We start from the raw sequence: 72,089 nt of genomic DNA, 5'->3' as shown, positions 1-72,089 counted from the left end.
TGTACCATTAGAAAAAGCTTTTTGTACCTTGTATGGTCTGGTTCACTTCTTTTTGGAAGGTAAAATGCAAATAGATTTTATACTTCATCTCCAAGTATCTTTCTTCAACAAGCTGTGATTGAATTTGGTAACTCTCTTCTCCTTTTGCTTCACATACTTCCCTAATCATCTGTGTTGGGGTAAAGGCCTATGGCCGTCAGCCCATGACTAAATCCTTCCACCTACTAACTTACTAACATAATTTTACCCTTCTCATATATACAATAAAGGCAACACACACTCTCTCCTTCTATGTGTTGATTCCCCCAATTACTCTTCCCTTCTTCTTCCTTCCCACACGCATGCGCATGGGCACATCACCTCCCTCAATTGGTATCAGAGAGCACGGTGTTCTGCTTCCGTGTTTCCAATGCACGTGCAATTAACCTACTCCTTATAGCTAAGGTCCAAGGAGAAAGCAAAAGGGAAAAATCAACAATAGTTTGCCGGTTCACTTTTTTTGGGGAGATCAATTTTAGCAAAGTCTTCGAGGCTTTAAGGTTGCAATATGCTTCAAGATTAGTAAATGAAGGTTTTTGTGTAAGAAATTGAAAGGTGAAGCTTGGAAGAAATGGGGGTTCTTGAACCTTTGGAAAGCTCAAGCTTGGACAAATTAAGCAATGCTCTACTTCAACCTTAAGAAAATTTGAAGCTTGAAATGCTAAGGCTTGGAGGAATTAAACAGAATTGCAAATTGCAGGGCACCTTTTTCTTGCAAGGGTGAAAAATGTGTGTGTGTGCGCGCACACACACACACACACACACAATTTCTTGTGTGTGTGTGTGTATGGGTTGTGCATCAGCACTTTGGCGCATAATGTATATACCATGCACCCACACACAATTTTTTGTGTGTATGGGTTTTGCATCGGCAAGGGAGTGGAGTAAGATGATCACATAGTGTAACACACATAGAGGACAAAATTTTGAGCTTTGACATATGTGTGTGTGTGTGTGTGTGTGTGTGTGTGTGTGTGTGTGTGAGAGAGAGAGAGAGAGAGAGATTGAATTATCATCCACAAAGGTCATATATGACCTATGGGACCAAAAATAAAACATTACATCGATTCTTCTAGTAGATGAAGGCGTTAGGTACATATCAGTTAAGGACTGAGAGTCCATTGGCTAGGAGGAAAGAAAAGAACAAAAACTAAGAGGGGCTAGGTGAGGGGGAAGCCGGTTTGGGAGTTAGAAACTCTTGAATGACAGCTTTGCCACCTCGTTAATTTGTAGTCAATTCTTTGGCAATCCAAAGGTTGTTAGGGTAAGCCCAACTTGTGTGGCATCATGTGGGAAATCCCTCTAGCCACTTAGGAAGAGATAATATGCTCTGGCTTTTGGCATAAGCTAGGCCTAATTCTCTCTAACTGTAACCCTAACCCTAACCCTAACACCATGGTTAAGGTAAGGCTTCACTCTCCATAACCTAACATTAATCATTGGTGATTGGGGAGTATGTTTCCGCATTAACTAACCCATCAAGTGGTGTGAGAGCTGATGGTTTTGTACCTAGGCTTACCGCTCAACTAATGTCTATTTGCATTAGCTTAAACATCCAAGTCCCTTATTGCCACTTGGGCATGAGCATGCTCCACTACCCTTTTGGTGATTAAGTGAGGAGGAGTTCGCATCATTGCATTGTATGTGTGCATTTCACGTTTATTTTTAGCCTACTTTGCGTTAGCATAATCCTCATCATAATCTTTATCACTTTGTGTAATTTGTGTGTGCAAAGCTCTTTCTAACGCCTATCCGGAGAGCCTCTAATTTCAAAATTATATGAATATTGGGCAGCTTAATTGTGTATGCAAACTCTTGTGTTTTTTGCTTTCGGAGCCTGCCTTATCCCTGCATTTGGATTGGATTAAGGCCCTCTAATCAAGTTCCAAAATTAAGTGGAGACATTTTGTGTGTGTGCACCTTGCTAAATAAAGGTTATATGTTTGTGTTGTGGAGCCTCAACACAAGAAGTCAAACAGGGAAAGTGGTTACCACATCTAATATAGAGTGTATCTACTCGTGAGGGTTGCAGGGTCAAGTCCTGTTGGCCTACTTTAGGCAAGGCGGTTATGTGATTGGGTCTATAATACCATGTCGGGTTCGGAAGTTGAGGATCATGCACCATCACCTTTACCTAGTGCTTTTCAGACACAAAATCCCATTTACCAAAGTCTTTTTGGCCCTTTCGGGTCCGCTGGCTGCCAGTTCCACAGGTGCTCGTGAGCAAAGCATTGAAACCCGTAGGGGTGCTGTCCTACAAGCCCGAGTACACGCCTCCAACATCCTTACAAGTTGCCTTTCCCATCGGATTCTTCCTGTTAAGTATGGAGCCTGATTTACCCTTGTAATTTTCTGTGGTAAAAGCGCACATTTGTAAGGCCCCCATTATGAGGAGAAGCCATCGTGCGTGAAGGAAAATCACTCACCGGAAACCAAAATTTTCACGGACAAGAATCAGGGGCAACTTTAAAGGCCGCCCCCGAGACTTTTTTTCGTCGGAATATTCTTTTTCGCCGGAATATTATGGACGGACGGCGGCCGGAAAGTGGTCGGAAAACAACTGGTCGGTTGGCCGGTGGCCGGTAGTCAATGGCCGATGGCCGGTGGTCGGAAGTCAATGGCCGGTGGCCGAATTCAAAAGCGGACTTGTCTTCTCAAGGGCGGCCACACATGGGCGGATTGGAGGGTCCGATTTGGACTTATTCGCACAAGGGCAACTACACATGGCTGTCTCTCATAAGAGAGGGCAGCCCTTTTGGCCTATAAAAGGAGGCCATTTCTACACATATTTCATAGTGTGAAGTTGATGCAACAAGGTGAGTGTGAGGTGGTGAGAGTGAAGCAAGGCGGGAGCCCCATTAAGGGTATAATCCCTTTGTAAACTACTTCTTGTTTTGAAGTACTAAAGCCATTGAGTGGCTGCTTTCCCGTGGACGTAGCCCACATTGGGTGAACCACGTATATCGTGTGTACTCTCTCTCTCTCTCTCTCTACTCTATAATCTCGTGTATATAAATCTGTCTCTCTCCATTAAGTAATCTACTCAATTATCTATTTAGCTACGTCTTATTTCCTAACACTTCCACCACGAGTTCTTGAGCCTCTTTTACTTGGGGGCTTTCCCTCCTGTAGTGAAGTTGAGGAAGTTGAAGCACCTCTACAAAAGGCCAAAGTTCATAAAGCTATCTTTCGCTTTGAACAATCTTTCACAATTTACCTTTGTTGCAAGTCTATGCACACAACTTGTGTTTGAAATGTATGTCAATGCTTGTGTCATGAGAGAAATGTATGTAATATTTGTGTACAAAAGGAAAGTGTGTACGGGACTAGACACTGCCACTAATTGTCGTAAGACCTTTCTTACAACAAGCACAAGCATGGGATAATGAGAACGCACACAAGCACACAAAGTGAAATGTATGCGTGCTTTGCAGCATTGGCCATGAAGATTGCATTCTCAACACAGTGGACCAATGAAGATAAAGAAGAAGAAGATGACATGACATGAAGATGAAAAACATGACAACAAACGACAACAACAAAAAAATGAAGACGAAGCAAAATTTGACGACGTCATCGACAACAAACAACTTTGCAAATTTGAAGATGGCATCAACAACACATCTGGCCTTCTGACATCGGGGCCACACACAAAAACATTTGAAAGCACCACAGTTTGTAGATTGACCTACCACTTAGTTGCTTTGCAATTCTCTAGGGAAGGTGGACACTTTGATCCTACACAGAATTGACAATTCTCTGGGAGGACATCTTTGTAACCTCTCACCAAAATGATGCCCACAAATGAACACAAGAACCAAAAAACACATCAAATCTTTGTGAAATCCCAAGTTTGCCTGAAGGGGGCGTTTGTTAGGGTAAGCCCAACTTGTGGCACCATGTGGGAAAGCCCTCTAGCCACCTAGGCAGAGATAATTGATGACATGGTCAATAGCAAGAGGATGCAACCCATCTTGCCAATGATTGTAAAGCACCAAGCCTATATAGAGGCTACTTTCTAATCAGCCAATTGCACTTTGAGTCCTATCATTGTGTCTATACTCTCTGTCTCTCTATGCTCTTGCTTTTGGCATAAGCTAATCCTAATCACCATCTCTCTAACCCTAACCCTAACCCTAACTCCATGGTTAAGCTAAGGCTTGACCCTCCATAGCCTAACGCTAATCATTGCTAATTAGGGAGTACGCTTTCACATCAACTACCCAATCAAAGGTTTTGTGCGTTGAGAAGACAAGGTTGGTGTAGCAACCGCAACCGCAATCGCTCTTCTTTGTCCTTGAATGTGAGGATACACTACCTAGGTGGCACCTTCTTATGTGTATCGTTGGTTCAAGAGATGGTTTCGAGCTTTATATGAATTGGTTCAAGGATACCGTTGAGTTTGGTGATGGGGTGTCCTCATCAATGCCCCATAGGGAGGGAAGTCCTCCGATCCTAATCTTGAGGCTAATTAATTCTTGTAGCCGACGCTCTTGTAAGACCGCTTGTATCTTACTATCAATCTTCTTGGTGATGTCGTGTGTGGTTGAGTGAGCTTGGGTGATCTTTTCTTCAACTTGCTTTACCTTGTTGGCAACGTTCTCACGATTTTCTTCCATAACTGTATCTAGGGATGCTTGCAATTGTCTAATGCGGTCGGCTTTGCTCCAGGCTACTACGACAACAATGAAACTTGGCCATGTTCTCTTGGGCGTCTTTGGGAGTGAATTCTTTGCCTTGGTAGCCATATCATTCATTAAGAGTGGAAAAATCCACTCTGTGTTACGTAGATGTGACCGTCTCTAGTGGAGTAGGTGCCCTCAAGATGGTGTAGCGTTAATGTTGGGTTGGGTGTTGACCTATGCTTGTGAGGCAGTTGTTGGGAGCATGAGGGATCTTGACAGGGCACCGAGAGAGGCAAGGCTTGACATGCAGGCCCGCAGGCTTATGGGGTAGTTGAGAGGGCGTGAGACCAGTCTTAACAAGGCATCGAGAGATACAAAGTGGGCTTGAGGTGCAGGGCGAGGCTACGCTTAGGGCTTAATGCCCCCCCACAGAGCTGCCCCCTCACCCAGGGGGAGGCTATGGAGGCGACGCTAGGGTTTGGGAGAGATGCGTAGGAAGAACAGGGGTTATTGAGAGAGAGAGAGAGAGAGAGAGAGAGAGAGAGAGAGAGAGAGAGAGAGAGAAGATCGGACTCTCTCCTCCATTGCCTTCTTTGATTTCAACATTAACCTCAATTCGACTTTTGATTTTTTGACATTTCTGACTTTGCGAAAGCGAGAGAGAGCAGCTTGGCTCTCCTCCGACATAGCCTCGTTTTGATATAGCCTCGTTTTCAGGCACAATCTCGGCCTCAGTACCTTTAAGATCGGTGGCCTTTCTTGGCCTACCATCGACACCACATTGTTCCTCGGCGATATAAAGAGATATTTTCTCTCCGACATCTAAGTTCTAACACACGGCATTCAATGCCCTTTTTTGGCACTTTTGACACTTGTTCTGCAAGTGCATTACCGTTGCATTTTGATTTTCAAGCATCGGTGATTTTGGCACTTTTGTCCGACGATGGAAGTACTTTTGGCCGACAATGGAGCACTTTTGGCAACGTTTTTGGTAGCAGTCTCGCTGCAAAATATCATGCATTGACATATGTATGTTTTTTAGCACTTAGAGTGCCAATGAGCTCTTTAGAGAGCAATATCCCCATACAAATCTTATATGTTTTTTGCATCAATTTTGGTGCCTATTTCTGCATGATTTCTACTCATGTACATTGAGTTGCAAACGCCACCCACTGTACTTCGTGTGGAGCTATTTTTTGTAGTCCTTACCGTTTCTGAGATTCAAATCGAAACAGCGCCTTTTAAAATTGTGGTTGTGTCTGCTTAGGATCCTCCATCGGTCTTTTTTGAGTTGGGGTATTCTCGAATATTGAGATATCTTCGGTGATAACAGGTTGCTGGAGTTTCCCATTAGGTATCCTCACCATAGGTCATGTATCTTATGGAATATTTTCCTTGACGCCCCGTACGGCAATCGTTTGTTAGTGACAGTTGATAATTTATGCTTAGAGCTACTCTTTTGAGTTAATTTTATGCTTTTTATGTATCATTAGGGTCGATTTTTCACTCTCTGTACAAAAAAGACTCTGTTGAATTTTTTCTGAGTCTATCTATGCGTTTTATGATACTTTGAGCATCGTTTTGGCTTGAGATTTAGCTCTTATTATAAAAGAGGTTCTATTGAAATCTCATCAAGTTTTCTACCCATTACTTTTGGCATTCTTGCCATAGTGCTCGAGACTTGCAAAAATGGCCTCTTCTGTTGAGAAGGACATTTACAATGTAAATATTAAGAAATTTGATAGACACGAATTTTTCTATGTAGAAAGAGAAAATCCAAGATGCGCTAACCCAAAAGGTCAATTACAGCCAATGTTTGAGCGTGCATAGGGAGATGGCTTTATAAAAGCTCAGTGGAAGATGCTAGATGTAAAAGATAGGTCCAATATTAGCTTTATACGGCAATCATTTGTTAGTGACAGTTGATAATTTATGCTTAGAGCTACTCTTTTGAGTTAATTTTATGCTTTTTATGTATCATTAGGGTCGACTTTTCACTCTCTGTACAAAAAAGACTCTGTTGAATTTTTTTTGAGTCTATCTATGCGTTTTATGATACTTTGAGCATCGTTTTGGCTTGAGATTTAGCTCTTATTATAAAAGAGGTTCTATTGAAATCTCATCAAGTTTTCTACCCATTACTTTTGGCATTCTTGCCATAGTGCTCGAGACTTGCAAAAATGGCCTCTTCTGTTGAGAAGGACATTTACAATGTAAATATTAAGAAATTTGATAGACATGAATTTTTCTATGTAGAAAGAGAAAATCCAAGATGCGCTAACCCAAAAGGTCAATTACAGCCAATGTTTGAGCATGCATAGGGAGATGGCTTTATAAAAGCTCAGTGGAAGATGCTAGATGTAAAAGATAGGTCCAATATTAGCTGAATTTGTGTATTTCACCATAGTGGGTGAAGCTACTACTTCCTTGTGGTACAAGATATGCAATACATATGAGGAAAAAGCACAAGTAACAAAGTTTACTTGATGAAGAAGCTTTTTGAGCTTTGCATGAAAGAAAGCCACATAGTTTCTAAGCACTTGAATGCGTTCAATGTACTATTCAGTCAACTGATATCACAAGAATGGGAGTTTGACAATGAAGTGCGGTCCATCTTCTTACTCTACTATTTACTCTCTTCATGGGGTCCAAAATTCCTCAGATGTTCTAATTTTTACAGTAAATCTTAGTCCACATGCTCTTATTGCACAAGATGCTAGCTTTGATCAAAATTGGGTCATAGATTTTGGAGTTGGTTTCCATGTGACACCTTCCAGAGAATGGTTCTCTTCATATCCACATACTCATGTCAAAGTGAAGCTTGGTGATGCTTATGAGCTTGAGATACGTGGTGTTGGAGACATCAAGCTAGTCCTACATAATGACACGAAATTCATAGTTAAGAATGCCATACATGCTCTTAAGTTAGTGAAGAGTTTGATATCGACTGGTAAGCTTGATGACTTGGGTTACATACCAACCTTTGGGAATGGTTCATGGTCAGTCAAGAAGGAAAATCTTGTGATTCTCAGGGGTCATAAGCATGGAACACTTTACTCCATGTTTATTTCATATGTAAAAATGGATTGTATATTCATAGCCGTGTTGTCATCTACTAATTTGTGGCATAGCCAGCTAGGCCATATGATCCAAAAGGGAATGAAAACACTAGCACGCTTTGGTTACTTTCATGTGTTAAGTTATTCTATATTTTCTATGCATGAGCATTGCATTTATGGTAAACAAACTAGAACCCTTTATTGCTATTGAATAGGAAGCATTTGTAATCACTAGAACTTGTTCATAGCAATATTTGTAGTCATATGCCGACCAAGTCAGTAGGGGGAGAGAGATATTTTGTGACTTTCATAGACGATTCTACTAGGAAGGTGTAAGTATATCCTTTGCAACATAAGGATCAAATATATAGATTCTCAACAAGAAGATCAAAAGGTTGAGGACTGATAATGGTGGATAATAAGTTTGGAAGGAGTTTGAGAATTCCTAAAAGAGAGGTATCAAGAGGTAGCTTACTACACCTTAAACATTTAATAAGAATGGACTTGTAGAAAGGATGAATCAACGATTTAGAAGCGAGTCACAACCATGCTTTCTATGATGAATCTGACTCAAGGTTTTTGGACACATAGGTAGACTGACATCGATACATATCATTAACAAGTCACCAAATATGCCATTGAATTATGACATTTCAGAGGAGTTGTGGTAAGGAAGAAAGCCACATTATGATCATTTGTGTGTCTTTAGATACGACATATGCACATGTACCCAAAGAGCTTTGCAAAAAGCTAAACCTAAAGTCACATAAGTGAACTTTTTTTAGTTATGATGCAGATGGAGAGGTGGGATATCATCTCTGGCACCTAGAACGTTGCAAAGTAATTTGCAATTCACCTGTTATCTTCAACGAATCAAAGATGCACAGGAAACCTGTCAAAGAGGTTGAGTACACAAAAGTAACATTCGAGGACATTGGCTCACAATCTATGGAAACTTAGAAGACTAGTTATATACCTTCCACTAGAAGCGGTCCAATTGATAGACCAGAGAGCAATTTGAGATGATCTACTAGATCCTCAGAGAAATTCAGCCAGGGTTAGACTATGTCATGCTGACTGATTGCGGTGAGCCATTTTGTTACAAAGAAGCCATGCAAATGGACGACAAGGTCAAGTAGGAGCAAGCCAAGGAATCTGAGTACAACTCCATTGTCAACAATGAGACATAGGACTTGGTTGAATTGCCAGAAGGCAAGCTTATCATGCACATATGTTTACAAGAAGAATTTTACATCTGGTGATCCTAAGACTAAGTACAAAGCTAGATTGGTTGCTAAGGAATTCAATCAAGAGAAAAAAATTGATTTTGACAAAATATTCTCGTCCGTGGTCAAGATGACTACACTACAGATAATGCTTAGCCTATAGCCATTGAGGACATGGAGCTTGTCCAAATGGATGTGAAGATAGCCTTTCTTTAGGGGGATGTTTACATGAAGCAATCTGAAGGTTTTGAATAGGCTTAGCAAGGAGAGGAGCTTGTATGCAAACTCAAGAAAGCGTTTAAGGCTTAAATCAAGGTCCAAGTAGTGGTATCAAAATTTTGGTACTTTTATGCACTCTCGGGGCTTTAGAAGGAGTCAAGAGGATCGGTGCTTGTATACAAAGAAACTCGGTGATGGTTCTTTGGTCATTCTCATTTTATATGTAAATGACATGCTCATTGTGGAAAGTCCACTGAGGAGATTTCCAAATTGAAGAAAATGTTGAGCCAAAACTTTGCTATGGAGGATTTGGACAAAGTAAATCATTTTCTTCATATGCATATCAAGAGATACTAAGAAAAGGAAATTCTTGGGTTGTCTCAAAAATCTTATACCCACAAGGTATTGTAGCGTTTCAATGCAGAGGGGAAGGAAGCGAGTACCCCACTATCGTCATGTTTGAAACTCAACACAAAAGATTCTCAAAAATTTAATATCCATAAGATGTTGTAGCATTTTAATGCAAGGGGAAAGGGAGTCAGTATCCCACTATCGGCTTATTTGAAACTAAGCAAGGAAGATTCTCCCAAATCATATGTTGAGAGACTCAAAATGGCTAGTGTGTCATATTGTTCAGCTATAGATAGTATTATGTATACTATGGTGGCTAAACTACAAGGCTAGACATTGCTTTTGCAGAGGGAGTAGCTAGTTGGTATATTGTTAATCCTAGCAAGCAGAATTGGATACCATTGAAACACATCCTCATATATTTGAAGTGTACAGCGAGCATGTGTTTACGCTTTGATAACAGCGATGCATCTATATTTGGTTACACAGATGCAGACTATGCGGTTTGCAAAGAATATAGGAGATCTACGTTTGGTTACATTTTTATATTTGCAGGAGTAGTCATTTCTTGGATATATCTCTCCAAGATTGTATGTCCATTTCCATTATAGAGGTAGAATATGTTGCAGGCGTTAGATGATGCCAGCAAGGAAGCTATATGTTTGGCACGTTTAGTGGGAGATTAGAGATTTAGCAGGTTCCAATTTTGCATTGTGATAGTTAAGAGTGCCATTGCTTTTGCAAGAAATCCCGTGTTTCACTCCAAGCCAAAACACATTTAAGTGAGATATCATCTCATTTGGGATGCGTTGATGGATAAGCGATAGGAGCTTGTCAAATTCCACACTGATAACAACCCAACAGATGCTCTTACGAAGAGCCTAACTACAAAGCGGTTTGCACATTGTATCGAGTTAATGGATGTAGGGTGAGAAAATTTGTACATAGGTGAAGGTATCGTACTTTACAGACGGATGTACATACTAGTTTTAATCATATCCACTTATGGCCATATCGGCCTTTTAAGTGGGAGATTGTTGGAGTAAAGGCATGTTGCCATCCGTCCGTGACTAACACCCTCCACCTACTAACTCATTAACACTATTTTACCCTTCTCATATATACAATAAAGGCAACACGCTCTCTCTCCTTTTGGTGTGTTTTTTTTCCCAATTACTCTTCTCTTCTTCTTCCCCTTTCCACATGCACGTGCAAGGGTACACCGTCTCCCTCACAATCTACAAGGTCTCAAGAAAGTGATCCAATCCTGTACAATACCTCTTTGGGACTTATTAACACACCATATATCCTTCAATGCTCCAAATTGTCCATGTATGGGCAAGACTGCCTCTTTGCCATAAACCAAATCAAGCGGTGTTAAGTTAGTAGTCACCTTGTAAGAAGACCTATAAGCCCATAAACACTTAACCAAATTAGCCTCCCATTCCTCCACTTGCTTGTAGATGTACTTTGCGAGCATGTCACTCTCCACCAAGCCATTACGTTGAGGATGGTACAACAACGAAAACATGTGTTGAATACCCTATTTCTAAACCAAAGCACGCATAATCTTACTATGAAATCCTTGACCTCTTTCACTCTTTCAGAGATAAGAAACCATGATACACCAAACCGATGGCAAATGAAATCAATCACACAATATGTTATTGTTGCCATTGATTATCTACCAGATAATCAATGGCAACAATAACATATTTCTTACTGCTTGTTGACATGAAAAGAGGACAAATAGCATCCAAACCCCACTTCTTGAACACATTATGAGCAATAATAGCACCATGTGACTCTATCACCAATCTTCTTTCTCCCATGAGTTGAAAATCATTACAGGTTTTGCACCAGTAATGAACATCCTGCACAATGAAGGCCAACAAAAACTCTCTCAAAACACGACATCATACTTGATCTTTGCATTGATATCCACTTTCTTCATGACACTATTCCAAACCGTTCCGATATTTTCCTTGTAGAGCACCCTTTTCAACATCTCGTCACAAGCATAAACCATCAGATTTTCATCCACGAGTAAACCTGTGTGCTTTTTGGAAAACTCTCCTCTTTTGAAACTTTGTTATGGCTATTGAGCCTTGCCCTATGCTCAAAAAATCATCAATATCCTTCAAGCTTTTCTTCTTCCATACATGGCTAGGCCCACATACAAGTGTGCTACATGCATCTACAAATCGGTTACTTGCAAGTTGATCTGCCATTTGAATTTTCTCTCTTCTAACATGCTTGAACTAGATTGCTTCAAAAAACTTTAAGATCTTCTTAAAATATTGAATAAAACCACTGCTTAAGAGAGTCTCTCTTTGAAGGAGAGCATCACCTTTCACAGCGACCCTCAAAATTCCAAACTCTGTGCACCGCTTCAATCCCAAGTGAAGTGCCAAGTACTCTGCTTCGTTATTGATGTGCAAAGTTTCTAGATCATAGGCCTTGGAAAACACCACTTTACCTCGAGTATCCTAATGGCAACTCCTCTACCTACCTTTGCACACTCTCCTATATGCTTTTTGGGAATCCTCTTTTGCTTCGGAGGCTTATTCCTCAAGATAACTCATGTTTGATGCCTGGCCATAACTAAGTTTTGTCTTATATGAGCAACCAAAATATTAGATTGTCATTGCGCTTATGCAACTACTTGCGGAATTGAAGTATTTAGAGCTTCTTGCAAACATCATGTAAAATACCTAATTGTATGAGTTCCTTGTGTAGATCCAACGTCATTAGTGAATTTTGCATGTTTCCAATTCATTGTGTTTCCTTGTATGCCAACCAGAGCATTCATTTCTTTAAGAGTAAGACAAGAACCAATTTGTATCCACATTCAAGAGGCTATTCAAAATCATAAAAAAAGAGCAAAATAGGGGTGTAACATTGCGGTTCTCCAAAAGGATGGTCCTTGCAAGCTTACCTTGTGCTAAGAGAAACCCCCAAAGAGGCATACTTCTAAATCAGAGGTCTCTTCATGTCCCCAGGCGACTGAAAGTCGATTTCTACTTTCTCTTGTTCTACCTTATAAGGACTTCTCTTTCATGGCGTACTCATTGACTACTCCCTTCTTCAAAAAGAAACAAAGAATACATTGGTCTAATACAAAAGAAACCTAATTCACTTATATCGTAGTGACTTATAATGGATGCAAATATGGAGATTTGACAATTAATCCATTCACATAGAAAATCAATTAGAAGGCTCATGACGCAATGTAGAGTGCCATTTTTCTACCCCTCCCCCCAAAAGGAATACTTCGTTAACATTGGATCAATGATTACAAATATTCAAATAAAGTTACTAAAGAGCTTTCGAGTAATCACCTTCTCTGGATTCTAAAGGTTCTCACGAGTTACATGATTTACAGCTCAAACTGCCTCTAGAACCTTCTAGTCCTAGCCTCACTCTCAAAGGCCTCTGATTATGCAAATATGAGAATCTTGTGGGTGGGTGGAGAGAGAGAGAGAGAGAGAGAGAGAGATAAGGGAAGAAAGCTAAGTAAGTAACCACAATTATTCAACCATAATGAGGGTGTTTTTGTTCATAAAAAGCCCCATCTCTGTTATGATATGATTGCAGACAGATAGTAGCTAGATCAACAAATCGCAAAAGAAATTGCACTTAGTTCCGAGCTGCATAAATCATGGTTCTAGGGACATTTTCAACCCAAAAATTGATGGCAAAATATTTTATTTTATTTTATTTTATTAAAAAAAATCTTAATCCTTTTGGCATTGTCACCCATACCCCCTCATTACAACGTCTGGAGTAATAAAACCGTCAGTTCTAGGAAAAAATCCCTTGTTACTGCCTAAAGCAAATCCTATTGGTTTGTCATCTGTCACTCGGGCATTTTCATTCTTTCTGGTTCCATTTCATAAGTTTCATAGTTTGTCTCTGTGACCTTGCTTGCAAAGTCCCACTAACTAGTTAGTGTTTGTACTCGTCTTGCCATCTAACATTCAGTTATAAAAAACCCACCTTATCAAAATAATTACTCAACTGGTGAAGGCAGCTATGTACTACCTGAAACATAGTACAAAACTACTTGCTGCTACAAGTTCAAAGTAGCGCAAGAAGCCATAGAAATTTGGGCATATACCAGACATAAAATCAGAATACAAAAGTGAACTGCTGATGACCATTGTACCGTGTAGACAGCATTCTCATGTGCACATTATGGCCACCTTAAGGTGCAAATAAGACAGGGACATGCCACTTGAAAATGCTCTTTTCACACTTGAATCTTTCATTTAAATCCAAAGTGCATAGTGCACTTTATGGCCATCTTAAGGCACCAAAAAAACCAAGTAAAAAACCCAAAACTATTTGCAAGAGAGTGATGGCACTACACTTTCATCCTCTCTCAAGTAGTGAACTGACAAAACCCCCAACCTGGTATGCGCAAGCTTTATGTTGCGTTCATAAATTACTTGCTTACAACAATTTCTTGAGAGCCTCTTTCTTCATTTCGACGCTCTCTCATTGAAAACAAATTGCTGAATATTATCCAGCACTCTGCGTCTGAGCGTGGCAACACACTTACTCGTATGACCATGATAAAGCCTTAATACATGTTTCCAAGGATTTATGAAACTGGCACTTGGATGCGGCTTTGGAAAACCAGCAGTCGAGCATGTCTTCGAGGTTGCTGCATCATCCGGGTATAGCATAGTTGGTAGAAGCTAGCCCTTACAAAATGTACCGGCCCCACCAACAGAAGGGAGTTCTTTTAGGTTGATTCACCAACTTTGAAACACTCCCGTAGTACTCTATCGATACTATTTTGTACATTCTCACAACGCTGAAGTATCTGAGTAAACGAATCGATGCCATTACTGCTAACACATAAATGTGAGGCATCTGTACATCGGCCTGCATCATTCACACAAGACACTACAGACATTTTCGAATCAATACTTCTTTCAAACAGATTGCCAGCATCCCATGGACTGATTTCACCTGCCTTTGAACAAGTGGGTGCTTCGCTATCTTCAAAATTAGCTACCTCAGCAGCTTGTCGATCCACTCGTTCACAAAACTCACTAACCATCCTCTCAAGCTCCAGCTCCCCTTCAGTGGGGAGAGCCACGACTTCAGAAATTTCTGGTGTAGCTCCACTTATTCTCAAAGCCTCTTGCAATGTTTCAACGTTTGCCTGTCTCGACTCTCCTACCCTGGCAACCACCAATAAGGATTGCCTGCAAAAATCATGAAGAGTGGACTCTTTGTCCTCTGCGAACAGATGAGTACCATTAAAGTCCCTTTGCAAAACAGTTTCTTGATACTCAAGCTCTATCATTTCATCCAGAGAAGGGCCTAGAGACTCTATGAAATCTTGGCTTCCTGTTGCGCCAGCCTTCTCAGAAGAATCTTCTCTTATTTGAACCCAAACAACAGCAGGCGGATCACTACTTAGCAGCGCAAGCCTAATGTGATGTAACTGCTGAAAGATCAAGGACCAGTTGGGTATTAGTACACGGCCTAGACCTGTCTGCTTGTAGCCACAACTTTTTTGAATGATTCCATCTACTGCTTGCAACGTCAACGGATCTGCATACTTTGATCCACATATTTGATTCACATACGCATGTAACGCGCTCTCCAGGGCAGCTTTTTGTTTCCTTAAGCTGACACTACTCCCTAAGGGTTGAGTGGTGATGCTTACCAAAGGAAACTCAGGAAGCTGACAAAGAGAAAGCACTTCAATGATAGGTTTAATGTAAGAGGCTGCATTCCAGCCTGGGCTTGGCATGGAAGGTATCCTTAGTTTGTTTAAGAATTGAATCAATTCGAGAGGGGGCCAATGAAGATGGTAGTTGGTGGCTGAACTGTTCACATCATTGGCTGTCTTCAGCAAAGCTTCATTAAAGGCTTTGATACACATGTTAGGAGTGACATGTGCAGGCTCCATGGTTGATAGACTATTGATTGATGGCTGTAGATGCTCCAGTACAAGGTCCTGAATGTTCACACACCTTAGGTTCGGTTGCATGGGTGCTTTTGAAGCAAGCCAGCATAATCCATTTCTTAGCATATCCTCACTGTAGTAACCTTTTGCCTTGCTGCCATGGACGCCTTCCCCTCCCATCATATTCAAAGGGTATGAAAATTGACAGCTCTCCATAATTGGCAGAACAGTCCAACACGCTACCTTGCCTTTATCCAGCTCATCCATCCCTAAAAGCTTGGCCAATGCATGTGCATCAAAACTGTTAGGAAGGATGGATGCTCCAACACTGGTAACCATAGATAAGGTAGAGTACAAAACAAGAAGAGGAAGCTTTGCATTGTCTGGGAGTGCATTCACTAATGCATGAAGTCGCCTACCTTCGTCACCTAGGGGTGCATTTTCCGACACCAAAAACAAAATTCCACTTGCATCCCTGCCACCCTCCACGTTCTGTATTTCCCCATGTCTGAAATGAAGGTCTTTTGCTATGTAGAAGACTGGAGTTCTTGTCTCACTATGCTCGCTGGCCAAAAGGACACTCGTGCTGTCCGAGAAGAATATTTCTTCACTCTTGATCGTAACCAAAGGCCCTTGGTGTAAGAGCTTGGCTAGCAACCAATCACCAGATTTGTCATGTCTTCCTTGTAATGAGATGTCTGAATCATCGTGGACATGGGAACACATGACAAGCTTCCAGCATAGGAATTCACACAAAGGATTCTTCTGCTTCAAAATAGAAGCAACCACATCAATAACATCCAACTCGGACCACATTTCTTCGATCTTTTCCAAACGTTTTTCTTCGATTTTCAGAAAATCCAGCTCCATGCCAGTGCCGGACAATAAGTTATCATTTGTGTCCTTTGAAAAGAAGACCTGCAAGGCAAGCCCCAAACTGTGTTATAGAGTCTCGTTGGAAGCAACAAAGTAGTGAAAACACCACAAGGTACCACCTTTCCAAAACCTTGCACGGGTAGTCCCACATGCAGTGAACTAAGGGCTGCTTCAAGCTTCTGCTGCCGCATTTGCCTTTCCTCAGCCTTGGAAACTGCTCTTTCTCTCCACTTCCTGGAGTTATTACGAAGAATTTAGCTGATTGTTAATGAATCAAGAGTACTACAGAATAGATTATAGAACATACAAAGAGGTCATTACCTTAACAAAAGCCGTACTTTGACCAGATTCACTTCAGCCTGTAGAGCTGCCTGTTTTCTAATTTCCTCTTCACGGTGAGCTGCAAGTACAAACTGTGTTTGTACTTCTGGTAAAACTGCAACTGGCGGGCTTGCACTAATAGGAAGATCAAGAGAAGTGCAAATCTTTTTGTCTCTACATGTGGTGGCATCTTCACTAGGCATGGAGAAAAATGCAGGGGATTCCCTCTGCGGAGAGAAGAATTTTCTCCGCTTCCCAATCTGTAAAGATCCATCTTCATTATCATGTTCTTCTAGTTTCCTGACAATGGGAGACTCTTGCATAGACTTTCTAATCGACACATCTGTTGCCACAAAAGCAGGAACAGGCAGTTGAATCACAGATTCTCCACGAGTTGAAGGCTCGTCTCTCCGATGCCAAGAAGAGACCGTCGAATGATCAAGCAAAGTTTCTTGCAGCGGCTCCTCCTCGTAGTCAGGCATCTCCTCATCCGGCAGGGCTAGCTCAGTTGGAGGTTGCAACTCTGCTTGCCTCCTCAAAGACGAAATTCTTTCAAGAGAGGGGGCTGTAGATACCTTCTCCTGTCCAGATGACAGAACGTCATCTTCAACAACCTGAGATCGTTTCTCTTCCACCAATTTCGAACGTCGAGTTAAAAAAGGCTTATTCTGATTCAAAAAAGGTCCCTCCTTCACCATGTAGGGCTCCTCATAATTCCTCAGACCAAATCCATGGTACTCAAGTAAAGCTTCGATGTCCTCACCCTATCACATGTCCAGACAGAAAGCCCATTCACAAAAGAAAGAGGCTAAAATCAATTCATACGAAAGAAACTAGTGACCAATTTGGAAACTCGAGGCTAATACAAAATAGCTCCTCAAGAAAAGTGCAGCCTTACCTCCATACCCAACCAATCCTCCACCTGCACTATTGGAATCCCTTGATTTCGTTGCAAGCCACTATAAAGTGATGCGATGGCTTGGCTTCGCAGCTGCAGAAAGGACAAAACCCATAATTGCCAATCACAATATTGGGTGGCATTTTAAGCCAAGAATTCTAACCAAAGACAATGGACACAACCATGCAAATAAGATACACCTTTGAAAAGTGTGCATGCATAAGGCACGCTTGGAGGTAAGTAGCATCCCTTGCAAGCCGGAAAAAAGCCAGATAATTGCCAGACCTGCATGCTCTGTGAATAATGAAGAAGTGGACAAGAGAATCAGCACCACCACAGAAATTAAACACCTCACAACACCACAGTATACATCACACATCAACCTTGCCACCTTTCGAGCAAACTGGACTTCTCGAGTATTTCTCATTTCTGAAGTCATCTTGGCCAAATCAAGTGACAACTCTGCAGGTTCTACCTGCCAGGAGAAACAAGCCGCAAAACAGCTGAAATCACAAAATTACACCTTGTTGTGCATAAAGAAAGAAAACAATGACATACCACATAGCCAGGATGCTTATCCAGCTTCAAAAGTGCATAATAGCCCCGGAACTCAGGCTCAGATGCACACAAGTGTCCTGACTTTCGAAGGTCGTCATACATATGGAATAAATCCACAGAAGCTTTATTCATTTGCTCAATATTCAGATGAGCATCAAATCCTTCACTGAAACCTTCTCCTTTGGCATATTCACACAGCTCATGCATGGCCAGAATGTGGAATCGAATCTTGCATCAACCACCAGCAAAAAAATCAAGATTGTTCTGCTGTTACAGGTTTTAGGGGGCAGCACCGAGCGGGCAAAGGGGGGGGGGGGGGGGGGGGGGGGGGGGCATACAGAAGGAACAAAACGTGACCACAACCACACCAAAGCAAGTACTCAAATTGTCCTATCCATGCATATGTACAGACCATTTGTTCATGCAGAAGAACAGCCTGCTCATTGAAGATGTGCTGCATCCTTAGGTCCATTCGAACAGCTCTCATACGGTCCCAAAGAAAATTATGCAGATTTAGAAGCTCCTCATCATATCCTCTATCCAAAAGATGTAAGAGGTGCTTCATTGTCCTCAACAACACAGAGATAGGTCTGATTAATGAAGCTTGCTTTTCAGCTGTCCTTGTATACTGCAAATCAAAGCACAACAATATCAGCACGGCGCAAATTATTTGGGGGTGTGACAATCTTTGTTGGTAAGTGGAAGTTGAAGTTGACGATTATTACAAGAATCAGCTTCCTGCTGAAATATATATCACGTAAGCACAAATCACAAAACTTGCAATGAAGGATAGTAATGCACAAAAATCGCAGAATGCTGGCATTCAAAAGTATGCCCCTTCTCCCTCTAGAGAGTGCTGATTTTCTGTCTCTAAACCTGATTTTATGGTTGTCTCTCTCCAGAGCAGTTTTCTCTTTTTTGTTGTGAAAAGATAGGGCTTGTGAAGAAAATTGTGAATCAACATGGCAGCCATGAAGTAAGAAATACCCAAGGAAGACAAGCAAATTCTCGAAATGTGAGCCCAAGAGCAAATCATGAAGATGGACGACCCATATCAGAGACATTACAACAAGCATTGAATGACCAAGTACTGAAGGAAAACTCATCTAGTTCAAAACATTTTGTGATTGAAGTCATCAATCATTAAAGTGAAGGAAAGAGTGGAGAATATCAAGAACAAAGTAAGAATAGGCAGGCTGGTATTGACAACCTTTCTTCTACCACTTTGCATACCAAACAACATGCCTCCAAGGTGGTCATTGTACTGTGAAACCATCAAAATCCATAATAAGGAGCAATATCACCTCCAATGAGCCAACCGAAAGCAGTCTGAAGGCGGGAGATGGTGACCCATTGCGATTCTCGGCCAAGATAGAGGCTTACTAGAATTTGGAACCTAAAAGACTCGTGAGTCCCCAGCAAGTCGCTGATAGAGAGCACACTAATGAGACTACTCCCTGTCGAACAAGCATGTACACGGTGCCTGTTTGAGCTGAAGGCTATGGTGAGAATACTGAACTTTACCTCACCTGTGTTGGTAAATAGCTGCAGCCTGGAGAGGGGGCAGTGGGAAATGGTGGGTAAGCAAGACAAGCAGGCTAAGGAGGGATGAGCGGGCTATGGCAAAACGAGCAGCTTGTGGGGTGAGGCGAGCGACAGCCAGTCAACAATGAAAGGCTGAGGTCACGCATAGTAACAGGGAATGGCCATTTTCAGGTTCCTGTCCCGTTCCCATCCTAATTTCCTGTTCCGAATCCCCGTTCCGTGTTTCAAACGTGAGTATCCGAAACAGGGAATGGCATTTGATGCACGTTGCCATTCCCCGTTCCGATCTCCCGTTCCTGGTAACTATGTGAGGTGGGCACAGGAAGGCAGCACGTGTGGGTAGCAGTGCAATATGAAGGGTGCAGGCTTGCAGTGCGCACAACTCTGTGTTTGAGAAGGATCTTCTCTTAGCCTGAGTTCTGCTCTTTTCCGCGGGCGCACCCCTTGGCGGCCTTGCACTCACACCAAGGTTGCTTTTTCCCACCTCAAGTCGATTGGCTGGCCGCTAAGTGCACGATCCGCTCTCAATGAGTGAAAAGAGGCACAAGGGGAGGCTGGACAAGCCCTTCTTTCCTGGGATTCCTGTCACTCTTCAAAAACACGATTAGGAATCGACACGCCCAAGCGAACTTGGTTTTGTGCGACCTCAACAAGCAAAAAAATTCTTGTGATTCTTGTGGTTCTTTCCTTGAGTGATACAGAACACTGCCAAAGCTCTGATACCAATGTAAGGTGTAGCGGAATGAATGTTTGAACTTTGCTCAAGATGAGTGCTCCGAACTGTGCTCAAGGTTCCTTTTATTCTTATGGAAGGAAGAGCCTTCCGTTCTTAATGAGAGAGTGCAATGATCACAACAAAGTGGATGGACACTGTGCGTGCAAGTGTATGAGACTACTCTCGTCGACAAGAGTGGTCTACTATTGATTGCACAAACAAGTACAAACTAAATGCATGTGACTGATGCAAGTCTAAGCTAAATCGGTGATGACGACGGGGATGGCGAGACCGATCTAAGGGCTGGAATCTGCTACTCTTGTACTGCTGTCCAAAAACGCTCCTGGCTGAATTCTGCTACTACTGAAAATGCTAGGAAAAACGCCGGTATCTGCTGATCTTTGTTGCTGAAAATCTGCTGCTATGAGGGCTGAAAACTGTAGGTCTTTAGGGCTGAAAATTGATGGGCTTTAGGGCTGAAAACGCAGGTCTTTGTCTGCTGAAAACTGCAAGTCTTATCTGCTGAAAAACGCTATGCCAAAATGGGGGCGATTGGGGTTCCTGTAAAATGCTAAGCTGAGGAGTTCTTTGGCGATGAAGCCTGCATAAAACGCTAGCTGTCTGGGATGGTCTAGCGATGATGCTTGCTGAAAATGCCAATGCTTGGGTGACGCTGGCGATGGGTCTTCTGATGAAAATGCTAGGGAAGTGGACGTCTTGCTTGGAGGGAAAACCACCAAGGGGGTTCTCGCTGAGAAGTTGCCTGTTGAGCTTGGCTCCTGCTGCCTCTTCTGCCGATTAGTGCTATTCTAGGTTTGCTTATTTACAAACTTATACAATTTGCCCTACCTACTTTCCAACAAAAGTCACTTAAAAATAATAAGTGAAAAATGTCAAAAATAGGTAAACTAGACTAAATGCACTGGAAAATTCCCCTAATGGATTCTGATGGATTCTAATGGGAATGCTTATGATCATGCTCTGTGCAACCGGAGGATATGCATCTACACTAAGTGTCTGGACATGCACGGTCTGCGAACAGACTCACAAAAGTGTCAGATCACTTCCTATTCTAGATTAACTTGACTGACTGAACCCTGGTCATGCTGTAGCTTGTCCACGAACACATAGTGTTGAATGTGTCACGTGACATCCCCTCCTTTTCAAAGTGAGGTACTGGTACCGAACTGTATGGCGTCAAGGGAGATCGCCAATAGCATCCGGAATCTTGGAAGGGACTCTTCGTCGGCCCACTCTGATGTGTGGGTCGTGCGGTACTTGAACTTCATAAAGGTTTGCAACGCTTGCTTCTTTGGGCCGTGCCGAAAGCGACACAAAGTCTTCTGTGGCTCCTTCGATGCTTCAACTTCGTCTAGAGTCATGGTTCTTCCTTCTTCAAGAATCTCCATCGCTGAAAATTCTTGAAACCACTTCCAACACAAAACCATGAACATACCTATTCCATGTAAAGTGAGTGGAAAAAATCTTGACTTCCTCAAAGACTATGCATGCAATGTAGATGAACAAAGAGACGGAGTGCCCAACCGTTCACCACACACACGCAAACAATGAAATCAAATCTTTCTCTTATGATCTAGCGCAATCAACTGTGGCAATTCACAACGGAAATGCCCATGCTTGGTGCTCATACTTTCATGTGCTCTTTCTACAACTGTGTTGTGCCAAGGAAGAGACATGGAATGTGACTTCCTTGAATGCATACTTTTCAGCTTTTCATGAACAATCCGCATACATTCGTGCTCATTCATGAGTGAAACGTGCTCAACGTACAATATGTCATGCCTAGGAAAAGGGATCACATAAAGACGCTGACTAAAATACAGGAAACGATCACGAATGAAACACTCATACAATGCGTGCTGACAAATCATTCGAACACATAGTACTCCCTGTAAGGGTTCTTTGGACCTAGGCTCGAGAGCCAAGATCAGTTCTTCCTGAGGGGATTCTTTGGACCTAGGCTCGAGAGCCAAGATCGGTTCTTCGTGACTGATCGAATCTGCAATGAGGTTAGCCTCATTCGAGAAAGTATCAACTAACACATCATCCTTGTGAACAATCACATTATCTTCATGCAACTCATCATGCTTGTGAGAAATCGCATCTTGATCATGCAAATCATCATGCTTGTGAGAAATCACATCTTGATCATGCAAATCATCATGCTTATCAGTATCATTCAAATCATCATGCGTATCATTGTCATTCAAATCATCATGCTCATCATTATCAATCAATTCATCATGCTTCTCATAATTATGCAGATCCTGTGTATCACACCTTGGAGAAGAAGAGACTGAGAGAGTCTCCTTCTCCTGAATCCATTCAATCTTCGCCTACACATTAGCAATGAGAGAGGGAGAATGAACAACTTCCTCTCCACAAATGACAATGGGAGAGTCACTTCTGGCATTCAAAGTGAACGTATTTTCCACCTAATCAATGAGAGGGTTACACTCACGAAACCATCGAATGCCCAAAATCATATCACATCCTGAGAGAGGAGATACAAAAAATCTTCTACGGAAAGCAGCTTGTTGAATTGTAAACAACACACCAAGACACTCTTTCGTGACGAGAGGTCCATACCGGAAGCAAAGCCAGAGAACTCGAGAGGAGATTTCTGACTAACCTCTAGGCGGGCTTTCTCAACAAGAGAGGGACTGATCACATCATGCATACTACCTGGGTCAAACAATATGACAAAACGCTGCCCCGTCATATGACCATAACATTTAATGAGAGACTCATCAATGGGAGGGTCAAGAGAAACTTGGGGCACACTCGTGTTATCATTCATTGCATTGACAGAGGAAGTGGGTTCTGTGATTCTTTAGATTTATTAGAGTCAAGCTTAGGACATGTTCTTTTTATGTGACCCTTAATGTAACAATGAAAACAACGACCTTCGTTAGATAAGTGCTTTGCTCTTCCTACGTGATGTATCCTCCTAAAATTCCTTGTGCTACGTTTCATCTAGAGTGAGCTTAGGTTTAGCAATTGTGTTAGCCTTACCCTTAGGTTCATTGGAAGAATTCTTTTCTGAGAGACTGTTGGAAGATTGGTTAGAAGAGTTACTGTTCTTACCATTCTTACCGTTCTTGCGGTTCTGAGGATTCTGAGAAGTCTGAGAGGTACTTGTGGAAGTCTTGGTTTCCTTAGGCTTTCCCTTGTTGTGTTTCATCTCCTGTGCGAGAGCAATCGCTACCGCCTTGTTGCGATCGATTGGATCGAGCACCTCGACATCATACTTGATATATTCGTCCAAGCCATAAAGGAATGCCTCTTTGCGCTCATCATCCGACTTGCGTAATTGGGTACCTAGCTGCAAAACACGATTAGAGAAAGACATAACTGGCATACCATTTTTCTTGAGAGCGCGCCAATCGTCCTTCAATCGTGCGAGGTACTGAGGTGGCATAAACCATGCCTTGAGCTTGTCTTGGAAATCAGCCCAATTGAAGGAAAGGGGCGTACATTCGTCGGCTTCCTCTAGGTGCACGGCTTAACTGTGCCTCTTGCCATGCGTGGTACCAATTGATGGCATCACTGGCAAGGTACATAGCTGCCGTCAAAACCTTGCTATTCCTTGTCTTCTTAGTTGTCGCAAAATAATCATTAAATTGATGCAACCAAGAATGAATAACCGTAACATCCATCTTACCATCATACTTACTGAAAGTCAACTTTTCTGTGATTAGATTGTTGGAATCCGCATCGTGGGTTGCGCCACTTGAGGAACTCCCACGATCTTTGGTTGGTTCGGACTTCGAGGCAAGTACTTGTCGAACCAATTCTTGAGTGCGGAGTTCTCTTTGAGCCTCCCGATCGGCCTCCAAGGCCGCTCATCTTGCTACGGCTTCCTCCTTTCTTTGTGCTTTTCTTTCTTTTCGTTCGTCGCGCTCGCGTTCCAAAGCAATGCGAGTCGCTTCTTGTTGTATGGCAATTCTTTCGTTTCTTTCTTCGTGTTCGCGGTCCTTGGCTTCCTGTCGTTCTGCTTTTCTTTCTAGTTGTGCCATCATCTCCATCATCGACTTGACCATCACCTCCATAGAATTTGGTACAACTCGTGGCGTAGATGGGGAAGGGGGAGGGTCAGGAAAGCCTCCTGGTGGGCAAAACTCTTCTTCGCCACTCCCATGCTCATCACCTGTATGCGAAGTATCCATTCCGCTTCAGGTGATGACCATGCACTATGATCTTTGGTTCTTAAGTTCACGAGGAACTTGGGTTCTTAAGGGTCTTGGGTTCTTGGGTTCTTGAGGGTCTTGAGGTGCTTGAGGTTCTTGAGGTTCTTGAGGGTTTTCTTTCGCTTGCAATCTGTGTTTGAGAAGGATCTTCTCTTCACCCGAGTTCTGCTCTTTTCAGCGGGCGCACCCCTTGGCGGCCTTGCAGTCACACCAAGGTTGCTTTTTCCCACTTCACGTCGATTGGCCGGCCGCTAAGTGCACAGTTCGCTCTCAATGAGTGAAAAGAGGCACAAGGGGAGGCTGGACAAGCCCTTCTTTCTTGGGATTCCTGTCACTCTTCAAAAACACGATTAGGAATCGACACGCCCAAGCGAACTTGGGTTCATGCGACCTCAACAAGCAAAAAAATTCTTGTGATTCTTGTGGTTCTTTCCTTGAGTGATACAGAACACTGCCAAAGCTCTGGTACCAATGTAAGGTGCAGCGGAATGAATGTTTGAACTTTGCTCAAGATGAGTACTCCGAACTGTGCTAAGGTTCCTTTTATTCTTATGGAAGGAAGAGCCTTCCGTTCTTAATGAGAGAGTGCAATGATCACAACAAAGTGGATGGACACTGTGCATGTAAGTGTATGAGACTGAGAGATAGAGAGAGAAGAGAATACAACACAGAGACGTTGTAAAACCCTCCTATGATGGCCCCACTCTCGCCTCTACTATTGATTGCACAAAATGGTACAAATTGAATGCATGTGATTGATGCAATTCTAGGCTAAATCGGTGACGACGATGGGGATGGCGAGACTGATCTAAGGGCTGAAATCTGCTACTCTTGTAGTGCTGTCCAAAAACGCTGCTGGCTGAATTCTGCTACTGCTGAAAACGTAGGAAAAACACCGGTATCTGCTGATCTTTGTCGCTGAAAATCTGCTGCTGTGAGGGCTGAAAACTGTAGGTCTTTAGGGCTGAAAACTGATGGGCTTTAGGGCTGAAAACACAGGTCTTTGTCTGCTGAAAACTGCGGGTCTTATCTGCTGAAAAACGCTATGCCAAAATGGGGACGATTGGGGGTTCCTGTAAAATGCTAGGCTGAGGAATTCTTTGGCGATGAAGCCTGCAGAAAATGCTAGTTGTCTGGGATGGTCTAGCGATGATGCTTGCTGAAAACGCCAATTCTTGGGTGACGCTGGCGATGGGTCTTCTGATGAAAACACTAGGAAAGTGGACGTCTTGCTTGGAGGGAAAACCACCAAGGGGGTTCTTGCTAAGAAGTTGCCTGTTGAGCTTGGCTCCTGCTGCCTCTTCTGCCAATTAGTGCTATTCTAGGTTTGCTTATATACAAACTTATACAATTTGCCCTACCTACTTTCCAACAAAAGTCACTTAAAAATAATAAGTGAAAAATGTCAAAAAGAGGTAAACTAGGCTAAATGCACTGGAAAATTCCCCTAAAGGATTCTGATGGGAATGCTTATGATCATGTTGTGTGCAACCGGAGGATATGCATCTACACTAAGTGTCTGGACATGCACGGTCTGCGAACGGACTCACAAAAGTGTCAGATCACTTCCTATTCTAGACTGACTTGACTGACTGAACCCTGGTCATGCTGTAGCTTGTCCACGGACACATAGTGTTGGATGTGTCACGTGACATCGTACAATCCAAAGGAAATCCTGAACGCAGTCTTATATACATCTCCAGGAGCGTGACATTAAAACCCGTTTCAGCCCTTTGAAACCCCGAAACGGCGAAACAACCGAAACGTTTCGGCGAAACGGGTGAAACGAGTTGAATTTCTTTTTTTAAGCCCCCTTTTGACCAGTTAACCTCAAATTACCCGTTTGGGTATTTTTTAAGCAATGCACAAAGGCTGCCTCAAAAAATCTACACGGCCGTCTCAAAAAATCCATAGATTTTTTTACCCTAACACACATAGAATAATCTCTCTCTCTCTCTCTCTCTCTCTCTCTCTCTCTCTCTAAACCTTACACGTCAGCCAGGCCCCCTCGTCTTTACATGTATATTGTTGCAGTTGGGTGCCGACTTACCTTGTTCACTTGTGACTAAAGTCTCACATCCAAATTTTGGTATTTCACATGTCTTGACAGGTGAAATATACATGTAAAACGAAACCTGTGTTTCGCTTTCTTTGAGCTCCGAAATGAAACGTTTCAGAAACCTCGAAACCCTGAAACGCACGAAACCCCGAAAAGTTTCATGTCACACTGATCCTGATCTGATGATAGCCACTTTTCAGGTCGACTCTACTGAAACAAGTAGAACCCTGTAACATGTCTAGTATATCATCGATCCTGGGTATTGGAACTCTGTTCTTGATGGTGATTTTATTGAGAGCCCTGTAGTCAATTCACATTCTCCAAGATCCGCCTTTCTTTAGAACCAACAACATTGGCAAACAAAAAGGTGATATACTGGGTTGAATCAATCCTTTTTCCAAAAATTCTATCACTTGGTCCGGAATCAAATCAATAATTGATCTTCGGGATGTTGAGGAGATAACTCCCCTGGTAAGCCTTCGGAGAAACAATCGACCTAAGCTTGCAAAAATTCCTATCGTTCCTTCTCACGGTCGAACAAATTTGACATTTTCTTGTCATCTATCTCATTTAAGAAGATAGAGTAAACAAACAAACTCGATTTCATAAATCTGGAAATGGCCGAATCCGATACAAGTGGAACTGACTCAAGTACTATCTCTCTACCCTTTTCATTTTTCAAAGTTTCTTTTCTTACCCTGTAGTCGACCACCAATTGTTCTTGTGAAATCAAGGGATTCCCGGAAGGACATCACACCCTGCCAAAGGCATAATAAATACCCCTGGCAATGCAACCGAAGTTTGCCTATGACAAGTGTAATGGCAACATCCCATCCAGGTGCCCCTAGAATTGCCTCAGTTGGTGGTCCCATTTCATCTGGCGTAATTCCAAGTGAAATGAAAATCGCCTTAGCTCCTCCGTCAAAGAAGATGAGGGCTTCTTGTCTCGTACTTTGCTCCATGCACTGCAGAGCTCTGTACTTATATCCATTTGTTCGAGGTCGATCCTCACGGGTCTGCTACCAATCCTGCTTTTGTATTCCTTTCTTTGCCCGCTCGTCTACTGCTCTAGAACTCTCTGGCTTGTCCTCTAGTTGTTCTTTTGGTGCCTTGTTAGGACACTTTGCTAACACATGCCCGTGTTCCCCACAACCGTAACATTTACCCTCCTTAAAGTGTTCGGCTCGTTGCTTTGCCGACAATCGAGGGTCTAAAGGTCTCTTCTTGTGTTGCTTTCCCTTCCTTTTGTTATTGTTGTTCGTATCTTGTTTGGTCCGAACTGTGACCAATCTAACTGTAGGGTACATAAGAGTGTGTCACGTGACACATCCAACCCTATGTGTCCGTGGACAAGCTACAGCCTACATCATGACAAGGGTTCAGTTCAGTCAAGTCAGTCTAGAATAAGAAGTGATCTGGCACTTTTGTGAGTCTGTTCGTAAACCGTGCATGTCCAAACACTTAGATTAGATACATATCCTCTGGTTGCACACAGCATGACCATCAGAATCCATCAAGGGAATTTTCCAGTGCATTTAACCTATTTTTCCTATTTTTAACATTTTTCACTTATTATTTTTAAGTGACTTTTGTTGGAAAGTAGGTAGGGCAATTTGCTAAGTTTGTATAAATAAAAACCTAGCGCTAGCACTTTCTGGCAGAAGAGGCAGCAGGAGCACTCGTTCAACAGGCAATTTCTCAGCAAAACCCAAGAGGCCTAGCGTTTTCTGCATGAGCAGGATGACCCTAGCGTTTTTCATCTACCAGACCAGCCTTGGCGATTTGTGCACAGCAGATCAGCCCGGCATCACCACAACACAGCAGATCAGCCTAGCGTTTTGCATTTGCAGAACAACCGGCAACAGCAGGACCTTTTTCAGCCCTAGAGTTTTTGGTTTACAGCACAACCTCAACGTTTTTGCAGATCATCACGACGGAACATCAAGAACCACCAGCATTTTCAGTTTTCAGCCCTTGGACACCGCAGATCAAGTCCCGAACCTCGCAGATCTCACCTTCCCGCAGCAGTTCCTCGCCGCACGGTCCGTTTCCGCAAGGTTTACAGTTTCAACTCGGAAAATGCAGATTTCAGCATCTGCGTTTTCAGCGCGTCGTCGTCGCATCGTCGCCATCGACATCGTCACCGACATAAGAGTCAGAATTCAGCAGATAGAAGATTTGCAGATTTCAGCCATTAGCATTTTCAGATTTCAGCCCGTCTCGTCGTCGTCGACATCGTCGGCAAGTCCAAGCATTGTAGAGATTTGTGTAATCATAAGTAGACCGCTCTCGCCATAAAGAGTGGGGCCTTCGGAGGAGGGTTTTACAACATCTCTCGTGTCGTATTCTCTTCTCTATCTCTCAGTCTCATGCACTTCCTTTCACAGTGTCCATTCACTTTTGTTTGTGTCCATTGCACTCTCTCACTAAAGGAACGGAAGGCTCTCCCTTCTGTAAGTAAAAGGAACCTTGAGCACAGTTCGGAGCACTCATCTTGAGCAAAGTTCAAACATTCATTCCGCTACACCTTACATTGGTATCAGAGCTTTGGCAGTGTCCTGTATCACTCAAGGAAAGAACCACAAGAACCACAAGAAATTTTTTTGCTTGTTGAGGTCGCACGAACCCAAGTTCACTTGGGCGTGTCGATTTCTAATCGTGTTTTTGAAGAGTGACAAGAATCCCAGGAAAGAAGGGCTTGTCCAGCCTCCCCTTGTGCCTCTTTTCACTCATTGAGAGCGGACCGTGCACTTAGCGGCCAGCCAATCGACGTGAGGTGGGAAAAAGCAACCTTGGTTTGAGCGCAAGGCCGCCAAGGGGTGCGCCCGCGGAAAAGAGCAAAACTCGGGTGAAGAGAAGATCCTTCTCAAACACAGATTTCAAGCGAAAGAAGAATTCAAGACCCTCAAGAACTAAAGAACCCAAGACCCACAAGCACCCAAGTTCCTCGTGAACTTAAGAACCCAAGACCACAAGAACCCACGACTTCAGTGGATGGTCATCACTCGAAGCGGAATGGATACTTCGCTTGGAGGTGATGAGCATGAGAGAGGCGAAGAAGAATTTTCCCCACCAGGAGGTTTTTCCGACCCTCCCCCTTCCCCATCTACGCCAAGGATTGCACTAACTCCTATGGAGGAGTTGAAGCAGTTGTTTATGGAAAGAAACTTAGAACGCGAAGAAAGAGAAGCAGAAAGAAAGGCCTACGAAGAAAGCATGGCAGCCATAGATTGTGACTACGAAGAAAGCGTGGCAGCCATAGAGCGTAAGTACGACTTGGAAGCCAAAGAAAGTCGAGCCAAATTGGATCGCGAGAACAAAGAAAGAGAAGCAAAATTTGATCGCGAGGACAACGAAAGACGAGCAAAATATGACCGCAAGAATAAAGCAAGACAAGAGAAGAGCGATCAACACACGAAAGAGTTGTGGCGACTTTTTTCTCAAGTGCAGACGCACTTTGCACAAAATCAGGAAAAGGAGACTCTCTCAGTCTCTACTTCTCCAAAGCAAGACACACATGATTTGCATGATGATGATTTGAATGACAATGATAAGCATGATGATTTGGATGATAATGGTGAGCATGATGATTTGCATGATCAAGATGTGATTTCTCACAAGCATGATGATTTACATGAAGAAGATGTGATTGTTCACAAGAAGGATGAGTTAGTGGATACTTTTTCTAGCGAAGCTAACCTCATTGCAGATTCAATCAATCATGAAGAACCGATCTTGGCTCTCGAGCCTAGGTCCAAAGAACCCCCTCAGGAAGAACCAATCTTGGCTCTCGAGCCTAGGTCCAACGAACCCTCACAGGAAGTATTATGTGTTCGCATGATAAGTCAGCACACATTGTACGAGTGTTTCATTCGTGATCGTTTCCTGTATTTTCGTCAGCGTTTTTATGTGCTCCCTTTTCCTAGGCATGACATATTGTACGTTGAGCACGTTTCACTCATGAATGGGCACGAATGTATGCGGATTGTTCATGAAAAGCTGAACAGTATGCATTCAAGGAAGTCACATTCCATGTCTCTTCCTTGGCACGACACACTTGTAGTAAGAGCACATGAAAGTATGAGCACCAAGCATGGGCATTTCCGTTGTGATTTGCCACAGTTGATTGATTTAGATCACCAAGACAAGATTCGATCTCATTGTTTACGTGTGTGTGGTGAACGGTTTGACACTCCGTTTCTTTGTTCTACATTGCATGCACAGTCTTTGAGGAAGACAAGATTTTTTCCAGTAACTTTACATGGAATAGGTATGTTCATGTTTTTGTGTTGGAAGTGGTTTCAGGAATTTTCAGCCATGGAGATTCTTGAAGAAGGAAGAAGACTGACTCTAGACGAAGTTGAAGCATTGAAGGAGCTACATATGATTTTGTCGCTTTCGGCGCGGCCCAAAGAAGCAAGCGTTGCCGACCTTTATGAACAAGTATCGCACGACCCACGCATCAAAGTGGGCCGGCAAAGAGTCCTTCCCAGGATTCCGGACCCTGATCTCCCTCGACGCCATACAGTTTGGTACCAGTACCTCACTTTGAAAAGGAGGGGATGTCACGTGACACATCCAACCCTATGTGTCCGTGGACAAGCTACAGCCTACATCATGACAAGGGTTCAGCTCAGTCAAGTCAGTCTAGAATAAGAAGTGATCTGGTGAAACCGGCCTGTTCAATCCAAAAAGGGCGGTAGACTTTACTTTAAACCTTGATTTAGCTTTCACCCATTATTAGTCGTCTATTTTACCTGTACTTTCAAGACACAACAAAGGGGAGAGGGATACAGGCTGCTAGATTGCACCTGTATGAGTAGACGGACACCAGATTGGCCCCTAACTTAGGCGCCCCTTTCGGTATTTCTTTATTGTTCAAAAGAGGGAATAAACATTGTGGTTCCCTACAAGCTGCCCCGCACAAACTCGGCTGAATTTCCACTGTTCCAGCCCGATTTCGGCAGCATAACTGTACTAGAACCCTGCACAGTCAGTATTCCCACGCATTGGCTGACTTTCCCGACGCATACGGGCACTTTGCAAAACCTGGCGAGAATCTGCAGCACGCTGAATTCTCTGTTTTCAGCCCTGAAAATGCTCCAGATCACTTGTACAGCGGTCCCCTTGCGTCCCCGAACCTCCTGGGGGTATTAGGGTCCGTTTAGGGCCAAAACCCTAAACCTGCAAAAATACACAGCAGGCTGTAATTCACTGTTTCGGGCTCCGTTTCGCGTGCCGGTCGCATCCGTAGCAAGTCCTCGAGCTCCCGCACCTGTAGGGCTACTTGCCCTCTGAATCGGACGAGATTTCTGGCGTGAAACCTCTCCGAATTCACCTGTACCTGCGGGGGGATTAGCCGCTAGCTAATCCAGTACCTGTGCAAGAGGCTCTTGCCTCGGCAATCGCGCATGAACCCACACAACTGTACATTGGTCAAATGAAGAGCCCACTAGAGGGGCATAACATACTGCCAAAGGGGAGAGAGAGGGCAGTGCGTAGCGTGCAGGGCATCACTCCTGGCACCGCACTGTGCATAAGAGGGAAAGCAAGCACTCCATAGCTCTTAACCTGTGACAAATCTGAAAATGAGGCTCTCCCCTCTTCAAATTCAGCGCCACTTCTTGTTGCATGAGGCAAGTGCACCAGAATGTGCCACTTGGCACATTTACAAGCATTTTCCCGTTTCGGGGTTGCCGTCTAAAAATATCCCAACCGGTTGCCCAGTTGACTTCACGGCAGAGTAAGAAAATGTTCCCCTTGTCATTCCGGAGGTAATGACGTCAACACATTTTCAGGTCCCAAAATAGCAGTTCCCTAAATTTTAGGAGATGCTGCCATTGTATCTTTCTAGGTCATCCGACCCTCTTTGTACACTGTGGCCACATCCAGAACTGAAATGTAGCCTCTGTAGCAAAGGATTCCACTTTGGCTAGTCAATGACCCCACTTGGCTAACCATAGTCCTTGTCCAACCTTAGTGCTCTCTTGCCCTCAAGCCTGGACTCCCTCTGGACAGTTCCACACTAGCTATGCAATGCAGGGCAGTTAGATTTCCCGAGGGGTGTTTCCAAAAAGTGAAAGTAAATAGATAATAAGAAAGAAATCAACAAAAAGGATAGATAGTAGTCACACGCTGGTGACATACCCCCCTCTGGAAATCTCAAACGTCCTCGTTTGCATCTATGTCGTTCATGCTCCTAGTCAACACTGATGTATTCAACACCTATCGACACATGTACGACACATACATGCTCATTGTCAACCCTGGTGTATTCAACACCTCGTCGACTCATGTATTGCCTGCGTGTGAACCCTGTCCCAATGACATAGTGGTAGCTGCGCACTCTGCCATTGCTTTGAGTCACTAACTTTCCAATGACAAAATGGTAGCTGCACATTTTGCCACTGTCTTATAGTACACGTTGGATCCCGTAACACTTTCGAGCATACCCAAACCGACAGTTTAAGAATGCAGTTACACATGTACTCTTTAATAGAAGCAATCATTGTATCCTTGACAAACTGACAAGAAATACTCACTTCTATAGCACTAACCAAACTTTTGGACATTCCATAAGAGCAATTGCCAAACTGACAATCTGTACAGCTCTAACATTCATGTAACAGGTATTTCATTTGAGCTCACTTTAAATACCTTGTATATCATTTGTTTCAGAAGCTATTGTCACACTGACAATCCATGTAGCTGTGAAACTCAAGGGGTCAAGGTAGGTTGCAAATCGAAGGCTTCTAGGTAAAGTGATAACACAGTTGGTGACTCTGCAAGTTCACCTTCTTCCATCCACTTCGCATCCATTGGTGGATAGTTTCTGAACTTTACCAAGTAACGCCTAGCAACCTTGCCTTTCACTTTCCTTTCTTTGTGTGCCAAAATCTGTTCAGGGACCAAGATCTTGTCAAGTTCCTCGACTTCCGGCTGATCTTTAGCTGGCATATCTTCTGGCACATCACCCACATAGGGTCTGAGAAGACTCACATGAAACGCATTGTGAATCTTCCAACTGTCAGGCAATTTCAACCTATATGCAACATCACTGATTATGTCGCATACTTGAAAAGGCCCATAGTAACGCATGTTGAGCTTTGGAAATAGTCTTTCCTTGCCCTTCATCTTCTTTAACCTTGCCTTTTCAAAGCGTAAAAGCACCCAATCACCAAGTGAATATACCACTTCACGACGGTGACGATCAGCTGCTTTCTTTTGCTTTGCCTGAGTCCTTTCTAAGGCCACTTTGACCTTCTTGTACATTTCATCCATGTCCTAAACATACTTATCCGCTTCAAATATCTTGTCTTTTGTATGCAGTATGGGAGGAACTTTCTTGCCACCTTCAACTATCTCAAAGGGTGCCTTGCCAGTTGATGAATGCACTGTATTATTGTATGCATACTCCACCAATGGCAAATACTGCTCCCACTTTCCTTTATGCTCTGACACATAGCACTTCAGCAGATCTAGGACAGTAGAATTTGCCTCTTCTGACTGCCCATCTGTTTGAGGATGAAATGACGAAGAGAATTTGAGCGTGGTGCCCATATTCTCAAACAAGCCTCTCCAGAACAAACTTGTCATGCGTGGATCACGGTCGCTAACAATCGACTGTGGCATGCCATGATACTTGAAAATATTGCTCATAAACAAGCGTGCCATCTGATCTGGCTTTATCTTCTTACTGACAGGAATAAAATGAGCCTGTTTGCTGAATCTGCAAATAATGGTCCAAATACCATCGTTTCCTGTCTGCGTTCTCGGAAGATCAAAGATAAAATCCATAGCAATACTTTCCCATGGTTTATCTGGAATAGGTAGTGGTTGCAATAACCCTGGTGCCTTTTGCCTGTCAAACTTGACTTTTTGGCATATTAGGCATTCTCGCACAAAGGCATCCACATCCCTTCTCAATGTAGGCCAGTAGAAGAATGTCTCAACCGCTTTAACTGTAGCATCGATACCACGATGCCCTGCATACGGTGGGACATGACTCTCTTCCATGACTTTGCGTCGCAATGGCTTTGTGACACACAATCTGCCATGCATCATCATGAACCCGTCTCTAAGAAGATAGTGTTCATGACATTGTCCATCCATTAGTTGCTCGAAGACCCTTGCAAAATCTTCATCATTTGCATACTGTTCTCTCATATCATCAAGTTCATGATGATAAGGAATCGACACAGCTGAAATTTGTGGCTTCCTTGACAAGGCATCAGCCACAACGTTCTTCTTGCCTTCCACATGCACAATCTGAAAATGGAACATGGACAAAATATTTGCCCATCGCATATGCTTCTCAGATAACTTTGTCTGTGTCAAGAAGTACCGCAAGGTCTGATGGTCCGTTTGGACAACAAAGTCTGCACCTAGCAAGTAGTGTTTCCAACTTAAGAGCGCATGAATCACAGCCAGTAACTCTTTCTCATAGACCTGCATGGTCATCTCTGGCCCTTGCAAAATTCTGCTCTCATAGGCTACTACCCTGCCATCTTGCATTAGCACTGCACCAATGCTACTACCACAGGCATCACACTGGACCACAAATGACTTCCTAAGATCTGGCAACACAATGACTGGATCTGAAGTCATCTTTTCCTTTAAGAGATTAAAGGCTGAAATCTCTTTTTGTGTCCATCTAAAGGTGACTGCCTTCTTTTGAAGAGCATGTAAAGGTGAAGCAATCTCAGCGAAATTTCGGATAAACCTTCTGTAATAGGAGCATAGTCCCAAAAAGCTTCGGACATCATGCACCGTCTTCAAATTTGGCCATGACTTTATCGCTTCAACTTTTGCAGGATCCATTCTGACACCATCCTTTGAGACAATGTGTCCCAGAAAGTGAATCTCTTCCAAAAAAAAACTCACTTTTCTTTGCATTGATGAGCAACCTATGACTGCGTAGCTCTTTGAACACAATGGCCAAGTGATGCCTATGCTCCTCTTCATTCTTTGAGTAGACTATCATGTCATCAAAGAATGTACCAACAAACTGCTGGTGTGGACGGAAAATTCTGTCCATCATCCTATTGAACGTAGCAGGAGCATTTGTGAGACCAAAGGGCATCACTAAAAATTCGTAAAGGCCAAACGTCGTTTTAAAAGCAGTCTTGTGCACATCCTCTGATCTAATGCGAATCTGATGGTACCCACTCTTTAGATCTATCCTGCTAAACATAGCTGCTCCTAATTTGTCCATAATATCATCAATTCTAGGTATAGGGAACCTATTCTTGATGGTATTCTTGTTCAATGCACGGTAGTCGATGCACATACGCCATGAGCCATCCTTTTTCTGCACCAACAACACTGGAGAACAGAATGGAGATGAACTGGGCTGAATCAGCCCCTTTTCTAACAACTCCTGTACTTGGCCCATTATCTCTTTCTGCTGAGCCGCACTAACCCTGTACGGAGGCTTATTTGGTGGGCTACTGCCTGGCACCAAATCTATCGCATGGTCCTCAGGTCTCTCTGGCGGTAATTGAGACGGTAATGAATCGGAAAAACAGTCACTGTACTGTTGTAAAAACATTGACCTTTCTTTATCTAGCACAGATAAATTTGATTCATCACAATCTGACACTTCACGTGCAAAAACCAAGTACGCAGAAAGATGCTTTTTCATTATAGAAGTAATAGCAGAAGCTGATACAGTAAGAATAGACTCCCCTTTAAGCTTTACATCCAGAATGTGAGTCTTTCCCCTGCTCTGTACAGTGATCTTTTTGTTGTAGGCATCCATGATTCCCTGTACACGAAACAACCAAGGAATACCTAACAACACATCACATCCGTCCAGTGGCATGATGTAAAATTCTTCAGCATCTACATAGGACTGGATATGTAGACGCAACTTTCCAATGATGGGTGTCACAGCCTCTATATGGCCAGGACATGCCAAACCTGCCTCTGCTGTATACCCCATCTCTTCAGGTCTGATTCCCAACTTTGAAGCCAATTCAGGGGAAATAAAGTTGGCTTTGGCACCTGGATCAAAGAAGATAAGCATTGTTTGATCCCTGACCTTTCCCCATGCTCTGCAAAGCTCACTTACATTCGAATTTGGCTTGTCGCCCACCATATCTGGCACTAGACCAGCCATGGGCTTCTTTCCTTTCTTGTCTTCCTTGTCATCGGAATCAGCTGGCCTTTTCTTTGTAGGACAATTGTAAGCAATGTGGCCAGGCTGCTCACATATAAAGCATTTGTTCTCTGTCCTCAGGACCTTCTTTTGCTCTTCTGACTTGCGAGGAAAACGTCTTTTCCATTTCTTTGCTGGTCCTTTTTCTGATTCAGCCGTAGCTTTGTCTTTCCCTGCGTTGGCTGACTCCTGAGTCCCTTTAGGAGCCTCATTGGGAACGTGCTTCTTGGCTGAATTTTTCTTGCCTGATCCTGCCTTGACGCCAGTGTTAAATTCACAATCTTCTCCCTTGAGCAAACCATTGCCAGTGTTTGCTACCTCGATGAGCTGCGTCAAAGTAGTGACTTTTGTCTTCGTGCAGTACTTTCTCAATCCTTTGGGTAGGCCACAACAGTATTTTTCAATCTGTTCTGTCAATGGCACAAACCTATAGGAAGTTACTGGAAGTAGAGCTTTCCAAAACTTCCGATTGTAATCATCCAGATTTCTGCAAGTGGCAGCATTTAGCTGGTGCCATTCTGTCATGACATCTGCTTCGAAATCATCAGATAACCATGCTGCTGCAAAAATCTGCTTGAAGTAAATCCATGTGGACGGAGCTTGCCCTTGAAGCAATAAAGTTGTCCACCATTGTCCCGCATTCCCTGTCAAGAAAGTGGCTGCCTTGCGGACCTTTGAAGCCTCTGTAAGGTTTCCCCCTGCATAGGCCTTGTCAAACTGCTGGAGGAATGAGAGAGCCTTCTTCCTGTCATCAAACCCTGTAAAGGTCGTGAATGACACACCTTTGCCACCTTCTTTGTACGGAGTTGGCCTCTCCAGCGGCGTTAAATTGTCATATGGAAGTGACTGAAACATGGGAACACTATTAGGGTTCATCTGTGTTCCTTGGCCGCTATTAACTTGATTTGGAAATGCCATATTTGGCTGCTGATTTGTAATTCCAGCCATACCAAAATTTGCCTGTGGCATCCCGAATTGGCCCTAAGTGCTCTGAAACCCTGGTTGCATACCCATGACACTGTACATGGGGTTAGGCATCATCGTTTGAGCACCCCCGAACACTGTTCCTGGCGTGTAAAACTGATTTCCAGGTGCATGACCAGCCATGCTCTGGAATACCGATCTACTTCCAAAATAGCCAGGGTGTACTGAAGGTGGTGGGAAGACCTGTTGCATAGCCTGTAGGTTGCTTCCCTGCCCATTAGAACCAGCTATAGGCTGCTGAAAGGTGGCGGGCTGAACTGGTACAGCTTGAAAGACTGGCATCTCAGCCACCTGTTCTTGCACCTTAGGCATAGGTTGTGGAGACTGCATGTTCTCCGTCAAGTGTACAGGTGTTTCCATTGACTGTGCGGTATGAATCACCTGTGCTCGAGCCTTAACAGGCTTTTGAATATGATCCAGTGACCCAACTTGTTGAGACGGAACAGGAGGTTGCAGAAAGGCTAAAAACCTCGGGTTCTGCATTACTTGTGTGAACATAGCCACAGCAGTAGCCAACTGGGTCCTGAATATATCGTCATCTGTCTGTGGTGGTCTTGAGGACTCACCCACTTCATGTGTCTGTTGACCCTGTGAAGAGGAAACCTCTTCAGTCACATCATCTGGTCTGTCAGCCATAATTGCAATTCCCTGTGTCTGGTCTATGATCCCCTGTGTCTTCAAGCCCAAAACTGACCAAGGCTCACTTCTATGGGAAAAAGTGATTTAGTCCTGTCGATGGAACCATGTAACCGGCCTGTTCAATCCAAAAAGGGCGGTAGACTTTACTTTAAACCTTGATTTAGCTTTCACCCATTATTAGTCGTCTATTTTACCTGTACTTTCAAGACACAACAAAGGGGAGAGGGATACAGGCTGCTAGATTGCACCTGTATGAGTAGACGGACACCAGATTGGCCCCTAACTTAGGCGCCCCTTTCGGTATTTCTTTATTGTTCAAAAGAGGGAATAAACATTGTGGTTCCCTACAAGCTGCCCCGCACAAACTCGGCTGAATTTCCACTGTTCCAGCCCGATTTCGGCAACATAACTGTACTAGAACCCTGCACAGTCAGTATTCCCACGCATTGGCTGACTTTCCCGACGCATACGGGCACTTTGCAAAACCTGGCGAGAATCTGCAGCACGCTGAATTCTCTGTTTTCAGCCCTGAAAATGCTCCAGATCACTTGTACAGCGGTCCCCTTGCGTCCCCGAACCTCCTGGGGGTATTAGGGTCCGTTTAGGGCCAAAACCCTAAACCTGCAAAAATACACAGCAGGCTGTAATTCACTGTTTCGGGCTCCGTTTCGCGTGCCGGTCGCATCCGTAGCAAGTCCTCGAGCTCCCGCACCTGTAGGGCTACTTGCCCTCTGAATCGGACGAGATTTCTGGCGTGAAACCTCTCCGAATTCACCTGTACCTGCGGGGGGATTAGCCGCTAGCTAATCCAGTACTTGTGCAAGAGGCTCTTGCCTCGGCAATCGCGCATGAACCCACACAACTGTACATTGGTCAAATGAAGAGCCCACTAGAGGGGCATAACATACTGCCAAAGGGGAGAGAGAGGGCAGTGCGTAGCGTGCAGGGCATCACTCCTGGCACCGCACTGTGCATAAGAGGGAAAGCAAGCACTCCATAGCTCTTAACCTGTGACAAATCTGAAAATGAGGCTCTCCCCTCTTCAAATTCAGCGCCACTTCTTGTTGCATGAGGCAAGTGCACCAGAATGTGCCACTTGGCACATTTACAAGCATTTTCCCGTTTCGGGGTTGCCGTCTAAAAATATCCCAACCGGTTGCCCAGTTGACTTCACGGCAGAGTAAGAAAATGTTCCCCTTGTCATTCCGGAGGTAATGACGTCAACACATTTTCAGGTCCCAAAATAGCAGTTCCCTAAATTTTAGGAGATGCTGCCATTGTATCTTTCTAGGTCATCCGACCCTCTTTGTACACTGTGGCCACATCCAGAACTGAAATGTAGCCTCTGTAGCAAAGGATTCCACTTTGGCTAGTCAATGACCCCACTTGGCTAACCATAGTCCTTGTCCAACCTTAGTGCTCTCTTGCCCTCAAGCCTGGACTCCCTCTGGACAGTTCCACACTAGCTATGCAATGCAGGGCAGTTAGATTTCCCGAGGGGTGTTTCCAAAAAGTGAAAGTAAATAGATAATAAGAAAGAAATCAACAAAAAGGATAGATAGTAGTCACACGCTGGTGACATCTTGCGTCTATTCGCAGACCGTGCATGTCCAAACACTTAGATTAGATGCATATTCTCTGGTTGCACACAGCATGACCATCAGAATCCATCAAGGGAATTTTATAGTGCATTTAACCTATTTTCCCTATTTTTGACATTTTTCACTTATTATTTTTAAGTGACTTTTGTTGGAAAGTAGGTAGGGCAATTTTGCAAAGTTTGTATAAATAAAAACCTAGCGCTAGCACTTTCTGGCAGAAGAGGCAGCAGGAGCAGGAGCACTCGCTCAACTGGCAACTTCTTAGCAGAACCCAAGAGGCCTAGCATTTTCTGCATCAGCAGGACAACCCTAGCGTTTTTCATCTACCAGACCAACGTTGGCGATTTGTGCACAGCAAATCAGCCCGGCGTCACCACGACACAGCAGATCAGCCTAGCGTTTTGCATTTGCAGAACAACCGGCAACAGCAAGACCTTTTTCAGCCCTAGCGTTTTTGGTTTGCAGCACAACCTCAGCGTTTTTGCAGATCATCGCGACGGAACGTCAAGAACCACCAGCGTTTTCAGTTTTCAACCCTTAGACACCGCGGATCGAGTCCTGAACCTCGCAGATCTCACCTTCCCGCAGCAGTTCCTCGCCGCACGGTCAGTTTCCGCAAGGTTTACAGTTTCAGCCCTGAAAACGCAGATTTCAGCATCTGCGTCTTCAGCGCGTCGTCGTCGCCATCGACATCGCCACCGACATAGAGTCAGAATTCAGCAGATAGAAGATTTGCAGATTTCAGCCATTAGCATTTTCAGATTTCAGCCCGTCTCGTCGTCGTCGACATCGTCGGCAAGTCCAAGCATTGTAGAGATTTGTGCAATCATAAGTAGACCGCTCTCGCCATAGAGAGTGGGGCCTTCGGAGGAGGGTTTTACAACGTCTCTGGTGTCGTATTCTCTTCTCTATCTCTCAGTCTCATGCACTTCTATTCACAGTGTCCATTCACTTTTGTTTGTGTCCATTGCACTCTCTCACTAAAGGAACGGAAGGCTCTCCCTTCCGTAAGTAAAAGGAACCTTGAGCACAGTTTGGAGCACTCATCTTGAGCAAAGTTGAAACATTCATTCCACTGCACCTTACAGAGTGCCCCCATGCATTGCAAATCTCTGACAATAAGTACCTAGAGTGTCCTCCTTGGTCATCCTCAAATGATTCCAAGTTGTAATCACATCACATTCATATTCTTGAGTGAGCCATGAAAAAGTAAACATTTTTTTGCACTAAAGCCACTTTGTTGGTGCCTCCCTTCGAAGAAGTAGGATAGACCACCAAGTCTGTGTGTTCCCCTTGTGGTAGGATGTCGCCCTCCAGACTTTGGAATGCTCTGAATAGCGTCCTCCAGAGTACGCAATATCAAACTCTTGAATAAAAGTAAACGCCTTGTGAGTCTCCCTAAAGCCAGAAAAAGTATCAAACTTTATTGCTTGCCTGCCCTCCTTAAAATCTTTGGGTTTCTTCTTCCTGTCCTCGAGAAAATCATATTGGTTGGCTCTATAAAAGTGCTTCCTCTTTGTAAACATCGGCTCATTGGAGGTGAATTGTCCGAGGAAGAGAATCCTCGTCTGAACCATCAAAATACTTTCGAGATCTTCTATGGTTTTGACTCTTCTTTGCCTTCTTCTTGCCTCTACTGTGTCTCTGGATCTCTCTCCTCTTCTTGCTCTTTCTTCCCTCGTCACTGAACCGGAGGTTGAAGAACTGTCAGAGTTGTCAAAAGAAGATGAGGACGAACTGGAAACATCCTCAAATCTTACTCGTTTCTTTGCCTTCTTGGCATTTTTAAAGTAGATCTCCGACCCAAGTAGCCTGGATAGTCTGTTGCTCGACTCTGCTTTCCAAGCAATTTCTTGGTCTTCATGAGTCTATTGACTCGTCGTTCTACTGCTTCCTCAAACTCATCCTCTAAGTACACCTTTTGAGCAGGAGTCCTAGGTGTAGTTGGCTTCTGCAATGCTGACTTTAGAGTTGATACGATGGCAGATCGCTCGTCAAGCGGGTGCTTGGCCAAACATTTCGCATACTGAGGATCCTTTGTCACAAATTGATGACGTGGCAATACAGACGGACTGATGACATGGACAACTGTACGAATTGCCGTAAATTGCGTTGACATGATGATGTGGCAGTAGTATGGATTTCCGCATTTTATGTTGTGCCACGTGGCAGGCTATACGGATTTCCGTGAATCACACTGGTTGCTTTTGGGCCAATTGCTTTTGAGTTAGCAGCTTTTCATGTAACCGCTTTTGATTTTGAGGCCAAGGGCCTTTAAATAGAACCCAAGGCTCCTCTTTCCCTCAGGGTGTTGACGAGCAACTGGCAGAGAGGGCCCACGAGAGTTGTAACTTTGCTCAAGCATTAATATAAATATAAATATAAATATCGAAAGGGGCACTTAGACTTTGGGGCCAATACCTCTCGGCACGGAACTACGTCGGGCGGTGTTGACTCTCCAATTTATAAGTGTGATAAAATTGTGAAGTATCTTAAGTAACTCTCTCATGTGTCGTGCCCGATTGCCGATTTGGGGTGTCCAAGTCTGTAACAGTGGTATTAGAGCTCAACCGATTTCTCTTCTACCGAGAATCCAATCCTTTTACCGTGACACACATGGATTCAAACGACGAATCCAGCAAGAATCAAACGAACCCACCCGACAATTCCAGATCGGCGGCGGGAAATTCAAATGGGCAATCGAAAAAAGAGTACGAGCCTCCACGACCTACGGAGTATGAACGGATGGAGATGCAGCGTCAACAGCACGTTGATGCTGTGCCAAGCAGATACTGTAGTATTCGAAGGATCCCCAATACGCAAAATTTTTGACCTGGCGCTCGATTGATGAGATGCATTCTCAATGGCGTACGGCCATCGATTCACCATTAAAGTCCATGTTGAAGAAACCTCATGTCCCGTGGATGTACATTGAAAATGAACTTGATGATGTGATCGAGCAATGAGTCAACCAATATTGAAGACCACGAAGCCTCCAAAGAGACACAACAAGGGAACCGATTACCCTAGTTATTTGGGTCGACAGTCTTCGTTTGCAAATGCACGAAAAGCCAAGAAGCATGTATGCTTCGAGGGTGTGTCCAATTCGTCCTCATCCTCTTCTAATAGTTCCGACAACTCCTCTTCTGATTCCAATGATGATAGGACAGAAAGGGCAAGAAACGACAAAAGAACCAAAGACATGGAAAGAACAAGAAGGCCAAGAACAGCAGATCCCACCGCAAATCTCCAAAATTTTCTGACAATTCTGAGGAAAATTCATCCTCTTATGAGAGTTCGGACTCTGATGACGAGAAGTTTTATTCTAAGAGGAAGCACTTTTATAGAGCCAATCAATACGAATTTCTTGAAGATAAGGAGGGCGCACAAGCAATAAAATTTGATACCTTTTCAGGGTTTTGAGATGCACACAAGGACCTCGCTTTTATTCAGCAATTTGACATAGCTTTTTCTAGAGGGTGCTACTCGGAGCGCTGACAGATTAGGAGGGCAGTATCTTATTTGAAAGGAAATGCACGGACATGGTGATCCACTCTTCTGTTACGAAAAGAAGCACCGACAAAGTGGCTTAAGTTCAAGAGACTTTTTATTTCCTCGTGGCTCACTCAAAAGTACGAACGTGACATGATTACCGCATGGAATCATCTTCAAATGGTGAAGGCAAACACTCTGGATACTTATTGCGAGAGAATTTGGGATGTTTTTCTACTTGCTTCATCCTTTTTAAAGATTAGTTTTAAGCAACAAATCGAGCGATTTTCCAGTGGACTGCCCAAAGAGATACAAGATTACTGCTTGTTGCAGGAATCTAAGTCCATACAACAGTTGATGGGGCATGCTAAGCAAGGGTTTGCTATGCACTCAGGTAACTTGACTTATCCAACAAATCAATCTTCGACAAGTGATGACAGAAGAAGAGGAAGGAAAGATGCACGTCCCCGAATGACAGAGGAATAGAAAGACAAATACCTCAAGACGAAATGTTTTGACTGTGGAGAACAAGGACAGATATTTGTGTGGTGTCCCAAAAGGGCACAAGAATGAGAACAACCGACAGATTGAAATAGAACTGGGCGACGAGATACTCGCTCTAGAACAGATACTGGATAGAAATTGAAAAAGATATTGATGAGCCGACAATATTTTGTTTTATGACATAATTTATGAATGAACGATTTCAAAATAAAAATTCCGAAGATGACTTTGATTTATGTACGAAATTAATGTGTTTGGAAGATCCTGCTATTCCTGAACAGATAACAGGTAAAATCGAGAATGAGATCATGACGAACTTGCCTATGAATGCAATTGGCAGCAACTGACTATGGTTAGAGATAAGAATCATGAATTTTGAATAATGATGATGAATGATATGATTGGAAACCGTGGTGAGCGCATCAAGAGTTCTTGAAGGATGAGATGGCTACACAACAATAAGATGACTAGAACTGAATGATTGAAACACTCACTTCAGTATGAACTCAATGTCTGATTGATGAACTGGAATTTCCGAAAATAATTACTCACACATGTGATTGTTTTTGAGTACAGGATTGAAAGATGGAATGATTGACGAAATGACTGCAGCATTTCGGTCTAGAGAAATCTATGGACATGAACGCAATAAGAATTAGAAAATCCGACATCAGTGAGGTCCGGTGTGGATCTAGATGCGATTGCTAAATACGTTGCTAAGAATCATAGTCCTAGATCTGGATAGAATTTATGTGATGTGATTTGAATGTGATGTGAATGTGAAGTGATTGTCGTCTTTGTGCAAGTGCTAGATTTGTTTCGTCTAGTGCGTCGATACTTAGAGTCAGTGTCTATTGAACTGGTTTATGGCTTATTTTTTATTTTGCAGGCGAAATCAAGGCGATCACAATTCTTTCAAGAGGGGGTATGTCACAAACTATGACATGGCAACCCTGATGACGTAGTAGTACGAACGGATTGATGACGTGGATAGCTATACGGACGGCCGTAAATTGCGTTCACGTGTTGACGTGGCAACAATACGGATTTATGATGACGTGGACAATTGTACGGACGGCCATAAATTACATTGACATGCTGACGTGGCAGCATTACAGATTGCCACGTGGCAGGCTGTACGGATTTCCGCGAATCACGCTGGTTGCTTTTGGACCAGATGCTTTTGAGTAACCAGCTTCTCATGTAACTGCTTTTGATTTTGAGAGGAAGGGCCTTTAAATAGAACCCAAGGCCCCTCTTTCCCTGAGTTTGCTGACGAGCAAATGAGCAGAGAGGACCCGCGGGAGTTGTAACTTTGCTCAAGCATTAATATAAAAATAAATACGGAAAGGGGTGCCAGATTTTGGGGCCAATACCTCTGGGCACGGAACTACGCCGAGCCATGTCGACTCTCTAATTCAAAAGTGTGACAAAATTGTGAAGTATTTAAAGTAATTCCCTTGTGTGTCGTGCCTGATTTCTAATTTGAGGTCTGTAACATCCTTGGAGTAATGAAGCATCTGTTGGACACAAGCTTCAACCTGTTGTTGCCACTGCGTCTCCATTCTTTTGTACTCAGTGGTGGAGACAGCCCGTACTGTTCCGAATCTCAGAAGATGGACGATGTCTGTTGGAATCTTGATTATTTTGGCCCGAACGGGAATGTTCAGGTGCCACAGTTTCCTCTGGCGGGATTTGTAGACTGAATCCTTATGAGCTGTGAGTAAAGGGATCGGATCCTTCATACAAGAAGAATCGATTGAGCTCTGATACCACTGTAACAGACTTGGACACTCCAAGTCGAGAATCTACCACAACACATGAGAGAAAACTGAAAGAACTGAACAAAGCTGAGAGAGAGACAGCACGGCACAGTGTAGTTTCGCGCCTAGAGAGATTGGCTCCAAAGACTGGTGCCCCTTTCGGGTTTTTTTTTAATAATGCTTCACAAAGTACAATGTCTAAGGGTCCTCGTCCCAGCAGTGCTCCAAAAAGTATTTGCATGAGACTAAAGCCTTGGCACTTTATTTTTAGGCCTTGGGCCTTCCAAAAGCAGCGTACATGAAAAGCTTCAAGTCTAAAAGCATCTGGGTCCCAAAAGCTAGCGCTAATGATGCCGGTGCATATCACGGAAATCCATACACGTGCCACGTCAACAACCACCACGAATCGCGGAACTCTTGTACAGCTCTGCCATGTCAACATCCCCACACGATTTGGGGGTTCTTGGCTTTATTTTAATCTCTAGTGTCCCTTTAGGCCCTGTCGAACGGGAGGCCATAAGTTGGAACAACTTATAAAACTGAAAGTCCTTCCATTTTTGGTTTCTTGGCTTCGTTTGCAAGTTAGTACCACTTCTTTCAACGCGGCTCTGGTCTCGTTCTGTCGAGAGTGTCCTTTAAGTTATGCCTCGTCATTACGTGACAATAAAAGCACCTATGTTCATTTGTAAACAATGCATGTTTTTCTCTACTTAATTAGCCACCTACGATTCCTTGAGCAATTTTCTCATCAAATGTGAGTCGAGGTTTATCAGATTTTTCTTTACCCTTATCCTTAGATTTGTCGCCCTTAGATTGAGATGTAGATGGAGAATTACATTGAGAAGAAAACCTGGAAGAGTTCATTTCATTGTTACTATTCTCATAAGAATTTTTGTCCTCATCTTTAGAGAAGTCATGAGACGAAGAGTTACCATTACCATTGGTTGTCTTAAGCTTACCCTTGTTGTGCTTCATCTCTTGGAGTTGAGTCGAGCGTATCGCCTCTTGCAATGTCTTTGGATCGCCGGCTTCCACGTCAAATGGTCCAATCCAAAGAGAGGGGCTTCCAACCTTTTCTCATTCGATTCCTCAATTGTCCACCTAACTAAAACACGGTTGAAAATCTGACGAGAGGTCGCTGCTGCTGTTCGCTCCCCCCTCGCCATCGCTGAACGCTGCCCCCCCCTTTCGCCCTCGCCCTCACGCTCCCCTGATCCCTGCGCGCTGTTGCTGCCCGCCCTTGCACGCAGCCCCCCTCAGTGCCACTGCCTCCTCTGCTCGTCTCCTGCGCCCCTCTCATTCCGCCCCTCGGCGGCCCTGTCTACCCGTCGCTTCTGCTCCGCGTGCTCCTTCCCCCTGCCCCGACCTCCCGCCTCATCCCCTTCAAGTCTCGCTTCACCGCTTGCGTGTAGGCTAGATTTCAGCCTCCTTGTGAGCACCTCGTCGCCAACGCCCTCCTCTATTCAGCAACACACAGAATGAATGGCGGCTTCTGCTCCACCTCAAAGGGACTCCACTAAAGTCCCCCTCGCCCGACACCAAAGAGCCGACCCTTTGACTTGCTCTTTCGCCAAAAGAGCAAGCGAGCTTGATGGCCAAAGTGGAGCGCTTGCAAGCCACTTCGGTTATCTGTAAGATCATTGGCACTCGGCCAAGTCGGGGCGAGGTTCGGGATCTACTACAGGCCCGTCTTCTCTCCGACGTGGGCAAGATCACCGATGTCCAAATCCTCGGGAGAGGGTACTACCAAATAGAGTTCGAGTCTGCAGATATGACGGCCAGGGTGATTTCAATGAACCCGCTCGGCCTCCGAGTAGCTCGAAATTACTTCCGACGATGGCATCATGGTTTTGACCCTACAATAGATGTGCTCGAGGAGGAGGCAGACTTGCCGATTTCGGTATGTTTCCCAGGACTGATGAGAGAGTACCTCCCTCTTCTCCCCAGGATTGGTTCCATGTTCGGGATAGTTCTGAAGTCTCTGCGCACTGCAGCTTCAGTTGTGGCCAAGGCTGCAGGATTACCTATTGTGCGGGTTCTTATTCATGACACACACTCCCTCCCCAAGGTGGTACTACTACCTCGGGTGAGTGGGGGATGGATCAAACAAAGTGTGGAGTATTCGGGTCTCCCGAACCAGTGTTTCATTTGCAGACAGATGGGCCATTTGGCAAAGGCCTGTCCTCGCAAGAGACCTTGACCCACAGCGCATGCGCAGCCTCCCAAGGTTGAGCAAGCCAAGCAACCAGATACACAGGCTGGTACGTGGACAGAGACAAGTGATCAGACAGCTGATGGTTGGCAACAGGTGCCTGGCCACCGTCGACAAGGGCGAGCTCGCCCCACTGCTCCCCTTGGTGCCAGACCTTCTGCATCTCAACAGCACTGGGTTCCGACTGAGAACCGCTTTGACCCCCTTCAGCAGGACCCGCCTGAGGAGGCCCCGTGCACTTCAACTCCCCCTCCACCACCGCCGCCTCCTTCCTCAGACATTGCCGCTCCGCCTCCCCCACCTCCTCCCCCTTCCCCACCTTCACCCTCGCCTCCCATCCCTCCTCTTTCCCCAATGGGGCCCACAGCCTCATCTCTCGACATGTCCTCCACTGCTCAAACACAGGGTTCTGGACACGCTTCTGCCGCGAGGCGTTCTCTGGGTGGTGCTTTCCCCACGAGCCGTGTTGCTCAAGAGGGACAGCCCCACCTGAGGCCGCCTTTTTTGGTGTAGCCCTCTCCCTTTGCAGCAGTCCCTTGAGGTTTGACCAGCTTCGACATACGCAAACGCTGGGACTTCTTCAACTACAGCTTCACTCGGTTTCTGGGTGACTCTTCTCCTGACCTGGAGGAGGCTAGCTTTTGAGTCCACGTCCTCTTTCTTGCAGCTAGAGGAATTGAGGCTCTGGACACAACAGTGGGTTTCTCCTTTCCGCTGTGTGGTAGGGATCTCACAAACTGGACCGAGCACACAGTCCTTGATTGGCTCCAGATTCAAGCTACTGAGTTCTCACACCACACAGGGGACTTAGGGGTGACAGATCTAGTGCAGACACTTTGGCCTCTGGCCATGTTCAACGTGATGCCTCCAGATGCAACAGGTTGCAGGCACATTGTGGTGCATTTGTTTGCCGACACTCAGTGCCCTCCTTGTTATGTATTTGTGCATGAGGATTCTTGGACAGAGGATATAGCCCTTCGGGCTGCACGCTCGGCTTGGGCCGTCACTTCTTTCACCCTTGTCTAGAGGTCGTTCGGATGCGGATTATTCCCCGCCCAAACAAGCCTCAAAGATAGCGAGGTTGGCTACTGCAGCAGCATCTGTTTTCTCTCACTGACTCCATGAGGATCATCTCATGGAATGTATAGGGATTAGGAGGGCCCCAGTTTCAATGTCAGAGGGGTCGGCTACGTCAGAAGCTTCACAGATGCCTTGTGGGTGGAGAGATTGACATTCTTATGCTACAGGAGCATCATCTTTGTGAGAGCCGCATTCGACAATGTGGTCAGATTTTGCGTGGACGATATGAAACGTTTTGGTCAGCTGCTTTTAGGCCTGGAGGCATCCAGAGTGGGGTATGTATGACACAACCAAAAACACGAGAGAAAAAAACTTTTTGGGGATTAGTGTCACGAGACGGGCACCACGTGCCAACGGAAAATAAGAGAATGAACAGACCTTTAGCACTTCAAATAACAACTGAACGGAAAGAGAGACGACACGAGGAGTGGGGAAGTTCCACCCCAGAGAGCATTGGCCCCAAACCTTGGCGCCCCTTTTGGTATTTCTTTATATTACTTGCTGTTGAAGTACAGTACCATAACGGGAGGACCAGCAAGCTGAAATCTAAAAACACCATGACTGCTGTGATGAATCTCCAAGCGCTAGGGCTGAATTACACAAACACTGATTGATGTGATGAATCTCCATGCGCTAGGGCTGAATTACACAAACACTGGCTGATCTGGCGTTTTTGGACAAAAACTTTAGGGCTGATGGTGGATGCAGAAAACGTTGGCTGCTCTGCTACCAAAACACTAGCCAAGGCTGGGCACTATTGCCATCTGCTGGAAACGCTAGGAGCTGCCCTCCCTTTATAGCCCAAATAACTGGTTATAAACCACTTAATGCTCATGCCACGCGCACACTTCACTTGCGCCACGTGGACAAGCTTCCGCTATAGTCTAGCGTCAGTCTTCAGTCTTAGCTTAGCCTTTAGGACCTAGCCTGGCACCCTTGTGAGCCTCTAGCAGACGTGCATGTCCAGGCCGCACATGCACTACTACCTCTGCTAGAAACGCTAGGAGCTGCCCTCCCTTTATAGCCCAAATAACTGGTTATAAACCACTTAATGCTCATGTCACGTGCGCACTTCACTTGCGCCACGTGACAAGCTTCCGCTATAGTCTAGCGTCAGTCTTAGCTTAGCCTTTAGGACCTAGCCTGGCACCCTTGTGAGCCTCTAGTAGGACGTGCATGTCCAAGCCGGTCATAGTTGCATACCCTCTCTTGCACAGTACAGTCATTCAAGCATAAGCATTGCGCAGCATATGAACCACCTCTTAGCCGCATGTGAACCGCCTCTCATGTGCTCACTCAATAATAAGTGACTTTGGCATTATTATTGAAATCGTGGGCATTCAGGAAGTGACTACTTGACCTAGATTGTATCGCCTACATAGGCAGCCCCTTGGGCGCTAGAAGAGGGCAGAAGAAGCAAGAGAAGAGGGCAATACCCGCAGCATCAGCCTCCTCTTAGCGTTTTCTCCCAGCAGTAGTTCCATCGTTTTTCAGCTATCATCGTCAGCATTTTCAGCATTCAGCAATCAGTGTTTTCAGAATTCGGCCCTCAACCTCGTCGTGGTTGCAGATTTCAGCCTCTGCATTCCCTAGCGTTTTCAGCATTCAGCCATAGCCTCGCAATACAAGCATCTCCACCAAGTATCGTCGTCAAAGTACACCTCGTCGTCGTCGTTGCAGTACCCCAGCATTAGCCCCTTGCGTTTTGGCTTGGCTCCTGCCTAGCTCAAGGTAGGGATCATTAGGACCTCCGTGTCCTTAGCACCCAAGTACCTTTAGTACTCGAAGTACCCCGTAGTTCCAAGCATCTGCATCAAGACTTCAAGTACACATTAGCATCTCAGCACTTAGCCATTGTATCAGCATTTGTGCAAGTAATGAAGCAAGTACTTGCTCTGGCAATAGAGCAAGGGGGCCCTTGAGGGTGGTTGGGACTCGACATGCTGAGTCGTCTCTCTCTCTCTCTCTCTCTCTCTCTCTCTCTCTCCCTCCGTTTTTCTCTTCCATTCAGTTCAATTCAGTTCTTTCAAGTGAAGTAAAGTAGCCTTGTGTTTGTGCGGAGTACTAGATCCAAGCTAAATCCTTAAAAAGTTCTGCTTCACCTGACAACTCAAGTAGGGCGAAACCTCTATCAAATTCCTTAAAAATAGATCATTAAAATGATTTATTGATAAGTTTGACCGAGCTTCAGTTTTTGGATAGACTTGTTGCACATCCGCCACCTGGGAATCCCATTGACGCAGGGAATGGCTCGTTGGATTCCTCTAACCTAAAACTATATGCACATCATGTCAGATGCCCACCATAATCTAATAACATCTGTCAAAATGCATGTACAAACCATGTATGCAAGAGGGTTTTCCAAAACTCGAAAATCTATCTAATGGACTCGCCTCGACATGCAGGTCCTGCGAACAGGCTCACAAAACTACCAATATTAATCCTCCTAGGATTCTAGACATGTCACAAACTAGTGACGTAGCATGCACGGACACACTCACAGCACCGTAAAACGCGGAGACAGGCTGAAGTGGCAGTCCCAAAAATTCGGGCGCCATTCCCACTGACAAGCCATACGGAAGATCTCGCTTTTTGCGTTGATTTGCTGACGTGGCAAAGCATACTGATTTGTTGCTTTTGCGCTGCTGAAACTTACGTTGGCTGACTTGAGAAGCTTTTGGATTAATTGCTTTATTTTAAGGAGCTTTTAAAATTGACAAATTTTGGGGCTCTGCTTTTGGGCATCCCTTGTAACCAACAGATAAGTGGGCAGGGCCTCGCTTCTCAGAGCATCTGGACGCAGAGTCTGAGAGTGACCTGTCTTTGGGGCCAATATCTCTAGGCACGGAACTACGTCGGGCCGTGTCGAATCAAGTGTAAATTGTGAACTGTTTTGAAGTGAATCTCTGTTGTGTCGCGTTAGAATCTTGACTTGGAGTGTCCAAGTTTGTTACAGTGGTATTAGTGTCCAAGTTTGTTACAGTGGTATCAATGCAGAATTCACAATGCTTTTCATGTGAGTCTCTTGAAGCCTTTTAAAGGCGATGTGTCCGATGATGGGGAGCCAGATAAGCAACCCGTAGTGGAGGAAAGCGAGGAAATACTCGTTCCAGAACAGATACTGGCACATAATGATAGAAATGTTACCATATACATGTGGTAGTGATGTGTGTGAACACACTAGGACCGCCGGGGCATTTTTTCCCTCTTTAGGAGGTTTTTTCCCCCGTGCATTGTATATACGCCCATCACTCTAGGGCTATCTATCTTTCCATTGCGCACTAAGGAATACACTCTCTATTGTGTACCTTGAGCTTCCTTCGTCTTCTCCAAGCTGTGTGTGTTTCTCTGCAACCCTAATTCCAACAATTGGTATCAGAGCAGGTCACGTCCTCCCGGGCTTAGTCGCCAGCTGCTCCAGCTCATGCCTGCTCACTTTCTCCGATTTCAGTGAGCTTTGGCAAGCGTTCGCAGGTCGACAAATATTTTGGGAAGGCTCAAAGAGCTCGGTCTGCTCAGAATTTTGATTTGGGCTCATTTCGGCCTCCGTTTCCACTACAGGCAGTACTGCACAGGCTATTTCGTCATTTTGTGCAGATTTTCTGTCAGTGCCGTTTTCTGCATAACAGGTGCCTTATAGTCTTCTACGGTTTGTGCTATATAGCACAAGTTGTTCCCGCTCCATTTCTCCTATTTTCGGGCAGTTTTCACATCAGGTGCAGCATTTACCATGGCTGACAACAACAACACAGATGTGTTCAAGATGTTTGCTGCTGAGGACAGGTTGGATGGGGACAACTACCCTATGTGGGCTTATATGATGCAACACGTTCTTGTGTCAAAAGGTGTCTGGAACATTGTGCAGGGCATTGATGTACGTCCTGGTTCTGAAGATGTAGGCGATATTGAGGATGTTGCAGGTCTTGCTGCAAGGATTGCAGCTGTTAGAGTTGTTTTGCCTACAGCAGAACAAGCTCGTTGGGATGTTAAGGATGCGCAGGCTCATGCATTGATTGCGTTGTCTGTGAAGCGCACCATTATTCCTCACATCCGTTCAGCAAAATCTGCAAAACAGGCTTGGGATATTCTAGCAGGTCTTTATGCAAGCCGCAATGAGGCTAAAATTGCTTTGCTGCGTAAAGAGCTAGAGTCGAAGATTATGCATGAGGAAGATGATATGGACACTTTCCTTGCTAGTGTCAAGGATATCAATGAGCAACTCATTTCTGCAGGTGAAGTCATTTCTGACAGTTCCCTTGTGCAGACTGTTCTTGATGCCTTACCAGATTCCTACCAGACTTTTGCTAGTACTTGGAGACTGATGACCCAAGGAAATCCTGAAGTTGTCAAGTTTGATGCATTATGCACATTGCTGTTGCAAGAGTCACTTTCTAGAAAAAACAGGACTAGGCAGCGTGCAGTTGAACAGGCTTTTATTGCTTCTCAAAGAAAGGGTGGTAACAGTAATGCAGCCACTTCTTATGGTTCTGCTGCAAGTGGCAAAAATTATGTTCCTAATGCTTCTGCTGACAGCACTTCGTCTGGCAATTCTGGTGATAAGGGCAAAAAGAAGATGCGTTGCCATTATTGTAAAGCCAATGATCACTTGATCAAGTCGTGTCCTAAGTTGAAGGCCAAAGAGGCTAAGAAGAAAGAGGGTGGTTCCACTGCAAATGCTGGTTCCACTACAAATGCAGCCATTGTTGAGTCTTCTGTGAAAGGAGATTGTGATGCTGATGTTGATGCAGAATGGGCTTTTAGCGCAGAGTGCACTTACAATCCTGCTGTCCATGATGCATGCTTGTCAGTTGCTGCAGATTCACATGTGTGGTATTTCGACAGTGGTGCTACAAAGCACATTACCTCACATCGTGAATTGTTTACCTCTCTCGAGTCTGTCCCTCATGGGAATTCAGTCACTTGTGCCAACAACGCCTCTTATCCAGTTCAGGGAGTTGGAAAGATTGTGCTCACTGCTGCTAATGGCAGTTCCTTCACACTTGTTGATGCACTTTATGTACCTGGGATCAAGAAGAATCTCTTGTCTGTATCCGCACTTGCTAGACTTGGACTTGTAGTCAAATTTGTGGATGACAGATGTACAGTTCATGATCTCAGTTTTGGTGATGAAATTGTTGCATCTGGCCTTTTGTGCCGTGGGCTGTATAAGCTCACTTTGTATGACAAGTTCGGACAAAATTTTGCAAATGCTGTTGCAGATTCAAGGGCTATTTCAGATGCAAAACTTTGGCATGCACGTTTTGGTCATCTGAATTTTGCCAGTTTGCTGCGTTTGCAGAAATCTGATATGGTTGCTTCTTTGCCGCCTCTTGAAGCACCTATCAAACATGTTTGTGAAGGCTGTATTCTGGGTAAAATGCAGCGTTCTAAGTTTCCAAAGGATGGTTCAGTTAGGGCCACATGCAGGTTGCAGCTTGTGCATAGTGACGTTTGTGGGCCCATGCAAACTCCGTCCTTGGGCAATTACCTGTACTTCGTGACTTTCATTGATGATTACTCCAGGCATGCGTGGGTATTTCCGCTTAAAGCGAAGTCCGAAGTTTTTATGTGCTTCAAACAATTTTTGGCTATGGCTGAAAATGTCTCAAAATGTACTATGGGCACCCTCCGTTCCGATCGAGGGGGGGAGTATATGTCTCATGAATTTAATGCATTTCTGGCTAGTCGTGGGATAAAACACCAATGTACAGTGCCTTATACACCTCAGCAAAATGGTGTTGCTGAGAGAAAAAACAGGTCACTAACGGAAATGGCACGATGTATGGTCAAAAGTCAAGCTTTGCCGCATTCTTTTTGGCTTGAGGCCATCATGTGTGCCACTTATGTACTTAACAGGTGTCCTACGAAAGCTTTGCAGTCTATTACTCCATATGAAGCATGGCATGATAGAAAACCTTCTATTGAGCACATGCGTGTTTTTGGCTGTTTGGCATATGCTTTGGTGCCACAAGTGCAGCGCAGAAAATTGGATGATAAGGCTGTCAAATGTATTTTTGTTGGTTATAGTGCTGAAAGCAAAGGTTACAGGTTGTATCATCCGCAAACAAAACGTATTTTGGTTTCACGGGATGTAGTGTTTGTGGAAGATTCTGTTCAACCCTTGCTGTCATGTACTAGAGACAGTAATGTAAGCTCACAGGACATTTATGACACTTTGTTGCCTCTTTTCAGTGGTGGAAATACGAATGTAAGTTCCAATGAGGCAAATGTACAGCCTATGGGGGTTTCTGAAAATGTTTTAGAACAGCCTATTACTGATGCAGATGTACATGATGTACTTGATGAGGAAAGGGCTGAAAATGAGCAGGTTAGAGGTATGCCAAAATGGCTGGTGCACACTTTGCGTGACAGTAAATTGGATGCACCTTTATCTAGTCGTACTCGTTCAGGCTCTCGCCATGCATCTTATGCATCAGATTGTTATGCTTTGGCTGTGTCTAGTTTACATGATGTTGAGGAGCCTCTGTCTTTTGATGAAGCACAGAATTCAGAAAATTGGATTGCTGCCATGAAATCAGAATATGATGCACTTATAGAGAATGACACATGGACTTTATGTGATTTGCCTCCTGGCAAAAAGGCCATTGGTACCAAGTGGGTTTACAAGCTGAAACGCAAGCCGGATGGTGAGATCGATCGCCATAAGGCTCGACTTGTTGCAAAGGGTTATGCACAACAAAAAGGCATAGATTATGAAGAGACTTTTGCTCCCACTTGTCGTATGACTACTGTGCGTTTTCTATGTGCATTGGCAGCTCATTTTGGTTGGGATGTACATCAATCAGACATTGTTACTGCTTTCTTGAATGGTGACATATTTGAGGAAGTTTATGTAACACAGCCTCGCGGTTTTGTCATAAAAGGACAAGAGGACAAAGTGTGCAAATGTAAGAAGGCTTTGTATGGGTTGAAGCAATCTCCTCGTGCTTGGTATGAGAAAGCTGACACTCATTTGGTTAAACGAGGCTTTCGTAACAGTCCAACAGAAAGCACATTGTATGTAAAGCGTGAGGATGATGTATTTCTCATTGTGGTTCTTTATGTTGATGATTTGCTGATCACTGGACCAAATGAGAGACATATTGCTGAATTTAAGGCTGATTTGAATGCTACTTTCAAGATGAAAGATTTGGGGCTGTTGCATCATTACTTGGGTATACAGTTTAAGCAGTGTGATGGTGGTATTGCCTTGTGTCAGAAAAGTTACATAGAGACATTGCTATGTAAGTTTGGACTTGAGGATTGCAAACCTATTGCCACTCCCATGGAAACAGGTTTGAAGTTGAGTCTACATGATGCTGGCGATCCTGCTGATGTCACTCTTTACCAAACTGCTGTTGGCTGCCTCATTTATGTATGCAACACGAGGCCAGATATTCAGTTTGCAGTCTCGCAGGTCAGCAGATTTATGCATAGCCCAGGGTCTAAGCATTGGCAGGCTGTCAAGAGGATTTTCCGCTACCTTAGTGGCACTTTACATCTTGGCTTGTTTTATCCCAAGGGGGGATCATTGCCGCCAGACTTACATGCTTTTTCGGACTCAGATTGGGCTGGTTGTTTTGACACGCGAGTGTCCACAAGTGGTTTTTGTTTCATGCTTGGTAGTTCATGTATATCATGGTTGAGCAAGAAGCAACCTACTGTGGCCACTTCGAGTTGTGAGGCTGAGTACAGGGCAGTCTTCACAGCTACGGTTGAGTGTGTATGGCTCAGACGCCTTATGGCTGACTTGGGTGTTGGACAGGACACTGCCAACACTATCTACACTGACAGTCAGAGCGCATTGGCAGTTGCGAGGAACCCAGTTTTTCATGCTCGCACAAAGCACATTGAGGTGCATTACCACTATGTCAGGGAGAGGCTCTCAGCAGGAGAGATCAGCTTGGCTTATGTGCCAACACAGGACAACCTTGCAGATCTTTTCACAAAGGCATTGTCTCGTGAGAAGCTTGAAGCTTTCCGCAAAGCTTTGGGCTTACTCCCCTTTGTGGACTGATCCTGTCCTCAGGGCCTGGCACTTCCCTTTACTCATGTGCCAGCTCTCGTTCACCGCATCACTCCAGGGGGGATTTGTTACCATATACATGTGGTAGTGATGTGTGTGAACACACTAGGACCGCCGGGGCATTTTTTCCCTCTTTAGGAGGTTTTTTCCCCCGTGCATTGTATATACGCCCATCACTCTAGGGCTATCTATCTTTCCATTGCGCACTAAGGAATACACTCTCTATTGTGTACCTTGAGCTTCCTTCGTCTTCTCCAAGCTGTGTGTGTTTCTCTGCAACCCTAATTCCAACAAGAAAGATTAAAGGTAAAGTGATAAGGCGGTTCTTGGTTAAATTCAAGAACTATCCCGCATTAGATGTGAAGTGGATGGAGGAGGAGGACCTGGCAGATACTCGTCAGATTGTGAACCTTAACCTGAAGCATTCGGTTTAGCATAGTCTACTCCGATAGAACCCCAATTTCAGCATGGGCAAATCTAGTGTAGCGGGTATGCACAAGAGGGGAGTCACTCCACTCCTTTGTCGACAGATTGCCCCGATACTTTGATTTGATATAGAGTCACTGATGTCCCTTTGGGTTTCAGGGATATTGCTGAGCTGACACTATTCTGTTGTATGACTTTATGAACTGGAATTTCCGATAATGAAAATGATACTAATTGATTTGTACTTGGACTTGTTTGAGTGCAGGAACTGATGGACGAAATGATTGCAGCATTTTGGTCTCATAAATCTCTATAGACATGATTCCAATATGGATTAGTTAATCGGGCATCTGTGAGGTCCGGATTGGATCTAGATGCGATTGCTAAATATGTTGCCGATTAATCATGGTCTGAGATTTGGAATGATTTTTTAATGTGATTTGTCATGTGATGTCCTGTGATGTGATTGTCGATGGTACATGTGCTAGATGTGTTGTTCCTAGTGTGTCAGTACTAACAGTCAGTGTCTGCTAAGACAGTTTATGGCCTCTGTCTGTTTTGCAGGCGTAATCGAGGACAATTACAATACTTTCAAGAGGGGGGTATGTCACAAACTGGGGACGTGGCATGCCCGAACACACTCACAACACCGTAAAACGCGGAGACAGGCTGACGTGGCAAAGCGTACAGATTTGTTGCTTTTGCGCTGCTGAAACTTACGCTGGCTGACTTGAGAAGCTTTTGCATTGATAGCTTTGAGGAGCTTTTAAAATTGATAGCTTCTGGGGCTCTGCTTTTGGGCATCCCTTGTAACCAATAGATAAGTGGGCAGGGCCTCACTTCTCAGACCATCTGGACGCAGAGTCTGAGAGTGAGCACCCTCCCACTCTCTTGTATTGTGAACACAGATTAATAGAAAAAAGAAATACCAAAAGGGACGCTAGTCTTTGGGGCCAATATCTCTAGGCATGGAACTACGCCGGGCCATGTCGAATCAAGTGTGAATTGTGCACTGTTTTGAAGTGAATCTCTGTTGTGTCGCGATAGAATCTTGACTTTGGAGTGTCCAAGTTTGTTACAGATAGGTGGAAAACGAAGTGGATGAAACATGCCCACTATGGCACATTGAGCCATGTGCACGTGACAACTATGTATACAATTCAATCAATCGAATCAATTCAACAAGTGTTCTTGTCTCTAAAAAATCTCAAGTATGAAGTTTTAGTCTTACCTCTAGGATTAGCACCACTAATCCTCACAGGGTGCGTAGCCCCATGTTATGAGACCATGGTCCAGACCGAAAAGGATGGAAGATCTCGCCCATGTCCGAAGAAAGGAGTATCGACGCCTCTCGCTGCCCTGGAGGAACCTGTTGAAGTACCTCACTGGCTACGAAGAGTATGTAGCAGTCCAAACAGTTGTCAAAGTGGTGGATGTAGGGAAAGACTGTGAGCCCAGGATGTGACCTTCCACATCTCTCTCTCTCTCTCTCTCTCTCTCTCTCTCTCTCTCTCTCTCTCTCTCTCTCTCTCTCTCTCTCTCTCTCTCTCTCTCTCATATATACACAACACGTGCGTGCATGAGCATGCTTGTGCGCACACAATTCAACCAAATAAATACATATAAGTACACACTTGTCTAAGGTTAAGAGTCGCATGCTTCTCTCTCAAAATGCCTGCAGAGTTTGTTCAAAAAGGATTGTACATTACCATAAGTTCAATGTGGTGACAAGCAAAAGAATACCTTCTTCACAGCAAGGTCTCTGCTTGTTTGATTGCGATCACCGTCAACTCGTTCTAGCTTATCCAAATCACCTTTTCGTTCTCGTTCAAGACGCTCTGGCTCTGACAACAACAATCAGGTGAAATTAGAAAGCTTCTAGAGCATTGAGATTATTATTAATATATAGATGTAGAAAACGAGTTGAACTCCTTGTGAGATGATACCTGGGCACATATCTGGACAGTCTCCAAGTATGGGCTCGGTAGACTGCCAGTCCCTGTCAACTAAACTATCCGGTGCTTCTACCTCTGTCAAGTTAACTTGCATGTCATCTCTTATCGCCATGGGAACAGGTTTGACATCTCCCTTAGCCCGCTTGCTTGTGGCTTGATCAACAACAGCTTGAGCTTCAGGGTAAAAATCTGCAGTACTTCCTCTGGTTACTGGATCATTGAATCGACGAAGGCGCCTTCCTTTCGCTATTTCATCCCTACATATGTAAATGATATGAAACTTGCACTACTCATCCCCTTGCTCAGTCTTCAGGTTATCGCAAGACAAAGGCAGTCATTACCTTTGCTGCTCCACAGACAAAGGAACAGCACTACCATCTTCAATAGGTCTGAGCCGCTGAAGAGCAGAAGAAAAAAACCTTGAAGCTGTCTCTTGCGGGGAAACATTCCGAGCTCTTGGCTCTCGCATTCCTGATGAGCTGCGAATGCTTTGTGTGTTTGCAACACTTTGAGGGGCAGTGGGGGATGACAGTTGTGCTGTTCCTGGCAACCGAATGCGCTCGTCTTGTGAAAGAAACTTTGAGGGAGATTTGCTGAGATCGCTGTTGTTGATGAAAGTATTGGCCTTTTGCGGAGATCTGACCATATTTCCGGGAGAGAGCCTCGCTGGTAGAAGCGTGGGTTCTGTTTGCACGGCCTGGTCATGTGCACTTGAATTGAATGAGCGTGGAGGGCTTAAAGACGTACCATTCGTGAGAGGATGAGTCCGTGATGGAGAGCTTGCCATTGCTGCAGCAGGTGCCCGGGAGGGCGACTTATTTCTTGCATTGCATCGACTATTATCTGTTGAGTTAGGCCGTGGAAAGAACCCATCAGCTGGTTTAGGCTCGGAATCACCAGCTTTCTTGAAATGTTTTGCTGCATGGCCGTCTGACACATTTGGCGCGGAAGGGCCAAAGGAAACAGGGAAGGCCTGAGCTTCACCATCTTCGTCGGGAAATCTCTTGAAGGGCATCTTTCCTACGCAGCAGCTGCTCACGGGCTATTGTTCTCTCCTCTCTCGCGCTGTCTCGTCTTCCTGCGCAGCAACTGGGCTTGTGGTTCATGAGTTCAAAACACATGGGCTCTTCATCGTCGCATACATAAGGCCTTCTTGTAAACATACTGCTCCACATTAAAACTAGAGTGCTTCGTCAGCAGCATTTGTATTGGATTGAAGTGAGTCCGAGAGTAAGAGAAAGCAAGAACCTAGAAGAGAAGCTTGAAAGAGAGAGAGAGAGAGAGAGAGAGAGGGAGGTTATGCTTTGTTTTCCACAAATCTTGTTACCTCAAGTTGACATGGTCTTGTGTTCGGCCTGACTAACAATATCAGGCTGAATTTTTATTGCTATATGAGCATCTTGCGTAGAGCCACATGCCTTCAAGATCTGCACATACTAGAGCTTTCTCCTATGGCAAATCTTGCAATGGGTGCATTCCACAAGTCCACACTCCGAAGAGGAAGCTGAAAACAGCATAGAGCTTTCTGGCCCTGCTCCTATTGTGTGTATCTTGCTACCAGTGCATTTCGATGCTTTGCATCCACTGAAAACAACCTAGATTTTCTAGTCCTGCTCTTGTTGCGCACATCCTGCAATCAGTGCATTCCAAGAGGCAACATTCCCGATAGACCTTCTTGTGAAATGTGCACTACATCTGGCATACATATTGACCAAGGCATTGCCAAACACAACATCCTTTTTCATCAATAGCCCGTAATAACAATATCAGGATCAATTTTTGTGCCCATACAAGCATCTTGTGTTGCGATTGAAATGATGCATGCTTTCCTGGCCAGCCGATGGAAGTGGTGGAGAGTCGTTTCCACTCCTTGACCTTGATAATAGCTTGGATCACCCAAGGCTCCTTAATGAGCTTCAGAGCTGTAGAGATGAACATAACCACTTAGCTAAAGAAGCACTTCAGAAGTTCATATCACAAAATGATCTGGGAATTGATTCGCATGCATGTGTCCTTTGTGAATCTTGCCCAATCTAATCAATTTTTTAAAATTTAAAGAAACCTGCTGATTCCACTTGGGATGCCATTATTTTGGCCCAGGCCCGACAATTAGAGAGAGGCCTTTCCTTCACATCTGGTAAAAACAACCCAGAGCTTTCTTGCCAGAGCCAAGTTGGGTATATCTTGCAATGAGTCCGGTCAGAAAAGAAAAACACGTTCCTTCTAACTCCTCAGCATGCTCTGCTTGTCTATTTTTCAACAGCCTCTGACCAACAATATGATTCTGAATTTTTGTGCCCATATCATCATCTCGCATATAGTCACAAGATGCATGCGTAAGTGATTGCATATAGAGAGAGGCCCTCGCTTCGCATCTACTGAAAACAGACTAGAGCTTTCTAGCCCTGCCCCGTGTCACGTGGGGAAAATCTTGCAATCAGTGCATTCCAAGAGTCCACACTCCGGACAGAAATCTCCTCAAGCACTTGTATAGAGCCACGTGCCTAAAAGATGTAAGCATAGACTTCAAGACGAGAGTGTAGGTGACTGAATTTGCATTTGTTGAAAATAGCCTAGATCTTTCTGACCTTGCTCTTGCTGCGCATATCCCGCAATCAGTGCATTCCAAGAGGCAACATTCTGGACAAGAAGCACCTCGAGCACTTTTTGTGCTTTCTCAGACGCACCACATTTGGCATACATGTCGACCAAGACAGTGCTAAGCATGACATCTCACCCATTGAAAATAGGTGAGAGCTTTTTGGCCCTGCTATTGTTGCGCTCATCCCGCAATCAGTGCATTCCAAGAGGCGACATTCCGAACAAGAAGCACCTCAAGAACTTTTTGTGCTTTCTCAAGCGCATCATATGTGGCATACATATCAACCAAGACAGTGCCAAGCACGACATCTCACCCACTGAAAATAGCCTAGAGCTTTTTGGCCCTGCTCTTGTTGCACATCCCGCAATCAGTTCATTCCAAGAGGCAACATTCTGGACAGGAAGCTCCTCGAGCACTTGCATAGAGCCACATGGCTTCAAGATGTAAGCATAGCCTTCAAGACGAAAGTGTAGGTGACTGAATTTGGAGAAATACACTTGCTTGGCACCCGTTGAACACAGCCTAGAGCTTTCTGGCCCTGTTCTTGTTGCACACATCCCGCAATCACTGCATTCCAAGAGGCAACATTCCGGACAGGAAGCTCCTCGAGCAGTTTTTGTGCTTATTCCGGACAAGAAGCACCTCAAGCACATTTGCCAAGCACGACATCTCGTCCGCTGAAAATAGCCTAGAGCTTCCCCGCTCTTGTTGCGTACATCGTGCAATCAATGCATTCCAAGAGGTGACATTCTGGACAAGAAGGATCTCAAGCATTTTTTGTGCTTTCTCAAACGCACCCTTCATATCGGCCAAGAAGTGCCAAGTACAACATCTCACCCGTCAAAAACGACGTAGAGCTCTCTGGCCCTGCTCTTGTTGCGCACATCCTAAAATCAGTGCATTCCAAGAGGCGAGATTCCGCTTTGTGCTTTCTCAAGTGCACCACATTTGGCATACATATCGACCAAGACAGTGCCAAGCACAACATCTTTTTTCAGTAGCCTCTCACTAACAATATAATTGTGAATTTTGGTGCCCATATCAGCATCTTGCATCCACTTGAAGTTTTTGCCAAAGGCCACATGGAGAAAGGTCTTCCATTCATATCATGGTGAAATAGCTTCCTTAATGCCAAAGCCATGTTGGGCATATCCTACAATCAACGCATTCAAAATGGTGACCTTCTAGAGAGGATGCCTATTAGAATATTTTGTGACGCACCACATTTGGCATACATATCAAACCAAGCATCGTCAAGCACATTTTTTTGCAATGACAGCCCCTAAGTAGAAATCTGATAGTGAATTATCTTACACATATGAATATCTTGTGTATGCCCACATGCCTGGAGGTGGAAACATAAATGATTTTATTTCGAGAGAGGCCGCCCTCCTTTCGGTACTGGTGAAAAAAAACTAGAGCCTCCTTGCCACATCCATGGTGGGACATATCCTGCAATCAATGGTGTCCAAATAATGAGATCCTGAATAGAATGTGCATCGAGACCATTCGTTCTTTTGTGAGGCACTTGAATTTTAAATACATATCAACCAATGCATTGTTACACACGACATCTTCATTTAGCAAACCCTAACTGGCAATCTCATTCTGAATAGTCTCACCCATGTGAAGGTTTTGCCACATCTTTAAGGTGAACAACCATAGCTTCATTTTTCCTAGCCATGTTGGGCATTTCTTGCATTTGATTGCATTCGTATCGACCAAAGCACCGCCATAAGGACATCTTCCTTCAATAGCAATTGACTACAAATCTCATCATGAAATCTCTTGCCCATGTGAAGAAGGCCCGCAAGGAAAAGTGATTGCATGTAGAGGGAGGCCTTGCCTTTGGAGTTGGTGGAAAAGCCCAAAGCTTCCTTGCCACAGCTATATTGGGCATATCCTGAAATCAATGCGACCTAAGTGACGACATTTTGGAGAGGATACCTACAAAAACCTTTCGTCCTTTCACAATGGCACCACATTTGGCATACATATAGACCAAAGCATTGCAACAACGCATGCTCTTCCTGTCTATGCTTGACTTGTGTAGTGAATATTGCTTCTTCTATGTGGTGGATTTACTGAACATACAAAACGCGTGATTTTTTTCAATGGAACAGAGAGGCCTACACCAGAGTGCTTTCTTGCCACTGCCATGCATTCCAGCAATCACTGCATAGCAAAATTTAACATCCCCGATAAGAAGCCTATCAAGAACTTCTCAACATTGTGCTCTTTGAATATGCGTCTATACTACTGTGAAGCTCAGTGACCAGTTCTTGTAGCTCATGTCCTGTTGGGGGGGGGGGGGGGGGGGGGGGGGGGGGGGGGGGGGGGGGGGGGGAGAAAGAGAGACCAAGCAGTGCATGGGGTTTTTTTATTCAAGGCACAGTGAGAGAAAAAAAAACAAAAACGCCAGAGACAAACCTATAGACAAAGCTCGGAGCTGCTTCTGGCAACCTGCAAACTGCTTGTGGCTGCAACTTGCAAACTTCTTGTGGCTACTTCTAGGAACCTACGATCTGCTTGCGGAGAAGATCGAATTGCTGCTCAGAGCAATGCAGAATGCTTTTTTTATTTTATTCACTTGGTAGCTTTTGACAGCATAGTTTTTTTTAGAGCTTTTTGTAACATTTAATGGTCTAGTAACTCGTGTGTAACAGAAAATAGCATGAACATAGTGAGCATTTCATTAGAATAGCTTCCTAATGAGAATAACAAGAGTGCTTGGGTGGAGAGAGCAACAAAAAGCATAACACCTAGTTAGATATCATGAACAATACGTCAAAAGAGAGAGAAATTAAGCAGTTGACAACAGTTGAGGACCGGATTTGTATGGGGCCGGTCCCCCCTCCAAAAGGCTCTGTATTATGATTTCTCTCATCAAGAGAGACATTTTACAATACAATTCTTTGTGTTCCTTCAATACTAGCTAGTGCAATGAAGATGGAAACTTCATGCACTAAGCAAAACACTTATCAAACACAACATCAATTCCCTCACGGTCTTAGACCCAAGACCTCACACACCTTCAAAGATGGTGAGAGCTAGCGGGGTATGAGAGTAGATTGAGAGGAAGAAGGAGTATTCTTACGAGAAAGATGTACATCTCCTCACATAATCACTCATATTAGCATAGCTTAGCTTAGTAATTAGCATGGTAGAGAAGGTGAGCATGCATTGAAGCTTGTCTCTTGGTTGGATTTGCATCACAAAGCCAAGAGACGTTGGTGTAGGCCTCTCTTCTCACAAGCTTGGAGTAGGTGGTAAGCTTTCCATTAAAGCTTGAGAAGGAGAGAGAGTCTTCTTTGCTTCACACATGAGATTGTGTGAGTGTGAGTGTGATAATGCCCTGCAAAAATCAGCCTCCTCTCTCTCTCTTGGTCAACCCCCCTTGCTAATTACTCATGCTACTACCCTATTGGACCTCCCCAGCCTCAGCCAATGGAAATTAAACAACATAAGTGATAGCCTTCTGACATGTATCCCCCCTTTCCCCTTTTGTGAGAGCTTTAGGTAATTATTTAATTCAACTGAACTCTCTTTGGACCCCTTTGCCTCCTGGCCAATAGGAATCAGGCAAGCCATGGGGTTGTTGAATGCTCATTGGTCCCCTTGGGAGACTGTCCAATAGTCTTTTAGAGAGCTTAATTCCTATTGGTTGTTTTATTAAGTGTTTTTAAATTAATTAAACTAGATTTACTCTAGCCTAATTCTCATTGGTCCACCTCCAAGGCCATCCAATAAAATTTGAGTACACGTTGTGGGCATCTGGCCTAGGGGGCTGACATGTGTCCCTCTTTCCCCTTGTGTACAAATGAAGCTTGTGAGTGTGTGGGGGTGTTTCTCTCTCATCCCCTAGTTCTTGGGCTCGCCCCCTCCTATGTAGGGCTTGACAAAGACTTTTTGGGACACACACAAAGCATCCAATTCCCCTAATGTTTGACCTTTGGACACAACCTTTGAATTTTGGAACCTTAGCATTTTGGAAGTCTTAATGGGTTGAACCTTAGGGTCTTTTGAGCCCATTGTTGCACATAGCTCTTTTGTAGATGGTCCCCCCCTTTGGATCCCTATTTTCCCTCCTTTGGATCCCTACTGTGGCCGGTCTGCTAGCTTAACCAATATTCTAGCCTTTTCTCCCGTGTCACTTCCCCATATTAAATGATCAGTTTAACATGAGAAAATCAGTTAGGAGAATTAGATATTGATTATTATGACATTACCTCTCTCTTGAAATCATAGTTGTCCTCGACTATGGGGTAGAGAAGATAAAGCATATTCATTAGTCCTTTTTCCTAGAAGATAGAGGATCCCTATGTTACCCTACGACATCCTTCCAGAATGGATGACTAGTCCATTTGGCGCTTGAGAGCCTAAGCTGCCGCAAGCATGTCTGCACATTAGTCCTATCAATCTTCCATAGTAGAGTGACAAGCTCTACTTGGTGTTTGGGAGACGTCGTCTCTACAAACTTGATCTAAGCATGCATACTACATTTTTGTGCACAATAAATAAAAAGAGAGTCTTATAAGACAAAAACTTTGTTCATTTTGAACATTTGTACATTTGCTTACTCTAAGGAAGCATTGTAAGCATTGACAAGGTTTAGGTTATCCTTTAATTGTATGCCTTGCATCCATCTAGCATCTTCAAAAGGATAATTCTTAAACTTAATAAGATATCGTCGGATAGTCTTACCGGCTCTTAGTACCTTGTCTTCATGTTGGAGAATGGACTCGGGCTGCAGCACCTCTTCTTGGTCCTCGATCTCCGGTGGGTCTTCAATAGTTGGTTCTTGAGGTGGTTCTCCTTTGTAAGGCTTTAAGAGGCTCACATGGAAAGCATTGTGTATGAGCCAATGACTGAGCAACTTGAGTTGATAGGCCATCTCATTGATTGGCCTAAGAATCTGGAAGGGACCATAGTACCTTTTGGCTAACTTAGCATAGTACTTTTAGTGTCCCGTAGGATTCTTGCCCGTGGTGTGCCTTAATCGAGCCTTGGGAAATTTGAGCAAGACCCAATCATTTTCTTTAAAGGCTTGGGCTCTTGTGTGCTTGTCAGCAGCAGCCTTTTGCCTTTGTTGTGAGATAGAGATAGCATCCTTAATCTTTTGGAAAGATTCTTGTAGGTCTCGGCTATACTCATTTGCAACGAAGATCTTCCCGTGTACCTTAATTAGCAAGGGACTTTTTCATCTTCCCTCAATTACCTCAAAAGGTGCTTTTCCCATGGAAGTATGTACAATGTTATTGTAGGCATACTCCACTAAGGGTAAGTACTTCTCCCATTGGGATCTTTGATCTACTTCCGTTGCATAGGCTTTTAGTAGATTGAGAATTGTTAGGTTAGCTATTTCACTTTGGCCATCTGTTTACGGGTGATAGGCCGAAGAGAAGTTTAGCCTTGTTCCTAAATTCTCAAAGAGACCCTTCCGGAAATTACTGGTCATTCTAGGATCTCTATCCGACACTATGGACATTGGCAAGCCATGGTACTTGAAGATTTGTGAAATGAAGAGGGTTGCCATTTGATGGGCTTCGATAGTCTTTTTGACATGTATAAAATGAGCTTGTTTATTGAACCTGTCTACTATCATCCATATTCCCGTATTCCCATGGATAGACTTAGGCAATTCAAAGATAAAACCCATGGATATGCTCTCCCATGGTGAATTAGGGATTGGCAAAGGTTGAAGCAATCCAAGTTGCTTCCCTCTATCAAATTTCGTCTTTTGGCATACCACACATTTAGAAACATACTCTTGTATGTTTGCTTTCATGGTAGGCCTATAGAAATATGTTTCAATCCCCTTTAGGGTAGACTGAATCCCTCTATGCCCTGCATAAGGAGGAGCATGAGATTCATACATTACTTTCTCACCTAGTGAGAAAGTAAGGAGGAGCATGAGATTCATACATTACTTTCTCACCTAGTGTTACTTTCTCACCTAGTGAGCTAGTAACACATCGTCTATTTCCGTAGAGAAGATAATCGTCTTGTAAAGTAAATGGTTCCTCTTTCTTCCCTAGTGCAAGGGCTGAAATCACATCTCTAAAATCGGGATCAATAGCATACTCATCTATCATAGAAGATAGATCGTTGTGAGTTGCTATGGAAACCGCATTCACTCTCGGCCATCTTGAGAGTGCATCGGCTAGTTGATTATGCTTGCCAGCAATGTGAGCAATACAAAAATGAAATTGCGAAAGGAAATTTTCCCACCTTATTTGTTTGTCGGAGAGTTTGGTCTGTGTCATGAAGTACTTAAGACTTTGGTGATCCGTTCGCAGAATGAAAGGAGTCCCCAATAAATAGTGCTTCCATGAGTCTAAGGCATGTAGAACTGCAAGGAGTTCCTTTTCATATATGCCTAGAGCTTGCTCAACAGGGTCAAGCCTTCAACTTTCATTGCCTATGGCGTGCCCTTCTTGAAGCAAAACAGCTCCAAGGCAATCACCACAAGCATCACATTGGACCTCAAATGGCTTTGAGAGATCCGGTAGTGTAAGCACAGGTTGAGAGATAAGCTTTTCTTTAAGCTTTTCGAAAGCATTGTTCTCCTTGGCAGACCATGTGTACCTAACGTTTTTCTTTGTTAGGTCATGTAATGGTCGTGCTATTAGTGAGAACTTTTCTATGAAGCGTCTATAGTATGCGCACATACCTATAAAGCTTCTTAACTCATGAAGATTCCTTGGTTTAGTCCATCCTTTTATTACCTCTAGCTTTGATGGATCCATTTGGATGCCATCTTGAGAGATAATGTGACCTAAATACTGAATCTCTTGCAAGAAAAATTCACTTTTCTTTCGATTAACATAAAGTTTATTCTCTCTTAAAACTTGAAATATTACCTGGAGGCGTTGCTTGTGTTCGTCTTATGAATTAGATTAGATGATGATATCATCAAAGAACACTCCAGTAAAGGTTCGGTGAGGCATGAATAGCTTCTCCATCAAGCGGTTGAATGTGGCTGGTGTAGTGGTAAAGCCAAAAGGCATGACAATTTATTTGTAAAGACCAAACGTAGTGTGAAATGTGGTCTTTACAATGTCTTGATCAACTATCCTTACTTGATGATAGCCACTTTTTAGGTCAATTCTACTGAAGTAGGTGGATCCTTGTAGCTTATCAAATAGGTCTTCTACCCGTGGAATGGGGAACCTATTCTTGATAGGGATCCTATTTAGTGCTCTATAGTCGATACACATACGATATGTGCCGTCTCTCTTTTGCACTAGTAGCACAGGAGAACAAAATGGAGATGAGCTAGGCCTAACCATGCCCTTCTCAACTAATTCATGCACTTGCCGCATAATCTCCTCTTGTTGAGCTTGAGAAACTCTATAAGGAGGTTTGTTAGGCGGTGAACTTCCTATAAGAAGTTCAATTGCATGGTCATCATTGCCTTGTTTAGGAGGTAGCTCACAAGGGATGTCGTCAATAAAGACATCTTGAAACCCCTTGAGAAAATTGGATAACTCTGATTACTTTTGATTGTGTATATTTTCTTTTGCTAAAACATTAGGTTCATTTTGAGAATCTTTAACAAAAATCATGTACACAGAAATAGAGCTCTTTATTGACTTGTTGAAAGCTTGTGTATGTACAATGGGTATAGTGTTACCCATTTCCTTAGCATCTATATACATACCTTTTTCCTTGAACTTAAAGGAGATTCTCTTTTCAGGGAATTTAACATTGGCAGCCATGCGATCAAACCATGGTGCCCCTAGGATTACATCCTCATGCTTGAGAGGAGAGATAAAGAAGTCCTCTTTGTCCACATAGATTTGGACATGGAGCCTCAATTTCCCGATTAAGGGAGTGACTGAAGCTTCTTGCCCCTTGAAAGCACCGTCTGCGGCCGGGTAGGACATCTCGCATCTCATAGGCTTGTATGCCTAGCTTGGTGGCCAACTCTATAGATATAAAATTGTGAGTAGAACCAGGGTCAAAGAGAATAAAAGCATCATGTTCTCTTAGCTTTCCCCAAGCATGGCATAGAGGAGATCCTTTGTAGTGAATTTCCTCCTCTTGGATTTCGACCAAGGTAGCTCTAGGAGGTTCATGACGGGTGTTCTTTTGGGGACAAGCACGATACGCATGCCCTTGCTCGCCACACTTGAAACAACGGTTATCCTTGCGATAACGCTCAAGCTCTTCAGGAGAGAGTTTATTTTTGCCTTTATAAACTCCCTTCTCTTTAGCTTTGTTGGAGTTGCCCTTAGGAGACTTTTGGACATTGTCCTTCCCCTTAGGCTCATCAGAACCCTTGTTTTCCTTGGGCTTAGAATTTCTTTTAGCCCCTGTTTGGAAATTGATTCGAGAGGCCACCATAGTATGGTAATAACCGCCGATATGGTGCGTGGCCTTTGGGAGTTGACATACTCCACCATTTCTTCAGTTAAGCCCACACAAAATTGTTGCTTTTTCTCTCCAAAATCCAACTTTTTGAAGACAGTGGCTTTGAGTTGTAGGTCCCAAAACTTGTCTACATATTTGTGAATGGATTCGTAAGGAGAGAGCTTTAAGCTTCGCCATTCGGTGAGTACTTTGTCTTTGGCATCGGTGGCCAAAAACTACTTCATAATGGAAGCTCTTAAAGCTCTCCATGTTCGTGGAGCTTCACTGTTTGCCCGTAGGCTAGACCACCATTGCCTGGCGGACTTTTGAAAGTGCATAGCTACATGGCATAGCTTAGAGGACTTCGTGAAGCCCTCATCTCCAAACGCCACATCGAATTGTTGGATAAAGGCCAAGACTTTGTCCATAGCACCAAAAGTGCCATCGTAGGTAAGGAAAGAGATGCTCTTCCCTCCCTCTTTGAACTTCTTGAGCTTGGATGACCTCTTCCACGTGGCATAGGATTTCCTATGGCCTCTTCTTTTTGATGGTTCAAAGGTTTCACCATCACTTTCTTCAGAAGATGAAGAATTTGAGGAAAATGGAGAAGAGGGCGACCTCTTTCTCGTCTTTTTCTTGCCTTGATCTTCGTTGTCTTCACCATCACTTTCATAAGAGGAAGAGGATGAAGAAGATGGAGAAGAGGGTGTCCTCTTTCTCGCCTTTTTCTTCTCTTGCTTTTTGTCATCCCTCTTTGAAGTATGGTGTGGAGAAGTATGCAATGGTCTTCTCCGTTTTGGAGGTGATGGAGAGCGTTTAGCCCGCCGTCTTCATGGAGCCATCTCCGCCGAGGTGGCAGGAGACTCACTTCTTTCTTGTTCCTTCAGTGGAGGCTCTTGAGTTCTCCTTTGAGAAGGAGATGCGTCATCAAGGAGCAAATTTTTGAGCCCTTCGTAGGGATCCTCTTCTTCTTCCCAAATCGGAGAGAGACCTCTTTTGGAAGTCTTGCAAGGAGGCTTCCTAGGTGCTCTCTCGTCATGGTGGGGAGCTTGGAGAATCCCATGAGCACGAAGCTACCATTGCACTTAGCTTTGGAGGGATGGACTGCCCATGGCTTGTTGAAGCCTAGAAACAAGATAGTAAACAAGCATCGGGGCATCACTAGTAGCTTGCTCATTAGCAAAATCAAAGTTATCAACATTAATTCACTCTCTTTACTATTGTCAGCCATTCTAAAAACTTATATGTGTAAACTTTTTAGGTGTACTTTGGCACTTCAAGCCCTAGTTGCTACTCCTCTTTACCCCTTTAGAAAAAGCACTCAAGCTACTGTACCCATGGCTTGAATACCATTAATTGCAAGGAATAGAAGAGAGGGTCATTCAACACCAAAACAACACCGGCTCCTGTCAAGCTTCTAATAGCTCAATTGTGGTTAAGCCGTAGGCAAGCCCCGTAGGACTCCACTATTAAGACCATAACTCTCGACGGTGATGCCCCGTTAACTGCACAAAGGCAGGCACATTGCAAGGCTGAAAAATCCCTATTCTACTTACTCACATGCAATTAATAGTACCAACCATTTATAGCTAGCTTGAGGACCTCCCTTCTTGACCAAGAAAAGAGAAACCTTGTGCTCTTATACCAATGTAACATTTAA

At 44.1% G+C, this 72,089-nt stretch overlaps 1 protein-coding gene across 2 annotated transcripts; it reads right to left on the bottom strand.

Annotated features, from left to right (window-relative positions):
- Positions 1–13,750: 13,750 nt before the first annotated feature.
- Positions 13,751–60,637, bottom strand: SAC3B (SAC3/GANP/Nin1/mts3/eIF-3 p25 family). 2 transcript variants are annotated; one of them, XM_086495563.1, is made up of 12 exons: positions 59,814–60,637; positions 59,464–59,729; positions 59,261–59,361; positions 18,514–18,729; positions 18,102–18,329; positions 17,927–18,018; positions 17,744–17,837; positions 17,544–17,636; positions 16,646–17,409; positions 16,444–16,558; positions 14,504–16,366; positions 13,751–14,412 (listed from the first exon to the last, which is right to left on the bottom strand). In XM_086495563.1, the coding sequence occupies exons 1-12, from the start codon at positions 60,485–60,487 to the stop codon at positions 14,230–14,232; spliced, it is 4,689 nt and encodes a 1,562-aa protein (XP_086351689.1). In that variant the 5' UTR covers positions 60,488–60,637; the 3' UTR covers positions 13,751–14,229. The 2 variants fall into 2 exon arrangements, with proteins under 2 accessions (XP_086351689.1, XP_086351688.1); XM_086495562.1 differs by having other exon boundaries at positions 13,751–16,366.
- Between the last annotated feature and the right edge of the window lie 11,452 nt (positions 60,638–72,089).

This window comes from Adiantum capillus-veneris, chromosome 22 (assembly GCF_014529385.1).
Source record: "Adiantum capillus-veneris isolate H3 chromosome 22, ASM1452938v2, whole genome shotgun sequence".
NCBI classification, from domain to species: Eukaryota; Viridiplantae; Streptophyta; class Polypodiopsida; order Polypodiales; family Pteridaceae; genus Adiantum; species Adiantum capillus-veneris.
Note: the sequence above shows the minus strand (reverse complement) of the source record. Positions and strands in the feature narration are given on the sequence as shown.

Coding starts and splice junctions, on each gene's coding strand:
- SAC3B (XM_086495562.1), bottom strand. CDS start 60,487: ATGCCCTTCAAGAGATTTCCCGACGAAGATGGTGAAGCTCAGGCCTTC. Junction 17,410..17,543: donor AGGATTGGTTGGGTATGGAG/GTAAGGCTGCAC, acceptor GACATGTGATAG/GGTGAGGACATCGAAGCTTT. Junction 16,367..16,443: donor CCGTGCAAGGTTTTGGAAAG/GTGGTACCTTGT, acceptor CTTGCCTTGCAG/GTCTTCTTTTCAAAGGACAC.